Genomic DNA, 71,538 nt, shown 5'->3' with positions numbered 1-71,538 from the left:
GGAGAGAGGTGGCAGGGCCTCACATCTGCACAAAGGACAAAAGGGGGACAGGACTTGCCTCGGAGGAGGGGGTCCCGTACAGGCCCTGGCCCAGCAATCCGGTGATGGCTGAGAGTCCTCTTCCCTCTCTGAGAGTACTTGCTTCAGGGAGTGGGACCACCTGGCGAACTTCTCCTCTAAGGTATTATGGGTCTGAGCCAGTGTAGGAGGCAGTCCCAGGCCCACGGAAGTTCAGGCCGGCAGCCTGGTCAATCTCACGGGGTCTGGGGTGGGACGGGCGGGTGCCAAGCCCTGGTCCGAGGCTGCTAGCCTCATCTCCTGGGAGGGTTGTATAGCTTCTGTAAATTGCAGTTTCCTGGTTTAGAAAGCGAGATTACAATCATGTGTAGTCCCCAGGGTTGTGTGAGGAGGAAGCTGGGTAATGCAGGTAAGGCTCTCTGTTGCTGAACTAGAGGCCAGATTGGCCCGAGCAGGGCTGCCCAGGCCCTGTAAATGGCAGGGCCTCCACGCCCAGCTGGAGGCCATGGTCAGAGTGTGCAGGGCCCGGGCAGGCCTCCACAGAAGAGCCAAGTGCACTTGGGGCTTGAAGGGACCATCTGATGAGGCTTGCAGCTTGCGGGCAAGGAGGCCAGTTAGCACCCGCAGGGCCACCCAGGAGAAGATGGAGCCCCAGGCTAGCTAGCTAGCGGAAGCTGAAACCAGAATCAGTCCAGCCTGGTTCTGAACCCCAGTCTCCTCCCCTTGGGGCGGGAGCAGCATGGCCATCGCTCTGCGTGAAGCTCCTCCTGGGGCATGCAGCTCCCAGCTCCCTTTCCCGTGGGGCCAGGGCCACGGCAGAGGCCTTGGGACTTCTCTGGAAACTACCAAGGCCAAGGAAGGAGGAAGCCCTGGGGCAGGAAGCATGGGACTCCTGAGGCCCAGCTACACCCAAGTAGGTGACCTTTACAGCCTGGCTCCTGTCCAGCCCTCTACCAAAAGCCACCCCTTCCCTAGCATTGTGGCTTATTTTTTCCCTTTAAATGCCAGTAATAGGCCAGCCTTTGGCAGAGGCTTCCTGAAGGCTCCCCTTTCCATCTCCCAAGTCCAAACTCTGGCCTGGCAGCAAGGTCTCTTACCATCTGGGCCTGCCTGGCTCTGCCAAACCAGCACCTCCCTCCCCGTCCCCATACCCACTCTGTGCTGGCCAGTCTCTGCACTGCTCCCGTACCTCCTAGCCCAGTAGTCTCAGAGCTCCAGTTAGTGCTGGGCTCCTGCAAAGAGAGGGGAATCATGGATGCAGCTCAAGCCTCGCAAGCCATGCCCCCAACTCATGGGGTCCTTCCCCACCATGGCCTATCTGCCGTGTCGCCTTGCAAACTGGGCTTGGCATTACTATTAGCTCCATTTTGCACTTGAGGTTTCTGAAGCCGAAGCCAAAAAGCTGGTAGGCTGGAGCTGGGATTGAAACCCGAGCCACCCAGGGCCTTCCTGGTAGCCCAGAGCAGGGAGAGCCCATCCTGTCCCTCGCTCTCAGGCCAGCTGGGCCACATTTGGGCCTCCTGACCAAGCTTTACAACCTGGACAGAGGTCCATGTGCCCGGGTTTGCCTCTCCCTGCCCGATGCTGGGCTGGGTTTGGGGAAGCATAGATGGCTGGGCTGCAGCCCTCCACTCCCCTACCCTACCCCTATTCCCATTGTGAGCTGAAGACCTCCATATGGCAAAGGCAAAGGAGACCAGGGGAAGGGTGAGGCGAGGGGTTTCAAAGAGGTCTCCTTCACCAGTTGGCACAACAGATGCCGGAGCCAGGCACACAGTAGGTGCTTTAATACCCATATAACAGATCATCACCAGGAGGAGCACGCCCAGCTCTTGGCCCTATGTGGTCACAGACAGTGAAGCGTCCAGCCCTGTCTAGAACCTCCTTACCTGCTTCTCTTCCACAGCCCCATGGCCTGAGTGCCCATACCGTCTCTTCCCGGGCAACACCTCAGACAGCAGCCCACTCTGTGCTTTCTGGAGCCAGCTTTTGTCCTTGTGCTAAACTGTCATCCTGAGCAGGCCCTCAGCCTCAGCCAGGTTGTAAACCAATTTTCTCAGCAGCCTACCCATCCCAAGAATTAAGAACCTTTGAGTTAGTCTGTAAATATGGCTGTATTTCTGAACCTCAATTCCTAAGACTGAAATGGTGCTAGTGTCTCCTGAGGATGGATAAACAAGTTTCCTGCCCCCACAAAGTTCAAGTCCCTGCCCCATGAGTCCATTAATATCCCCCCCTTCCCCGAGGAGCTTTACAGCACCATCCTGTGGGGACCCAGATGGAGGGGGCAGGCTCTGCAAGGTCCCAGCACTCGGGACTGGTGAGTTCAAGAGCACCCCTGCCCTATTCTGACCACGTGAAGCCCCCGTGCACACGGAATACAAGCGAACGTATCATCTATTTTGCTGGGTGGAGAATTTCAAGGTAAAAACAGGGCCATCGAGTTAAACTGGCCACCGTTGTCCCTGCAGCGGTGTGTTGGCCCTCACTCCATTCCTGCCCTTCATGCTCTCCTCAGCCGTTCAAGGGTTTAGGAGCCTGAGAACTACATTTCCCAGACTCCCTTGCAGCAAGTTTCTGATTAAGTGCTGCCAGTGGGAGGCCCTGGAAGGAGGTGACAAGGTGGGAAACAGGAAGAAGCCACTTTGCAATGCTGGCAGTGGGTGACACCCCCTGCAGGGACACGGGCAGTGGCCCCAGCAGCAAGAGCAACAGAAGGACGGGGGGTGCTGCGTGGCTCCTGCTCAGGGCTGAGTTGGCCCCTCCCAGAGTTCAAGTACAGGAGCAGTTCCAGATCTCTGAGTAACACCCTCTTCCCCCTGTTGCTCTTCCAGCCTTTCCAACACCTTGATCACCAATGCCTGGCACTAAATCCCCTCTGCCTAAAATAACTGGAGTGGTTTCTGTTTTTCTGGCTGGAAATTAACTGGCAATAGACTGTTTGCCAATTAGGTGTTTCCAGGTCTGGGCGTGAAACCAGCTGGCTCCCGGCTGTCCCTGCTGTCACCGTACCCCGAGCCTTTCCTCTTTCCTGTCCACTCCTGGAGCTGGACCAAGCCTCCTCCTCTCACTCCACTTTCCCCTGGCCCAGCCCTAGCCCCTCTCGAAGCACAGACTCACCCCAGCTTGGGAGGCCCTGGGTCAGCAGGGAGGAACACGCGATGCTCAGGCACATTCTGTGACAGTCTTCCTGGAGTCACTCTGGGTCTGAGGCCCCAGTGTTTACACCTCTCCAGCTTCCTGGGGATCCCAGAGCTCTCCTGACTTCAAGATAGCGTGCACTGCCATTGTTCTGGTCCTTTTCTCTAGATTCCTTTTCCCTCCTGTTTATTCTCCTTGTCCCCCAACCCATCCCTTCTCCTCACAGCTTATTTCTGATTAAAACATCAAGATCACAGTGTGGCCCTGAGAGCTGCCGTTTCCTCTTCATTGATGACAACATTCTCTGGAAGGTGACTGATCACCTTTTCCACCTTCCCAGGGGCTCAAAGGACACTACCTGACAGACCCCAAATGCTTCTGTTGCATATTGTGGCATGGTCCAGCACCCCAAACAGTGATCTATTATTTCTTGTGATTCTATGAGCTGCATGCGATAGACACATGGAATCGACTGAGATCACTTTTCTGACTGCGTTCAGTTGGCATTGGCAGCCAGGCTAGGCTGGAAGGTCCAAAAAGGCTTCCTTCCCCCATCTGGGGCCATGGGGGTCCTCCGTGCTGCCTGGCTACATGGTTGGCTGGGGCTTCCTCCCAGCATGGCAGCCTCAGAGCAGTCGGACTTCTTATGGGATATGGAAAGCTATGTGCGTGCACCGCAGGGAGCTGAGGGAGTAGGAAGGGCTGCAGGTAAAGGGAGAAAGTGCTATTTTCACAATTCCTGACCCAGAAGGGGGTCCACACTGTACTCTCAGGGGGCTCAGTCTGATGCAGGTGCCTGAGAAGTGCTGTCTGAGCTCTCCCCTGATCCCATGGGGTCCGGTGCATCACGACAAGGGTGGGAACAACAGCGTCCAGGAGATGACCAGCAAGTAGAGGCAGCGCCCCCTGGAGGGGAGGAAACCACAGGTCCGGCAAAGGCCAAGGTGACAAAGACACTACTTGACCAAACTCTAGCCAAGCTCCTCTGAGCCCACTTCTCAACGAGGCCTCCACTTTGGCCTATAAAAGCTGTTTGACTGTCAGCACAAATGATTTTGTCTGCTCACCTTCTCCCCTTCCCACGCCCTAAGAGTCTTGAACAAACACTAGCATACTTTCTAGCAGCCCAGGGTTGCTTCCCTAGGGTGACAGCTCCCAACCTTCAAGTTTCTGCCCAAAAGCTCAGTGCTGCCAGGAGAATTTACTATTTGTTCCAGCCAAACCTTGGTGTTGGGCAGATAGGCCCCTGACCCCCGTCTTAGAGCAGTTACTTCAGAAAGTTTGCAATTATAAGTCCTTTCTTTGCCCTTTGATATGTAAATCTTGTGCCATCCAGAACTATCTCTTGGAAACGCAAGCATTCAAGAGCTAACTCTTCCTCCCAGTCCAGGCCTGAGGGAGGGTACGGCCCAACCCGGGTGGATGGGTGCCATCCTCAAACTTGCACCACTCTCTCCCATCACAAAGATAAGAGAAGGTCCGTTTTCCTCCGGACAAACACCAACTAACAAACCTAGGTGGCCTAGTCCCTTCCGCCAGCACTCCAGCCTTTAAAACACCTCCTGCCTTTCATTTCTGGGGAGTTGAGGCTGGTTCACTCTGGGCCCTCTTGCTTATTGCAATAGTTATTATGAAATAAAGTCTTTCCTACAGCTCTAACTAGTATCCAGCTTTGTTTATCTTTGCCAGAGGGAAGAGGCCAGGCCTGGGGCAGGGGGTCCTCACCTCCAATGTTACCTGCGTGTGTTCCAGTAAAGCCGGGGCCCTGGAGGCTGTGATTGGATGCCACCATTCCCATTTTCAAGGAGCCTCGCTGAGGATGAGCGGCACATTAGAATAATGCTGTTTTGTCTTTGGTGGTGGTCACAGAAGCAAAGACATCAGCGGAGAGCCAGTCTCCAGATGTGTGTTTTCCTGAGCTTCCTTGAGCTTGGCCCCGCAGAGGCACAGGAAGGCACAGACTGCAGGGCCCTCATGCTATTACAAAAGATTTCTAAGATTAATATGCAATTTTCCAATTAATATGCAATTTCGACTGTTTTTTTTTTTTTTTTTTCCCTGAGAGTAAACATTTTCAGGACTGGACTCTGCCCCTCCAGGACCAGTGAGTATCCTCCTGAACTGGACTGAATTGGGTCTGTAACTCAGGGTGCCTTTAGAGTAGGGCCAAGTTCACGGGCACAGCAGCCAGACTCAAGGCAAACCTATGTGTGAGAGCTTGGGGGACAGACCCTCCCCTCTCCTCCAAACTCCTCCCAGGGGGCTTCAGCCATAAGGAGCAGAGTAGAGAAGCCTTAAGGTGCAGGTACTAGGTGAGGGCAGAGGGCAGGGGGTGGATCAGAACAAGCGGGGGTGGGAACCATGGGGCCACCACCCTCGTGGACAGAGCACACGTGTCTGTCTTCTGATCAAGGGCTGGGGGGCTGAAGTGACTGTGGACGCTAGATGCACCCGTGGGGACATGGATGTCAGCAGCATCAAGGTGAGCTCATATGAAGTGGGGACACAGCTCCAGGGGAGGGAAAGCCCACGGGGGGGTGTGCATGAACACGTGTGTAAATGTTGGGTGTGTGTGTACGTGTGTGGGGGGTGCATTTGTGGGGGGGGTGTGCACGTGCATGTGGACATGTGCATGTGAGCGTGAGTGTAGGTGTGTCAGTGTGGACGCGTGTGAGTGTCTGTGTGCGTGCAAAGTGCAGCTTCTGCCTGGGCGGTAGGCACTGGGCCTCGGGGCTCTGGGAAGGGCAAGAAAGGAGCTACAGAGGCAGGCAGCGGCCTTGGCACCAGGGACAGCTGGTTTGGCTGCACCTGAGAGGTGAGGAGGGGGCAGGAGGAGGCCCTGGGGCTGGGGCCCGTGGGAGCGCCTGGCTGCTCCCTGGGAAGCCTGGAAGTGACCTTCCGGCTCTGCCATGGCAGCTGGGCTTTAAACACATGTCCAGTGGCCCCAAGTTCCTGAAATGTAGCCTTCTGAGGAGAACAGGAGGCGTCCCAGTCTGGGTGAGAGAGTGGACCAGAAGACCGACCAGAGGGCCTTCTGGAAGGAGGGGAGCCAGAGCTGGGGCTTTGGCCAGTCGCCCGGCCCTTTGACCCCGACAGTGAAGACCTATAGATCCCCAGGACACCAGATGGTGGGCCCTGCCCCAAACTGCAAACACAAACCATGCTTCTCAGCCGAAATGAAAGCAGCTCCTTTCTAGACATCCGACTTCTGGACGCGGGCTGTGCAGCTGCCCCTCCCCCAGCAGCCTGCCCGCGGGGCTCCCCAAGCTCTCCTCGGTCCCCAGCACGCCCCCGAGAGCCTGTGGCCAACAGCTGTGTCCCTCACCTGGGGGGCCGCTCCGCTCCTCGGTGCCGGCTCCGGCCGGGGGGACCTTGGGGGAGGCGTGGGACCAAGGCCCCCGAAGCCTGAGCCCTGTTGTCCCTATAAAAGGACGCTCTTCTCTGTCAGAAAGGAATCTCTGGGGGGACTTTGAAAACAGTCCCACCTCAGCAAACCTCTGTGTGGCCTTTCACACAAACAACCCACCCGGGGACAGCAAGAAGGCGAGCAGTCGAGCCCAGCTGCGGCAGGCTTGCATGTTTTTCTCTTCTTGTGGTTTCTCCTTGGGGTTAAGCAATGTTTCAATTCTCGGCATAACGACCCAGCGGCCTCTCTCAGAGGTGTCAACACAGTCTGATCAGTGGGGGACTGGAGGGGGATGTTGGAGGGGAGCGGAGGGGTCCCTGTGCCAGCCTTTGGGTCCCTGGGCTCCTCCGAAGCCTGTCAACAGTGAAGGAATGAGAAGCCCAGTGTTCCCCAAAGGTGCCTGGGTGGACGGAGAGGCTGCCGAGGGGTGTTCTAGAAAGATTAGGACCTAGTGAATGTCGAATGCAGCGGGCACCCCTCCTGGGATAGACACTTATCACCAATCACACAGCACTGGTGTCTTGACGAGAGAAGGCTCCCAGCTCCCCTATGGCTGGGCTGGGTTGGGCTGGGGGCGCCCCAATGTCTCAGTTTCCTGGAAGCCAACCCCACCCCATTTCTTCCTGTCGCTCTTGTCCTCCCCCGGCACCCCCAGCTGGCCCCATTGCCTCCTCTGAGGGGCCACAAGGGAGTCCCTCCAGGTGCCAGGTATTCGCCACCTGTTACCTCACTTGTGAGAACGTGGAGGTCACTGTAAGGCACCAGCAAGCTGTGGGGCGGGCCCGGAGCCCAGGACCCCCGACTCTTCCCTCGCCCCGTCAGAGGGCTACTCTATACCACTCCAGGCTGGCCTGGCTGGGCTCCCACACCGGGAGAGGGTCCCCTTCCTGGCCAGGGCGGCAACTCTCCACCCTGAGGCCCTGAGCCTTCACAGGCTCCCTGGAGCTCCCAGCGGCCGGGCCACCCCATGGGGGGATCTGCAGACCCCCGGCCCTCCGGCTGCCCGCCCGACCCCATGCTGCCTGGCTGAGGCTCCCCGCGGGGCCACTCCCAGGTGCTGGGCGTGGCGGTGCTCTAAGTCAATTCCAACAGCCTGGGCTCCCTGTCACAGCTTCCCCTGCAGTGTGCGCGGCCTTCTGACCCTAACCATGGTCTCGGGGGAATCCTCGGTTCTTCTGATATGACCAGCCCTGTTCCCCTTTCCAACTCCTTGACGGTGGGCCCGGGCTGGAGCCACCATGGAAGGAAGGCCCAGAGAATGCTCTAACACCGTGGAACGTGAGCCCCCGGCCCAGCTCTTGTTGTGGGAGGAAATCAGGCCAGCTTCCCCTAAGCCTCTCACCACCTTTGCCTGTCCTTTGCATTCCTGAGGGCTTCCCTGGGCCCTCAGAGCCCCAGGAGGGCAGGGATGGGGGCCCGGCTCCTTCTGGCTCCCCACTCCCTTGCACCCAAGGCCTGGAGAGTGCAATTCTCCCCAAGGGCGTGCGCACAGCCCACCAGCTCCCTGAGCCTGTGTGGGCCTCCAGAAGCCAATTTGTCAGCCTCCTCTCTGCCAAGGGGAAGAGAGAAGAGAGGGAGGGCTCTCCAGGTGAAAATCTCCAGCCTCCCAGCTCAGATGGACTCTCCAGGATCAGTTACTCTGGAACCAGGCAGGGCGGGGGGCCTTTCCCGAAATGGGCATTCTCTCCCTGCCCCTCTGACCATCTCCCTCCCGCAGTGGCCTAGCTGGGAAACGGCAGGCTTCACCTCCCGGCAGGGCTAAGGGGTCCGCACCCCAGTACTCCGTCCAAGATGGGGTGCCCCGCCGGAGGCTGGTGAACCATCCTGTGGGCTCCCTGAAGCTGCCACCACCCCTTCCCTAGGCAGCCCCGGGCTCCGGACCTCGCAGCCACTCTCTGCCCCCTGCTCAGAGCCAAAAGGCTCTTCAGCCTACTTCTCAGGGTTCTTCCTCTGGATCCTAAGCCTGTAAGCAAATTTAAACCTCAGTCTGCTAAGTACAGGTTTCCTCAAGGTGGCCATAGAAGGCGGAGGGCGGCGAGGAAGGGGCCACCGGGAACCTAGGTGCTGCTCAGATAGATCCCATGGATGCCAGGCTTGCAGGGCCCTCCTGGGAAACCATGTCTGGGCCACAGCCGAGGGCGCCTGCCCCAGCCGTGACTGGGAGCCCGAGTGGGAACAGACAAGAGACCAGCTCAGGAAGCTGCAACCACAGAGGGGTTTCAGTTCAGCCAGCGTTTGCGGAACCCCGGCTTTGTGCCAGGAACAGTGCTCAGCCCTGGGAAGACGCCAAGGGGAACGGCGGGGTGGCTGGGGTAGATGCAACTTGGAGACTGCTCCCCAGCATGCCCGTTGGGTGGTAAAGGCAGAGCAAGATTCTCAAGGCAGGTAACGCTGCTCCCTGGGAGGAAACGGTGCAGAGAGGGTGGCGGGCCGTGGCTGCACATGGGGAGGGGGGTAAGCAGGACAGGTGTTGGGCTGAGCAGGGCAGGGGTCTGAGCTGATGCATTCCACACACAGGAACGCTGTCAGGGCCCGAAGTGAGGGATGACAAGCTAAGGCCAGAGGTTCTGGAAGATGGCACGGCCGTGATGGCAGCCTGGGCAGGCAGATGGCCATGGACTTCCAGTGGGATCCACCCGGGCCTGAGCTGTAGAGTCTGTGCAGCGAGTCCCTTCAAGTGGCACAGGGAATTTCCCAGCTCAAGTCAAGAAATCCAGGATAGAGTTAAAACCTGGAAAGGACATTTACCCTTACAGGTAGAAAGGCAACCCCAGGGCTGCATGCGCATGCGGTGAGTGGTGCATCATACTCTATAGAACATGTTATGGGATAAAACTTTTTCAAAGTCTCCAAAGTCTCCATGCTTACATCAGATTTTCTAGAGTAAGAGAAATTCTGCAGCCAAGTCACGCATGATTTAGGTCTTTTGCAAATAGCCAATTCTAGCTGGCTTTATACAAAACAGGAACTTAGGTCAAGAAAGCCACCCTAGGGTTTCCAGGAGCCCCAGGGTGGGGTGCGGTGGCTGTGGAAACAGGGCCTGGAATCACAGCCCAGGGCATTGCAGGATGCTGGGGTCCCCTCTGCCACTCCTCAGGTTCTCTCTGCATTGGCATGGAGCACCTTTCTCTGGAGGTGGGCAGAGTTCACATCTCTGCAAAATGAGCTGGGATCCACACTCCTGGGTTCTGGTTGTGCGGGCTTGGATCAGGCACCCATCTCTGGACAGATCCAATGTGGATGGCGTGGTGGCAAAGCCACACTGCAGACTTGGCTCTTTTTACAGCAGAACTATTTTTTTTCCCCCCAAACAAAATCCTTCCTGAAACTGTAAATATGCCAGAGGCATCCCTGAGAGGGGAGACAGACGGCGCAGAAGAGCTCAGTGTCCTCCCTGCTTACTTTCCCCTTCTCTGGGTGAACCCAGAAAAAGCCTTCAGAGCTGTTGAGAAAATCAGCATATCTTCTCACCCCCAACACAAGCTCTTCCTCCTACCAGCCTCCTTCTCCCCCAGCACACACCCCCTGAGTCCCAGGGTGCACCCCGCCTCTCCAAGGTCTGCGGGGACCTTGGGCGCTGGGAGGAAGAGCTTAGAAATCAGAAGTTGCAGCTTTGGACCCTGCATGGAGAGGCTGGGTGATAAACTGAGTCAAGGGTGCCTCACTTGGCCTACCAAGTTCTCAAGGTAGATATTGGAGCAGAAGTTCAAACCAGATCCCCGAGATTCTAAAGCCCTCACTCTTTCTGCAACACTATGTTGTCCAGAGCAGTATAAGCTGTCAGTGGCCAGGGGAAGACCAGCACCCTCGGTCCTGACTGCCCATCCATGGTCGCCATGCCCACGGGGTGGGCACGTTTTATGGGTTAGCTGATACTGACCATATCTCTCCCTGCTTGTAATCCTACAAGAGACCCCATGCTGTGGAGACCTGTCACCTGCTTAGGCAGGGAGGTTGGGCCCCTGTCTACTTCATCTGCTGCTTGCCCAGTACCTTCTTACAGCTCATTCCTTGCCCTGGTGCCTTGAAGTATGTTGGACCCACTATCTGCAGTGCCCTCTCCCCTACCCTGCTGGATGAACTCCCCCCAAGATTGCACGTCCCGTGTCTCTGGGTACCTGCACCTCACAACACCCGCTTCCCAGAGCACCCTTCCCCTCTGCAGCCCTGGCCGGGCCCCACACTCCCCTGGGCTGGCATGATGTTTGGGCCTGCCATAGGCCAAATGGGCTACTGTGGCCTGAACTGTCTCCACCCCCTTCATATGTTGGATCTTTAACCCCCAGTGCCGCAGAAAGTGATAGTTATTTGGAGATGGGGCCTTTACAGAGGTCATTAAGGTAAAATGAGGTCATTATAGGAGGCCTTATCCAATCTGACTGGTGTCCTTCTAAGAAGGGGAGATTAGGAACACACCGACAGGAAGGGGAGGCCGTGTGCAGACACAGTGAGAAGTTGCCATCTCCAAGAATCCAAGGAGAGAAGTCTCAGAAGAAACTGACCCTGCTGGCACCTTGATCTTGGACTTCAGGGCTTCAAAATGAGAAAACACCTTTCTGTTGTCTAAGCCTCCCAGGCGGTCGTACTTTGTTATGGCAGCACCAGCAGACTACTAGACAGGAAAGTGTTTTAGAAGGTTCCAGAAGGGAAGAAAGGTGACAGTTCATTCACTAAGCATAAGCAAAGGTGACTAGGAACACCTGCAAAAAGGTGCTCGTTCGCACTTCACACACGGCCCGGCTTTCCTTAGGGCTGGGCCAGGTGAGATTCTGTGTGTGCATTAAACCCTCAGGCAACACCACACTCGCTGGTCTACTGGCCCCAATTTGATGACCAAGCCTATAGATGGCTCAGTGTCCTGTGAAGGGCCCTTTGTCGAAGAGCTAAGCAGGACGCTCTTACACCTGACCTGATGGTGGCTCATAGTTGGCCACAATCTCACTGAGACCCTCAGACTCATCCGCATCTCACAGATGAAGAGTAAGAGGTTCAGACGGGTGGGGTGGCTTGGTGGGGTCGCTCAGCTACAATAGGCCAGTTGGGGGGAGATGTCAGGCGCTGTGTCCATGACACGAAGGCACAAAGGGTGGGGAGGCAGCTTGGGATTGAGGCATGAAGAACAGGGTAGAGCCTGTTCCAACACCAAGGGGCTCAGGGTCCTTGGGAAAATCATGTCATCTCTCTTGGCCTCAACCCTGCCTGCCTCGTAGAATTGGGCTGACAACATGGACAAGACAACATGGGGGAAAAGCCCTAAGAAGACTGCAAATTATCTTTCAAATGTTTATTTCTCCCGTTCCCTGTTAGAGCAGTTGTCCAAGTGAGCAAAAGACATCGACACGGAATATGACAATGAAATTGAAGGCATGATCAGTGTCCTTGTTTTGAATCCTGCAAATGACACATGTCGTGGCTGCCAGTCCTCAGGGTCACAGCAGCTGGGAGGTTCTCCTGACCTCCCAGATCCCAGCAGCAAGGCTGATGTGCTCCACTTGGCCTGTGCTGGGCCATGCACAGGGCACACAGAGGCACAAGGTCCTGGTCCTGACCCCTGGCAGGGACTCTGGTTTGGAAGGCATCCAGGATGACCATCTGTCTGGTTTTCCTGGGGCTGAAAGGGTTCCTGGACTCAGGACTTCAGTACCAAAACTGAGAAAGTCTTGGACAAATGCACAGAAAACCCCAGAAGCAGCTTGCCTGGAAGAATGGCGAATGGCCTGCCCAAGGCTCAGTTTTGGCACCAGCAAAACACATCTGCAGGGCAGGTACTGTCCTGAGGATGTGTTACAGGCTCTGAACCTATAGCCAGTATATGCTGTTGCTTCTCCCACAGGTCCAGGAACCAAGGAGTGGATGTGGGAGGGGCTCCTCACAGTGTAGACCCTAGCCAAGTGTCTGCTTCCCACCCAAGCAACATGGAGAGCCATTGGCTTGAAAGTCTTAGTCTTAGTCCCCAGGGAGGAAACCCTTCCCCAGAACATAGAACCAGAGCTCCATGGCATCAGAAGTTGAGACCAACACCTAGTTACCTTGGAATCTTCATGCTCCTGAGCCAGTGGGCAAAGAAGGGGGCCTTTACTGTCCAGGGCTTCCTCCTGATTACCAAGGAGTATCGCTACATGTGGAGGGCAGGGAGGATGGGTCTAGAAGACCAGGGAGTCTCCAGGGCATCTCTTAGTACTTCCTGTCCAACAGCAACAAGCCAGAGACAGACCCTTCCCAGATAAAGCTTTGAACAATCCCACCAGGTAAAGAACCCAAGTAGATACAGACAGGGGACAAAGGAAGCCCAGAATGACTGCCGAGCACAGAAACTTCTAGTTGCCAACAGGTCTCAAGACTAGTTACAGAAATGAAAACTAGCTTCTATGGCACATATTCTCTCTTGCTTGGTGTCCGTAGATTTTCCCTTTTCTTTTCCCTATTTTTAAAACATTTTGGTACACTTCTTAGTGTACATACAGAAAAGTACATAAAGCACAAGTATATAGCCAGGAGTACACAAGTGAACACATCTGAGCAACAGCTACCCAGATCAAGAAACAGAACATAGACAGTATCCCAGACGTTCCCCCCTGTGCCCCTCCAAGGCCTACCGCACCCAGAGCAACCACCACCCCATCCTAACACCTTATAGTCGTTTAGCCTATTTTGAACTTTACATGCATGGACTCATACCATCTATTCTCTAACTTAGGGCCTGGCTTCTTTCACTCAACTCTATGTGGAGAAGGTTCATCTATGCTGTGCATTGTAGATGGTTCACGTTCATTGCTCTGACATTTCCTTTTGTGAAGATACAAGCATTTATTGATCTGGATATTTGGGTGGTTTCTGGTGTTTGGTTATTACCAAGTACTGCTCACACGTCTTTCAGTGAGATGTATATGCAGTTCTCTCAGCTATGTTCCTAGCAGTGAAATGCTGGCCATAGGGGTGCATATGCGCAGCTGAGTAATACCGCTATTTTCCAAAGTGATTATATCAGGTCACGCTCACCCCCCTCCCCAGCCGGCCCCCAAGCAGCGTGTGTGAAAGCTTTGCTTTCTCCACACCCTTCAGCAATGCTCAGGATTCTGCCTTTTTCATTTTAGTCTTTCTGATGGGTGAGTGGTGGTGTGCACTACAGCTTCCCCTTCCTTCCCTCCCTCCTTCTCTGTCTCCCTCCTTCCCCTCTTTGACAGCTTTATTGAGATACAATGCATCCATTTGAAGTGTACAGTTCAATGAGTTTTAACATATTCACAAAGTTGTGCAACCATCACCACAATCAATTCTAGAACGTTTTAATCATCCTCAGAAGAATCCCCTTACGTTTTAGCTATCACCCCGACACCCTATTTGGCCCAAGACCCTGGCAACTGCTATGTAGTCTTTTGCGGCTGGCTTCTTTCAGTTGGCACAATGCCTTCGAGGTTCATCCATGTTGTAGCATGCATCAGTACTTCCTTTTTATGGTCAAATAATATTCTATGGTATGGATGTCCCACATTTCATTTATCCATTCACCAGTTGAAAGATATACGAGTTTTTGTGTGAACTTCTATTTTCATTTCTCTTGGGTCTATACCTAGGAGTGGAATTGCTAAGCTGTATGGTAGCCATGTTTCACTTTTGAGGGATTTTCAGATTGCTTTCCTAAGCTCATCATTTAATATTCTTATGTCGAGTATACTGTATTCTCTGTAATCTCTGTAATCTCACCATCATTTGTTAATAATACTTGTCTTTTTTATTATAGCCATTCTAATACATGGGAAGTGGTATCTCATTGTGATTTTGATGTATTGTATTTTAAATGGTGTTTCCTTGATGACTAATGAGGTTGAGCACCTCATGTGTTTATCAGCAACTAGAACCTGTCTTTTGTGAAATGCCCACTTAAACTTTTAATCATTCTTTGGGGTGAGGGGGTTCTGGGCCATCTGCCATCATCTTATTGATTTCTAGTAGCTCTTTATATATTCTAGATATGAGTCTTTTGTGTGTTGCAAATATCTTCTCCTGGTTATAGCTTGCCTTTTCACTCTCTTAATGGAATATTTTGAATGTAAATTCTTAATTTTAATTTTCAATTAATTTCACTTTTCTTCTTCCTCTCTTCCTCATTCTCCTCTTCCTCCTTTTTCCTCTTTGTATCTGCCTTTTTGTAATCTCTTTAGGGAAGTCATAAGCTGTCCCTACATTTCTGTAGACATTAGTTTTAGCATAATGGTTGAGTGCAATGGCAACTGCCTGTCCCGAAGTCTAATCTTCAACAGCGCTCCCTCCCAAGCAACCATGGGTGCTAATTGAGTAATTGTAATGCCACGGATCACTAGGGGCCTGTTTTCACTGGCAATGAGCTCATTTTTGTATTCATGCTCAAACAGGTGAACAACCCCATCACAGGGACCCAACTGGGAGGGCTTGTTTCTTGAATCAGTACTGAATCAGTCTGGGTCCAGTCAGGAAAATAGAAACCACTTTAGGTATTTCACACAGAGTGAATTCACATAGAGAACTGGTTACAGAGGTGTTGGAAGGATGCAAGAGTAAAAGGGAGAAAGAGGGACGGACAACTAAAGGAAGAAGGGGTGGTCCCTAGAGATAAGAAACACTAACACCTCTGGGCTAGAGCCCAGAGCTGGCACGAAATTTCTGCTGCCCCATGGGAGAAGCTGGTGTTGTGGGAGAACCTCGCACTTTGGGAAAAGCTGGTGCTATGGGAGAACCTGAGATTGCTGACTCTAGAATGGGGCATATTCTCCTCCAGGATTGTAATTCTTTTTTTTTTTTTTTAAGATTTTTTTAAAAGTGGTCTCTACACCCAACATGGGGCTCAAACCCACTATCCCAAGATCAAGAGTCATGCCAGTCAGCCGGCCCTGGGACTGCAACTTCTGATAAAGATGCTCCCTCTCCCAGAGCTGCTGAGCTCTATAATCACCCAGTCCCTGCTGCTACAGCTGCCATCCTACCAGAGCAGACACTTCCTCCCTCCTGCCTTCGGAGCTCCTGCTCTGCCTCTTACGTTAGACCCTATATAGGACCTAACACTGAGACAGTGGGCACAGAGCCTGGGAAATGCAGATCACATGGGAACCCCAGAGCAGCACTCAAGAAGGTGGCGTGGGCTGGGACCACAGGCACCCACCAGCACAGTCCACCTGACTCTAGCCCCACTGGCCCGCTTTCAGCTGCGCTGCTGGGACCTCTTCTGCACTTTACTCGGCTGCCTCCAGCTCACCCCTCATGGGTGGTTCACAGGCCGCCTTCTGGGGGAGGCTTTGCTGAACCCACAGGTGCTACACTGTCTTGGGCTGCTGGTTTCTGCACATCTTCTTCTCTAGGGGTGAGTTTCCTGAGAGCAGACAGTGTATCTGATTTTGTCCCAGGTCATGAACCCAGTGTAAATTAAATGCATGAGTGAATGAAGAATGAAGGAGTGACAAGCCTGCTCTTGGGTAAACTGCAAAGAGTAGGTTGAAGGGCTTTTCTCTCTGGACATACCCTTTCCATGCTTCCAAGATCCTGGAGTCCATTATTGGACACTGTCCCCCGGTGTCCTTCATGTCTAGCCCCCACCCCTGGTGTTTAAGGATATGTAATTGGCACCATGTTGTCAGGGGCACATTCCCGAACATTGTGGCAAAACACAGCTGCCTATTTATAGCCAAGGCTATTTAAAGCCAAGGGTTTATGGAAAAATTGTTATGTGTTTGGACAAATTTGGAAGTTTTGGGTTGAAGCAGATTAAACATGATTCTTTACCATAGCACTTCTCAGATCCTTAATTCGCTAACGTGACAGTCCAGGAAGAGGACGTATCAGCCAAGTTCCCCAAACTTATATGGCCACAAAGGTCTCATTTAGGAACACCAAGCAGAGTTTGGTAATTGGTAAAATAATATTTTAAATATATTTAATTGATCTATCTTTGAATAGGCAACATACACACACACAAAGTACAAAATTCAATAGACAAACAGGTGCTCAGGAAAAATGTATCTTGCTTTCCCACCTGCCCTCCTGTTCTCCAACCACTGTCAGAGACTTCATGGGTTTCCTCCCAGAATGAGGCATGGCTAGTCACCCAACGAGGGGGGTATCCAAGAGGGCTGTGGGTGTCCCAGCTGTCCCCCACCACTCCCATCACTGACAAGGAGCCTGCTGTGGTGGCTACCGCTGTTTTGCTCTGTCCAGGCTGGACACACATGGCACTTCTTCACCTGGATTTCCAGAACCTGCCAGTGTTTCCCTGTGCTCTGCGACCGGAGGGTCCTGTGCCTCTTGTCAGTAAGTCAGAGAGAACAACGTGGCTCCCCTAGGCATGGCTTCCTCTTGTCCACGCTCAGTGCAGCCATTTGGAATGACCTCGGGACGGAAAATATCAGGAACAGCCCTAGGCTATGGCTTTGAGTAGCCTTGGGATCTCTTTGTCCTTTAGAAGAAGGAAGGAGGAGTTTTTTGGTAGATAACCCAAGGATTACTTGAGATGTAGCATGTTAACCGGGAGACCCACTCCATATTCTCCCTTCTTGATGGAACAGACTTTCCCTGAAGGGGGTGGGAGGGACACCAAGCAGATAATGACAGAAGATGATAAGGAAGAGGGGGGGATGGAACAGGTGTATTAGTTCTGTGTTGCTGCATAACCAATCAGAGCCAAGCCTGGCTGCTTAAACCAACACATATTTATTATCTCCTACAGTTTCCAGGGTCAGAAATCTGGGTGGTTCCAGTTCCACTTCTTTCCAAGATGTGGTCAAGATGTCAACCAGGGTTGCAGCCATGAGAAGGCTTGACTGGGGCCGGAGGTCTGCTGCCAAGGTTACTCATGTGATTGTTGACCGGAGGTCTCAGCTGAGTATACTTCTCCATGGGGCTGTCAAGGGTCTTCCTGACATGGCATGCAGCTGGCTTCCTCCAGAGCGAGTGATCCAAGAGAGACTAAGCAAGGAGGGAGCCACAGTGCTTTCTGTGACCTTGTCTCCAGAATCATACACAGTCCCTTCTGCTACATTCCATTTGTTAGCAGTGGGTTGCTAAGCACAGTCCACACTCAAGGAGAAGGGATTCAGGCTCTGCAGTCTAATGGGAAGAATAGCAAAGAATTTGTGGACATATTTTAATTATGTTTTCAGTGGGGACAGAGGACTAAGCATGGGGCCAAGGAACAGCTGGTAGCTCCTGGTCCATTACTAATAATCCCTGTCATCTTGGCAAGTCACTTACTTTCTGGGCTTCAGTCTCTCCCAGGCTATTTGGAGATGGTGACATCATATTCTGTTGGAGGGCCAGTGGCTCAACATGACAGGGAGGCAGAGAGCTACAGAGTCAAGGGTGTGGGCTTTGGGATCAAGTCCCTGCTGCACCACTTCCTCTCTCTCTGAGCCTCGGTTTTCCCATCTGCATCATTACCTGCCTCCCAGAGCGGTGGTGAAATGAACAGAGGCATGCATGTGCAGAGAGCTGGGCCCAGCTGAGCCTAAACTGAGCAAGTCTAGAGGCATCTATTTGCTGGTGAAGCCAAGAGGTGTGAGAAGGCTCTGCATATAATCCAACCAATGAAGAACAAGCTGCAGGAAAAAGTTCCTACCCTCCATCACCCGCGGGTTCTGTGACCCATATGAAGCTGACCTCTACCTTCATTGTTTTCCCCAGCTGGGCTACATTCTGGGGTCATGACCAAGATTTTGCATCTGGAGGAAGTATTCAGTTGCTCCTGTGATTAAAACTATCCCCCAGATGAAAGCCAAGAGCATCCTTCATTCATCATGTTCTCCACTGCTTGGTGTTACGTGTTATGTAGGCACATGGTCTGGCTCAAGCCCTGGTGGCTTAGGGACCACGGAAGCCACATTTAGAGAGCACATGGAAAGCCCCCATGTGCTCACCTTTGGGGAGAATGCCCAGCTCAGGGACTGCATGCCCCAGCCTGAGAATCAACGTTCTGTGGCTTTATATGAAGTCTGAAAAACTTGCTAATAAAATACCAACTGGAAATCAATTGTTAGCCCAGCTTTACTGGGCATCCAATTTTCTAAGGCCTTAGAATTTTTTCTGGAAGAGGAATGGATGTTAGCGGCAAGAAGTTCTGCCAGGGGCTAGAAAGATTCTTGCTTCTCTGACAGCCAGCTCTTGGTCTGGGGGCTTTCTCTGAAGTGGTTTTGGAAACACCAGTGTGGGTTCATTACTGCTGGAGACTAGAAACATGTACAAGAAGCTTCCCTTAAGTATGCACGATTGTGCTCACAGCTCCTTGGGAGAATTCCCACCAGACAGGCTGGACTCTCTCTGAACCTCCCAGGACCTGAGTTTACCTTCTCATGGGGAGCGGTTGGCTTGAAAGTATGGTCTGTCCATTGCGCTAAGGCAGATACTCCAAGGTCTGTGTGACCCCTCCCTGACCAAGCAGCACACCTCCTGTGAGGGAGAACACAGGACAGCCTGAAAATTCCTCTTTTCTTTGGAAGCAAGGCATTTTGCTTTTACTGTTTTTAAAGCAGAATAGAGAGAAACCCACATCTCAGGGCCCCACTGAACCCAAGGCTTGAAGTTGTCTGTCACCAAGGGGCAGAAGCTCTGCCCAGAAGAAGCAGAGAGAGGTGGGACACTCCTCTCTCTTAGGACCCCGAGGCAGGGTATGGGTGTAGGTGGACCCTCTGCCAGTTGGCCCCAGGCTGCATGAGTGGCCCTGGTCCTGAGCATGGGATGGAGCTGAGGGTTAGAGTCCCACCTTCAAGCAGAAGGTAGGACAGCGTGACCTGGATCTAGGTGGTACTGGCACACCGGTGGTTATAGGAAAATAGGGAAAGCCAGAGCCTGATGCCTGCCTCTTGGCATTCTCTGAGCTCTGTCTCACTGGATGAGCAGAGGAAGCCACTTTGATATGGCAGACCCAGGAGCCCTCCTGCAGGGAGCTACAGGGGGTAAAAGGTTGGCCAGAATCATAGGTAAAGAAGCACTGGCATCCAAATGAGACCTGCTGGGATCAGCATCCCAACCACAGAGCCCCCATGTGGGGCTGGAGAAGGTAGGAGAATGCTGGGCTCTGTCAGATGTCAGAACCACAGCCATTCAGAGGGTGGGCCGGCCACGTAAGACCTTCCACCAGGGGGCAGAAGAGCAAAGCTGAAAGATTGATGCACCATTGGACCAAGTCCTTGCAAGACCAACTTAGGGCCAGGAAACTTCAAACACCTTGGGTTGCAGGGCCTGATGGTACTATGGGAGAACAAATCAGAGCTGGGAAGAAGAAGAGAGCATCTGCTGGCCCTTTGGAACAAATCAAATATGGCAACAGAGCTCAGAGCCAGCAATGCAGGCTTGGGGTGGGGAGCAAAGAGCCTGCAGGTTTTCCTTGGTTTCTTAATATCAAACCCCTCACGTGAGAGGGCAGGAACCATACACCCAACAGAGGTCTCCCAGCAGCCAGGGGACTGTGGTGGAGACTGCATGTCCTAATTTCTTTCTGTCCTGGCTGGTAGATCACAGAGCAGAGAGCTGTGATTGCTTTACCAGATCTAGAATTCTGTAGACTCCAACAAGAGTGGGGCAAATTGAAGGATCACCCCTGACATGCCACGACTTGGGGAAGGGTGGTTTAGACAGCTTTGGTTGTTGTACCAGTTATCTCTTGCTGCATAACAAACCAACCCAAAGCAGTGGCATAAATAAAAAATATCAGGTATTTTGCTACTGAATCTGGGAGTGGATTACGCTTAGCCAGGCATTCTGAGGCTTCTGCTGATGACTGCCTGTGTGAACACCAAATGTCCTAGTTTTTCTAAACAGGCTAGAAAAACAATTTTTAAAAATTTAAAATCTAACTTTTTTTAAAGATTTTTATTTATTCATTTGAGAGAGAGAATGGGAGAGAGAGCACGAGAGGGGGGAGGGTCAGAGGGAGAAGCAGACTCCCTGCGGAGCAGGGAGCCCGATGTGGGACTCAATCCTGGGACTCCAGGATCATGACCTGAGCCGAAGGCAGTCGCTTAACCAACTGAGCCACCCAGGTGCCCTAAAATCTAATTTTTAACTAATTAAAAACCTGCAAGGGCGTCTGGGTGGCTCAGTCGGTTGACTGCCTTTGGCTCAGGTCATGATCCCGGGGTCCTGGGATCAAACCCCATGTTGGGGTTCCTGCTCAACGCAGAGTCTGCTTCTCCCTCTCCCTCTAACCCTCCCTCCTGCTCATGCTCTCACTTGCTCTCTCTCTCAAGTGAATAAATAAAAAATCTTAAAAAAAATAAAAAATAAAGGGCCACCTGGGTGGCTCAGTCATTAAACATCTGCCTTGGGCTCAGGTCATTATCCCAGGGTCCTGGGATCGAGCCCTGCATCAGGCTCCCTGCTCAGCAGGAAGCCTGCTTCTCCCTCTCCCATTCCCCCTGCTTGTGTTCCCTCTCTCGCTGTGTCTCTCTCTGTCAAATAAATAAATAAAATCTTTAAAAAATAATAAATAAATAAATAATAAAAAAATAAAAATAATTTAAAAACTGCAGGGGCTCCACAGGAGCAGCCCAGGGGTAGCCAGCTTGTGCCTCTGCCTAGTCTTGCAAGGTCAATTTGGAATGGCCCTGGCAGGTAAGGCATTCCAGAAGCTTCTGCTCAGCACACTGGTGCCTTGCCTGAGGTGTTCAGAGCCAGGCAGGGGTGAAGGATGTGGTGGCAAAGGAGTGAAGTAAAAGGCCTTCCCAGAGAAGCATGGCAGAGCATGTGGGCAGCAGATGAAGGGATGGGGTGGCAGCTGAGTGGGACCCACAGTTCACAGAAGCTTTCTGCAGTCCACTCTCTTATTTTTTCTGTGAAGACCCACTCTTTACCAACTTCCCCAGAAAAGCACACCTTTATGAAAGATCCTGAGCACAGCCACACTGAGGAGTAAGTAGCTGCTGAAGCTTAACATAACTCTCCCACCCAGGGACAGCTGTCCTTTACCAGGAGCAAAACGTGCAGAGTCAAAGCACAAAGCTTTAATAGTGACATCTCAAACTGACAGGTAGGTGTCAGGTAGGGTGTTAGGTGACGCTCTTAACCAAGCCTATGAATTTCTGCATCATCATCATCACCACCACCATCATCATCATCACTGTCATTATCACAACCATCACCATCAGCACCACCATCACTACCACCATCAATGTCACCACCCCCATCATCACCATCATCACCACCACCATCACCACCATCATCATCATCACTGTCATTATCACAACCATCACCATCAGCACCATCATCACTACCACCATCAATGTCACCACCCCCATCATCACCATCATCACCACCACCATCACCATCATCATCATCATCACTGTCATTATCGCAACCATCACCATCAGCACCACCATCACTACCACCATCAATGTCACCACCCCCATCATCATCATCATCACCACCACCATCACCACCATCATCATCATCACTGTCATTATCGCAACCATCACCATCAGCACCACCATCACTACCACCATCAATGTCACCACCCCCATCATCACCATCATTACCACCACCATTACCATCACTGTCATCATCATTGCCACTACCATCATCACCGCATAATAAAAATATCCCATCTTAACTTCAAGTGGAAGAAGAACATGTCCTGCTTCTGCCATATCTACTATCCTCTATGGCCCTGGAGAGCATTCATGGACCTCAACAGCTTCTGCGAGGCCCATATCAGCCACATGATGAAAGGCTCAGAGAGAGACACCAGAGAGTGAGTCAAGCCTGTCCATACTGGCCCTGAGTTACCAAGCATCTGCTATGTGGCAGGCCAGGGGTAGGCTCTGCACCTTCCTCCTCAAGCCCCCCGCTGGGTCCCAAAAACCAATCCCCTTTCTTTCCCTGTTGTCTTGCCATCTGGAGGACTTGGTCCTCTTTCTCTACCTTGTTCTGCCTGCTCCGCCCATCTCTCAGCTTCCTTCCCATCAACTGCCTTAGTAGATGCCCAAAACATTTTCATTAAAGAAGCAAATGTCCGGGCGCCTGGGTGGCTCAGTCGTTAAGCGTCTGCCTTCGGCTCAGGTCATGATCCCAGGGTCCTGGGATCGAGGCCCGCATCAGGCTCCCTGCTCGGCAAGAAGCCTACTTCTCCCTCTCCCACTCCCCCTGCTTGTGTTCCTGCTCTCGCTATCTCTCTCTCTGTCAAATAAATAAATAAAATCTTTAAAAAAAAAAAAATAAGAAGCAAATGTCCGTTGCACATGTGTGACTCCCACAGAGTAGGCATCAGGCAGTTGTCTGGCCACCAGTCTTCCTTCTCTCAGCCCAGTGGTGCCACCATCAGTCCCCTTCATTGTGGCAAGGGTTGAAGGCACTCATGACACATGCAAGGCAATTCCGTGAAGGAGCCTATCTCTGGTACTCTTCAGAGGGGACCATGGCATGCGGCCATGTTGCATGTCATAGATTGTCGAGTTTAACATGACCCAAACAGGCTCAGTGCTCTCAACTGTAGAATGGGTTGTTTGGATTTTTAAATGCAATTATACATTTAAAATGTATATTTATCCTCTACAAAGTGCTAGACAGAGGGGAAGTCATATTTTCTTTCTCAATGTGATGGGGAGGGAAACTGAGGCTCAGGAGGGAGAAAAAAGACACACTCTTATCCCCATTTTCTTGATGACTTGCCGTGAGAACTTGGAGCTGCCTTGAGCTTCTCCAGAGGACAGATTTCTCAGTTGTACAATGAGGACATTGCATGGAAAGCATCTAGTGTTCCTCTGAGATGCAAGGCAGCACCACCATCATATCGACACTTCCCCAGCAAAGCTTCCAGTGCTGTGGGTTGGTGGCATCTTGAGGACTCACCAGTACGGGTGTTCCTTCACTAAACTGCAGTGGACGCAGCCCCCAAACTAAGCAGGGCCACAGAGTCCACCCCAAGATGAAGGAGCAAGTAATCATAGAAATCATCCTTGCTAAACTGCAGCCAGTCTACTGTGACATGTGTGTGATGAGTACTGACATATCACTTTACAACATACTGAAATTGTTACGTACCTCTTATGAGAATAAGGTAAGGTAGATATGGCGGAAATGTTCACTTTGCAGATGAAAAAAATGACCTTCAAAACAATTAAAGGCCATCCTGAGACCACACAGGCAATTATAATGCAGTTGGACCCTGACTCCCAGTTCTGTTTTCTTGTGATATAAGCAGTCAACAGGGGCAGGGAGGCGAGGGGTGACTAGAAGACATTTTTTTGCCTCCTTAGTCTGATCTTCCTCTGGTCCTAAAGCCACATTCTCTAGAACGCTACTTCTTTCCCATCCTACACAAAAGGGAGAATTCATTAAGGACTATCAGTCCCTCACACCCTACAGAGAATAAAATCTCCACACTGCATTTGACCATGACTAGGTAGTGAGGTTGTGTAGAAGGAGGGAAGGATGCTACTGAAGCCTAAATCATTGTCCAAGAAGGGCTAAGTGGGTAGTCTACTGCAGTAAACAGGGTAGAGTCAAGAAAGGAAGACACAAGAAAAATTGCTCATCAATATTCCTTGTACAAGAACACAATTTAGTCTTATACTTTTATGGGGTAAAATGTATGCCCCCTAAAATTCATATGTTGAAATCCTAACCTTCAGTACCCCAGAATGTGATTGTATTTGGAGATAGAGACTTTAAAGAGGTAATCAAGATAAAACAAGGCCATTAGGGTAGGTCCTAATCACCTTTGACTGGTGTCCTTAGAAGAGGAGATTAAGACACAGATGGGCATAGAGGAAAGACCATGTGAAGATTTAAGGAGAAGGCAAAAATCTGCATGCTAAGGAGAGAAGTCTCAGAAGAAACCAACCCTGCTGGCACCTTGATCTTCAACTTCTAACCTCCAGAACTGTGAGAGAATAAATTTTTATTGTCTAAGCTACTTAGCGTGTGGCATTTTGTTACGGCAGCCCAAGCAAATTAATACACACACCAACAAAGTTTGTCTCTTCTAATTAACTCAGCAACATAAGTCACTGAGTTTCTATCATTGCCATGGATGCCAGGGAGCTCAGAACCAAGTGATTGATTATAGTGATTATAGTGATTATAGCGTAGACTGAGTCCACACATTTTGGGGACATGTGCCCTGCCCAGTAAAACCAAGTGAGGAATACTCAGGAACGAGGGTGTGATAAGTCTGCTGATCTTCTCACTTCAGAATTGACTGTGCCATAGCTCAGAACTGTTTATGGCCATTTTGCCTAACCTGTGCCTCATTTTGCTGACCTGGAGAGAGGTATCTATTGACCCAGGTCAGAGCTCTAGTCTTCAGCCTATCTTGTTCCACATGCTGATACCTGGCTGACTTCTGTAACCAAAATTAAAGAGGGTGTATCTGGAAGCCCCACATGGAAGCATTCTTGGATCCCCTGCTGAAGAAGCCCCTGGGTATGGTATGTGTCTGCTCTACATACATCCCAACCCAATAGCAGGCCTTCTGGCAGGACCAGCCTCAAGTTCAAACAGGGTAAGAAGTACCAGTCCCCAACTCCATTCCCCACTATGGGGTGATTCCAAGGGTGCTGAGAAGGGTTTGGCATCTTTCCCCATCCCTCTGTACCTACTGGCTAGATTCCCACATTGCACCAATAGGGCTTCACTCCTTTGGAGGAAGTCTGGGATGGTCTTACTGAATAAAAAATTTCCCCAGGAAGGGCCATACTCTAAAATATTGGCATTGTCAATATGTGTGTGCTCTGACAACAGATCTGAGGGAATAGCCCAGCACCCCTACCCATGTCCCTCTCACCCAGCAACAGGTAAGGCACATTTATCTTTACCTGACCATGACCTGAAACTCCTCCTGTGTTGGCAGAGAATCCCCCATGGTGGGAGTTTGGTGGGAGGTGACTTCTGAAACCAAAGTACTGACACCATCCTTCCTCACTTCCCCACCTACCCAGCAGGGCACAGGCCAGTCACCTGGGTTCAGGCACCAGGATGGTCTTGCATGGGGTTTGGACTCACAGTGAGAGGTGAGATCACGAAAGAATAGCCAGAATTTATGTACAGAGAGGGCAGTGGGCTGCTCCAGAAGTTAGCAGCACCCCAACTGGCCATTCTGCTGGCGTGGCTGTGAACGTGGTTCCTGCTCCAACACCCCCTTGGTTCCTGGGTATTTTCCAAGCTTGGTTCTGCAGCCTTACCTCCCAGTGTCCTGCTAGTAAAGGCCCTTTCTGCTGAGTCATCCCAGTTGGTTTGTATTGCCTGCCACCAGGCTCTAGTTAATTGGTCTGGAGCCAGGAAGGGAGGTGGAGCCCGTCCCCAAGGAGAGCCACCATGGTCTTAAAAGGCACCTGCTTCATGTGAGGTCTGTGCAGTCTTCAAGCAATGGATGGGGGTTCTATCTTCAACAAATGGGAGTGAACCCCTAGAGACCCTTATGTTCAGGGGAATCTGAAAGCCCTCCAGTTCAAACATCCCTATCCCAAATGTCAGGGCCCCAGCCCTTCCCTTGGACCCTGACTTTTGCTGACCTGCTCAGGGAGAAGAGGAATTATACACCAAAGGAGCTCTTGAACCTGCCTAATGTGTACTAGTAGGAATGAGAATGTGCCTGGAATGAGAATGAGAATGATCCTGAGGGTGCTGGACCAAGGGGAACAGTAAAATAAACTGGATAAGAGAGATTTGTTGATATGAGGGCATTCAGCCATAACACAGACATTAAGGAACATGCCCTAGGATGATTCCCTCTGGGATGGCTCTTGGAAACTTGAAAAGAAGCAATGGCCCACATTTAAAGAGAGCAGTGATGGGGAAACAATGCCAGAACTTTCGAGGCAGGCTGTGGAGGAAGGGTCAAAGGGCTCAGAGAAGTAGCCTCTAAGAATTGGTCTGCTCTATGAGACAGGAAAACCCAGCATCTCCTTGGGAAGGCTGGAGGACACTCTCCAAGGTGATAAGGCATTCTTGGTGAGGGGAGCACTAACATTGTTGAGAAGCTCAGTGGTGGCTGTCCTCTGCAAGCCAGGCTGAAGTTAGGAAACACTGTCATACAGCAGGGCTTCCAGGAGCAGTGGGGATGAGAACAAGGGCCGGAATAGCAAGGGCCGACAGCAGCACTGAGCGGCAGTACTTGCTTCTTCAAGGTGGGTGTAGTTACCATAATTACCATAATGGACGTAAGGTCAGAATGAGGGGGAAGAGGGTGAGTGTTCTAATTTTCAGAGACACAGGGAGTGGAGATGGTCTATAGAACAAGGTGTTCCTAGGGGCAAAATAGATGGGCACTGCTTAATAAACACAATCAAAAGGGTTGAGAACAGATTCATATCCAAATGTCCATCAGCTGATGAATGGACAGACAAATGTGGCATATCTATACAGTGGAATATTATTCAGCCATCAAAAGGAATAATATACTGACATCAGCTACAATGTGGATGAACCTCAAAAACATCGTGCTGAGTGAAAGATGTCAGTCTTGAAAGGTCACATATCGCATGATTCCATTTGTATGAAATGTCCAGTATTCTGGCAAATAAAGATTAATAGTTGCCGGGGGGTGGGGTGGGGTGGGTGGAGGTTGTTGTAAGGGATGAATTGAGCCTGACTGCTAAGAGGTACAGTTTCTTTTTGGGGTGATGGAAATGTTCTAGAGTTAGAGAGTGCTCATGGTTACACAACCTTGTACATAGACTAAAAACCACTGAATTATATACTTTAAAAAAACACTTTATTTATTTGAAAGAGAAAGCGAGTGAGTGAGAGAGAGAGCACAAGCAGGGGAGGGGCAGAGGGAGAGGGAGAAGCAGGCTACCTGCTGAGCAGGGAGCCCGACTCCAGGCTTGATCCCAGGACTGCAGGGTCATGACCTGAGCTGAAGTCAGACACTTAACCGACTGAGGCACCCAGGTGCCCCTGAATTGAATTTCATGAATTGTATCTCAAAAGAAGGATGTATTCACAGAAGACTATGGTAAGTCATATCCTCTGCCCATTTTCCACACCTGAACCAGTTTTCAGACCCAGAATCCATTGACTAAAGAGGGGACTGAGCCCCACAAGGAAGAACTTCTCAATGCCACGGTGAGTGTCATTGGTTCTTCCAGTGGTTCTTCCAGTCTGTCTCTGAAAGAAACTGTGGTGTTCCACTTGAATAACCACACCTTGGAAAAGGGAATTAACCAGATTTTCAAGGGCAGTTGGATATGGTCCAAGCTGATGCTGGTATTCAAAGTGCCATCATGCCCTTCCTGTGAGGACGTCAGGTAACAAATGTATTTCTGGCCCAGATCCATCTCGTGGTGGCCCAAGGTAAGGATATGCATGTACTCGTGGGCACTGGAGAATCGCTCCACTCGTCAGTCAGGAGCTTGGGAGGGGTTCAAGAAAGCCTGGGGAAGAGGTATGCAGTTGGACTTACAAAATGACTGTGGAGCATGAGGATCTTTGTAACCACTAAGGAGAGGCACTAAATCACCAAGTGGAGAGGAGAATTTGACCAGTGGATGTGTTCATCTGTGCTCTTGCAGTGGAGGATGGAGAATGGAGGGAGCGGCCACACTGGGGACCATGCATGGCTTGTTCTCAGTTTTGATAGAATCCTTTATCATCACTCTCATTTCTTTCCATGATACCATAGAGAATGTGTAGTGATATCGAGGACCTTCTCATGTACCTGTTGGCCATGTGTACATCCTCTTTAGAAAAATGTGTGTTCAGGTCCTTTGCCTACTTTTAAAACTGAATTAGTTTCTGTGCTGCTGAGTTATGCATGTATATTTCACATATTAACACCTTCTAGATATATGGTTTGCCAGTATTTTCTCCCATTTCATAGGTTGCCTTTCCCTTTGGTTGGCTTTTTTCCTCGGCTGTGCAGAAGCTTTCTTATTATTTTATTTTTTAGGCTTTTTGTTTTTATTTATTTTTAAAATTCAATTTATTGAAAACCAAAGCAAAAACAGTCCACCTATTTCTTCTACCCCCCACACCCTGCCTCTGACAACCATGTACCTGTTCTCTGTCTCTGTGACCTTGATTTGGTTTGTTTGTTTGTTTGTTTACTTTTAGATTCCACATATAAGAGAGATCAGTATTTGTCTTTCTCTATCTGATTATTTCACCTAGCATAATGCCCTCAAGGTGCATCCATGTTGTCACAAATGACAAGATCTCGTGCCTTCTTATGACTAAATAATATTCCATTGTGTATACATACCACATTTTCTTTATTCATCCATCATTGGACACTTAGGTTGTTTCCACATCTTGGTTATTGTAAATAATGCTGCAATGAGCATGGGGATGCAGGTATCTTTTCAAGTTAGTGTTTTCATTTTCTTTGGATGAATACCCAGAAGTGGAATTGCTGGATCATATGTTAGTTCTATTTGTAATTTTTTTGAGGAAACTCCATACTGTTTTCCATAGTGGCTGCATCAGTTTGCATTCCCACAAATAGTGTATGAAGGTTCCCTTTTCTCCACATCCTTGCCAATACTTGTTATTTCTAATATTTTTGATAGCAGTTATTCTAACAGGTGTGAGGTGATACCTCGTTGTGGTTTTGATTTGAATTTCCCTGATGATTAATGATGTAGAGCACCTTTTCATGTACTTGTGGCCATCTGTATGTCTTTAGAAAAATGGCTATTCAGATCTTCGGCCCATATTTCAGTCACATTGTTTGGGTTTTTTTGCTATTAAGTTGAATGAGTTCTTTATATATTTCGGATATTAGCCCCTTATCAGATATACAACTTGCAAATATTTTCTCCCATTCAATAGGTTGTCTTTTCATTCTGTTGATGGTTTCCTCTGCTGTGCAGATCTTTTTAGTTTGATGTAGTCTCACTAATTTGTTTTTGCTTTTGTTTTCAGACTCAAAAAATTATTGCTAAGACCACTATCAAAGAGCTTAGTGCCTATGTTTTCTTCCAGGAGTTTTATGGTTTCAGGTCTTACATTTAAGTCTTTAATCCATTTTAAATTAATGTTTGCTTATGGTATAAGAAAGTGGTCCAGTTTCATTCTTTTACATGTGGCTGTCTAGTTTTCTTAACACTATTTGTCAAAGAGAATATTTTTTCCCCATTGTATATTCTTGGTTCCTCTGTTGTAGTTTAATTGACCATATAATTGTGGGTTTATTTCAGGGCTCATTATTCTATTCCATTGATCTATGTGTCTGTTTTTATGCCAGGACCACACTGTTTTAATTACTGTAGCTTTGTAATACAGTTTGAAACCAGGGAGCATGATGCTTTCAGCTTTGTTCTTCTTTTTCAAGATTGCTTTGGCTATTTGGAATCTTTTATGGTTCTATACAAAGTTTAGAACTGTTTGCCTTATTTCTGTGAAAAATGCCATCGGAATTTTGATAGAAATTGCATTGAATCTGTATATTGCTTTGGATAGTATGGACATTTTAAAGATATTAATTCTTCTAATCCAAGAACAGAATATCTTTCCATCTATTTGTGTCTTTTAAAATTTTTTCTCATTAATGTTTTCAATATATAGGTAGTTTTCAATATATAGGTCTTTCACTTCCTGGGTTAAATTTATTCCTAGGTATTGTATTTTTTATGTTGCAATTGTAAATTATTTTCCTAGTCTCTCTTTCTGAGAGTTCATTATTAGTGTGTAAAAATGCAACAGACTTTTGTGTATTGATTTTGTATCCTTCAACTTTACTGAACTCATGCATTAGTTCTAGCAGTTTTCTGATGTAGCCTTTATAGTTTTTTCTACATGTGTCACCTGCAAATAGTGACAGTTTTACTTCTTCCTTTTCAGACTTTGGATGCCTTTTATTTCTTCTTCTTGCCTAATTGCTGTGGCTGGGACTTCCAATACTATCTTTAATAAAAGTGGTGAGAGTGGCCATCCTTATCCTGTTCCTGAACTTAGAGAAAACGCTTTTGTGTTTTCACCATTGAACATGATGTTAGCAGTGGGCTTGTTATATATGGCCTTTACTACACTGAGGTACATTCCCTCTATATTTGCTTTGTTGAGAGTTTTTATCATAAATGGATGCTAAATTTTGTCAAATGCCTTTTCTACATCTATTGAGATGATTGTGATTTTATCCTTCATTTTGTTAATATGGTGTATCAGATTGACAGGTTTGAAGATGTTACACCATCCTTGCATCCCAGGAATAAATCCCTCTTGATCATGGTGTATGATCTTTTTAATGTATTGTTGACTGCAGTTTCCTAATATTTTGATGAGGATTTTTGCATCTATGTTTATCAGAGATATTGGCCTGTAACTTTCTCTTCTTGTGGCATCTTTTTCTGGTTTTGGTATCAGGGTAATGCTGGCCTTGTAAAATGAGTTTGGAGGAGTTCCCCTTTTTATTTTTTGGAAGAGTTTGAGAAGATTGGTATTAATACTTCTTTGAGTGGTTGGTAGAATTCACCAGTGAAGCCATATGGCCCTGGACTTTTGTTTTTCGGAAAGTTTTGGATTACGGATTCAATCAGTCTGTTCAGATTTTCTACTTCATCATGATTCAGTCTTGATAGGTTGCATTTTTCTAGGAATTTATCCATTTCTTTCAGGTTGTCACTATTTTCATTCCTGAAAGATATTTTCCTTGGGTAGAGATATTAGTTCAGGCAATTTTCCTGTGAAATCCTTTTCCCCCCAAAAATCTTACATAGTAGTCCAACAAGTAAGGGAGGTCCAGAATTCTTTTTGCTCAAACTGCCCCCTACCATAATCAACCTTAAGCTCCTCCTGGAAATGCTAGGGAGGACATTGTTACAAATCAATCTCCAAATCAACTTAATCAACATTGCCTAGGCCCTAAGGAAATCCAAAGGGTTGTATCCAAATTGGTTGTATCCATCATGCTCTGTTCAGGGAAGAGTCTTTGAGTTGGAGGTAGGGGCTCTTCTGGCTCAAAGAGGCCAGTGGTACTGTGGGGGAATAAATGAATTCTTATACCCATGGCAACCACAGTGGGGCATGAACAGTTACAGGTTGCACACTACTCCAAGGCTCCTGGTCCAGGAGGCAAGTGAGTTCTCAAGTCCAATAAATGTCCTGCTCTCCTGACTGGGTCCCTGGGTTAGATTAGGTCACCTTTTCTTCTAATTCACACAAGATTCTATACAGGCCAACAGTGGCCCTATGACCAGGATGAAATGTCATGATCACTCTACCTGCCTTTCTGAGCTCAGTCTCCACATTCACTGGGCCTCTTTGTGACCCTGCAGACTTCACTGTAGTTCTGACCTCAAGAAGGGACCCCCTAGATGGGAGACCTGAGTGTTCAGACCTAGAAGGAAACTTCCTCCATGGAAAACAAGCAAATTGATGTCTGGTTTCTATAATTTAGCTTCTTAGATGGCAATGTGTGTGTGTGTGAGAGAGAGAGAGAGCGAGAGAGCACGTGTTAGCCTCCCTGGACGCCGCAGGATTCCAGGAACTGGAGACCTGACCTTGGGCTCTCAGCCCTGAAATCCCTGGGAGGCTCTTGGGAGATGCCCCCAGCTTTTTCCATTCAAGACCTCTATCCCATCTTCCACTGCTCCAGTGACAAAGCTCAGGATGAAAACCAGCCAACAAAAGAACACGCTGCCAGGAGGGCTTAATGCTCCCTGTCAGTCTCCAGGGCTGTGGGGAGCAAGCAGGCCGTGGTAATGGGAAAACACACATTGTTTGGGGGCGTTGCGGATACAGTACGGATTATTTTTAGCAAATTGTTCTGACTTAGTGAAAAACCTGAAAGATAGTGTTGATAATCATCCTTATTTTAGTGCCACAGAAGGCGCTGCTATAATTAGACACTTGTTTCTGGGTGATTCTGCGGTTCCTATAAGAAGACACCTTGCCTGGGTGCAGAAATAGATCACTGAAGGTTGTCTTTATTTTTTAATTTAGGGCTCAAGTTTTTACTCTTTACCCTTAAGTATTAACAATATTTGTGAGAAGAAAATAAATTATTCACATGTCTCTCATGCTAATATTAGCCTGAACATAAATGAGAGGTTTGGGCCTTTCTTTTGTTCTCTGATCCCAGTGACAACCAGGAATTATCCCCTGCTGCCTGCCTTTCTCCTCAGAGGTACTTCCTGGGCCCTCAGCCAAGCCAGACTCCCTGTTATCTCTTTTCACCCTGCACTTTCTCTCATATCAATGTTTTTCACTTGTAATTGTATTTATCTGTGAGACACTTGGACTAATGTCTACCCTCCTGCCCCAACCCCTGGAACCATAAGCTCCACAGGGAAGAAATTTAGTCCCCTACCCTGTCCCCAGTACCGTCCTGTCCCAGGACGAGGACATCAGTGAAATGCAAGAATGAATGGGAAAGCCACTACCAGAGACGGGTGCATGGGGAAACCTCAGCTCCAGCTGCCTTCCCTGCTCACCCAACCATGGGATCACCGTGTAGGCCAAGCCTTTGGGTGGTATTGGGTCTATCTCCGTGCACTTCGATTTCCTCATCCAACAAACAATTAATAAAGCATGTCCAACTTATAGCAGAGATATCATGAGACTTTTAATAAGAAGTGTGAATGAGATAAGACTGAAGAGGGTGAAGTAGATATGAGTTGATGGTTCTATTATGAAAATTAGGGTTGGGGCACGGGGGAGAGAGAACTGGAATTCCACCAGGAACATAATTGTTTGGGAGCAGGTGTCTCCTTCACAGCCACAGCCAGAAGCACAGACTCTCCCACACAGTAGGTGCCCAACCAATGCATCTCCCGTTAGCACCTGTGGAAGGAGTCTCCATGATGGCTCCCAAAGACCCCACCTCCTGGCATGCACACCCTTGTGTGGAGTTCTCCCACACTGCACCAGGGACCAAACGAACACGGCAGAAGTGATGGTGTGACATTTCTGAGATTAGGTGGTAGATTAGCACTGTGGCTTCCTTCTTGGCTTCTGTCTCTGTGCCTCGGTCTGTCTGTCTCTGTCTCTGTCTCTCTCTCTCTCTTTCTGTGATCACTTGCTCTGGGAGAAGCCCTGTTGTGAACAGCCATTTGGAGATGCCCATGTAGTGAGGAACTGAAACCTCCTACCAACAGCCATGTGTGTGAGTGAGCTGGAGAGCACATCCTCTAATCCCCGTCAAGCCTCCAAGACCACTGCCCTGGGCAGCAGCATGACTTCAACCTTGAGAGTCCTTGAACCACAACAGCCCTCTGAGCTGATCCCAGAAACCGTATTCAATGATGCATGTTTGTTGCTTTAAGCTGTTCAGTTTTGGGGTTACTTGTTACGCAGCAATAGATAACTCTTACTCCAGCCAACTACATCTCTTCCTCCCAGCTGTGCTGAGTCGGGGCTGGAAGCTTGGCCTCCCTCATAGCTGCTTCCAGCAGTCTGCCCTTCTTTCTTCTTCCCATCTCTCTGCTCCTCACCAGCTCCGCATCCACCTGAAGACCATCCCTCTGGCCCTGACTCAGCAAAAGTCACCAAGAGGGGCCAGGATAGATTAAGAGAGGAAAGGGTAAGGCTACAGGGACCTGGGTGCCAGATAACCCTAGGGAACATCTTAATTCTAACCCCTGGCCTGAGAAGGAAACTTGACCTTGCTCCCTCTTCCCCCCACACTGGTTTACTCTCATTTCCTATAAAGAGGGAGGTGCTCAGTCAAACTTCTCTCCCTTCCATCCTTCCAATCCCACCCCAAGGGATCTGTGCCACAACTTGCTTTGTCCACACTACCTGAGGACCATCACTTTCTTAGTCTAGTCATGAAACCATCCCTTTGTCCTAGCACCAGTGATGGTATTTTTTGGAGACCAAATATTCCATCAACAAATCCAACTGTTGTGATTTGACAAGAATTCCTGCAGAAGAGAGAAGGGCTCCCACTGGCTTCACAGACTCAGGATTTTTGCCTCCAGGGCACTCACCAGACAGATATTTCTTTGATTTGTTAAATACCCCAATTCCCCAGGATCTCCTGGATCCTCCTGCTGCTGACCACGTTTCACTTCTGTCCCCACATCCTGTTCTGTAACACAACAGCTAAGACAGTAGGCAAGTGGCAGGAGCTTCCTTTTCCTTTTCCAATTAAATTTTTTTTTTTTTTTTGGAAAAATGATCTCGACGTGTGGATACAATCCAAATAATTTAGGCTCACCATGAAATGCAGCCAATCTCTCCTGGTCCCTCATCCAACAGTTCCACTCCCAGGGGGCACTGCTTTCAATTTTTAAAAAAATTTGCTTCTGAAAAAATATGGAAATATGCCTATTTTTAAATTATTATATTTTGCCAATATTTTTTGACTTTCTATTATAATTGTGGAAGATCAGACACTCATAGTCCACTGTGCTCCCACTTTTCTCTCTCACCTATCATCCTAATATATTTTTATATTATAATTTTTGGTTAAATTAACAGTCAGTGTTTACATTACCAGGACTATCACTAATTGCACAGCCAAACAATGTATAATGAATATGTTCCTTTCTCATAATCCACCCCTCCACACCAGAGATAAATGCCTCCTTTTACTATTTTCATTGCCCTAATGGCTAACTACCCCAAATGCTTCTATATTTTCATCAAACACCTATCAACAGTTGTTTCAAAGGCCCTAACACATCAGATAATCTGGCAGATTGCCCCCTTCCCTGGATGCCTCCCTCCCAGCCCTTTGACCTTCTGCTCAGATATGAGCAGTTGCTCTCTTGGTCTGTGGTACAAATTGTTCCCTTGGGGCTTCTCTTAGCTTCTCTGTCAGGCTGGGTCCCTCACTTCCTGCACCCCAGGTCCTCCTTTCTCGGTCTACATGCTTGTTTCATTGGAGCATATCCTCTAGCATCTTCCTGAGAAAGGATATATAGAAGGTAAAAGCTTTAAAGATGTTGCATGCCTAGAAATACTTTTATACCACTTCATACTTCCAAGATAATTGGACCAGATGTAGAAATCTAAGTTGAAAATAATTTTCCACCAAAATTTCAAAGGCATAATTCCATTGTCTTCTATCTTCCAGTGCTACTGTTGTGAAGTCTGTCACCATTCTAATTCTTAAACCTTTGTATGTCTTATTCACTCCTCCTTTCTTTTTTATTTTTTTATTTTTTTATTTTTTTTTTAAGATTTTATTTATTTATTTGAGACAGAGAGAATGAGATACAGAGAGCATGAGAGGGAAGAGGGTCAGAGGGAGAAGCAGACTCCCTGCCAAGCAGGGAGCCCGATGTGGGACTCGATCCAGGGACTCCAGGATCATGACCTGAGCCGAAGGCAGTCGCTCAACCAACTGAGCCACCCAGGCGCCCTTCACTCCTCCTTTCAATCCCCAGTTTCTAGGATTTTCTCATGATCTTTGATGCTTTCATATTTCATGAGGCTATACCTTGGTGTGGAATTTTAAGTTCATAGTACTGGTATTTGATGAGCTCTTTCTATTTGAAGGCTCCAGCCTTCAGTTGGTAATTTTCTTGTATTATTTCTTTGAAATATCTTTGTTTTCTCTATTCTCTCTTTTTGTAGGATGCTGAATCATCTGGACCTAACTTCTAGCTGCAGTTCCTCTCTTATTGTCAATCTCTTTGCCTTTTAAATTTATTTAATTAATTATTTAAATTTTTATTTTTATTTATTTTAAAGAGACAGAGAGAGAGCATGTGGGTAGGGGCAGGGGGAGAGAAAGAGAGAGAGAGAATCTCAAGCAGACTCCCCACTGAGCATGGAGCCCAACCCGGGGCTTGATCCCATGACCCTGAGATCATGACCTGAGCCAAAATCAAGAGTCAGACGCTTAACCAACTAAGCCACCCAGGAACCCTTCTTTGCTTTTTTTGAAAGATATTTCCTTGACTCCACCTCTGTCTCATCTATTAGAAATCCTCTTTCTTATGCTTTGATGACCCCTTCCTTCTAGAATGCTGATGTTGTCTCTCAGATGCAGTATCTCTGTCATCTCCCTGAAAATGGTAATGATAGGAGTTTCATTTTGAGCTTCTGTTCTGCTCCCTTCTCTCTCAGTCCTCTGAGTACCCTTCTTCTGTTTGTGGTTTGTTTGACTCTATTCTGGCAGCATCACTCACATGTTCAGGGATCCTCGGCAATCTGTTCATAGCTAAGAGTGAAGCACTGAGGAGCTCTTTGAAGATTTGGGGGGAGGAGAGAATTTTAGCCTGGTAGGTGGGGCAGATTTCTTTGTCAGGCAACACTGACATGTAAGCATTTTTAGGTCATTTCCTAGGGACATACATCATGCAGGAGCACAGAGATCTGCTGCCAACTTCCTGGGAATAGAGCAGGGGAATGGCTCTTGGGGGTCTTCTCTGTGTAAAGTCCTTCTTCTTATACCCCAACCCCTTTCCAGCCCAGAATCGCACCCCTGCCCCCTGCTATCCTTGGGGTCCCTGAGCCCAGACCACTCTTCTCCAATTTCTTCAGAGAACAAACCTCCAGGCTTGTCTGGAGATTGCAGTGGAGGGTCTTGGGGATCCAACTGGCTTCCTAGACAGAATTTGGATCAACCCCTCTTTTTGGCTTCCCTACTTCATCCCTATTTCATCCCACTGCCTGTAGTGCCGATTGCATCCCATTGCCCAGGCTTCTGGGTTCCACTGAGTGAACAAATCTGATTCTTGGCAGTATAGCCCTGGCCCCCACCCTTACAGGTCCCTCAGGTCTTGGGTCCCTCCTGTCCCACCCCTTTACATCTCAATCTACTCATCAGGAAAATAGGAGTAACAGTGGTTCCCATCCCCCAGGTTGCTGCAAGGAAGAAATGAGTTCACGGTGGTGCCATCACTATTATGATGGGAATCGTCAGAGCCGCCCTCTGGACAAGCTCTGTCCCCTAGTGCGTGTTCTGTCTTGCCTACACAGGCCCCAGAAGAGGAGCCAAGCCCAGGAATGATATGAAGTGCTCATGCTGAGTGTGCAGAGCCAGGGAAAGCTGGTCCCCTCCACGTGCTGCCAGCCCCTGCCAATCCACACAGGATCCAGTCACCAGCCAAGCATGGCACCAAAGGACATATGAACTTGGCTGTTCCAGTCCTCCCCACGGCTTTGCTCAGCCCCCTCCCTCCAACGCACAAACAGAAATGTGCACAAATGCAAAATAACAATGATAATCATACGAGATGGCAGCTGAGACCCGTTACAGTTGATGACAGTTTGAAAGAAGGATGAGCCGCTCTATGCCATCTGCCCACCTACTTTTCAAATTACTTTTATCCACCTTCGGAATTATGTCTGACTTTAGTGGGAAGAATTACCAGAGTGATAAAGATGTGAGTGTGCACCATGCGAGGGAGGGTGTCTTGCAGCGTGGCCTTTGCTGTGCTGTTGGGGGTTTAATCCTTGAAACGAGAAGGGCCTGCTTTCTGCTGCAGCAGGCTCCTAGCAGAGAGCAGGCACAGGTGACCATGACATGAAGCCAAGGGGCCAAGCCTGCTGCTGTGATCCAGGTTCGCCCACCTCCTCTCCCTGGCCAGCGCTGTTGGGACATGAAGTCTTGCCTGGAGCCTCAAATGCCCAGACTGGACACATGGCCAGACACATGGACAGAGCCTCTCTTCTTCCTACAGTTGTGCCCTTTGTAGATTACACAGTCATTGTGGGCACGCGGAGATCCACTGGATTTCAGGGAAGCCATTAAGTTTTGGGGCATTTCCTTTGATGACCTGGGCACTGTCAGATGTTTATTTAGAAAAATACTAACTTAATGAACATGTGATAGAAGAAAAGCATTTGTTAGTTATAGTCCCCTCCCTCTTCGAAGGGGACAGTAGAAGAAGGTGGGATAGAAGGGCCTTTGCTTCCCAGGCAGGGAATGGATCAGGGAAACAGGAGGGAGAAGTGTGTGTGTGTGTGGGGCGGGTAGGATCTAAAGGAAGAAGGGTCTGAGGCCATTGAGACCATGCCTGGGGCAAAGGGGCATAGGAGAGCTGCAGGGAGAGGCGCCTTCTGGAAGGGAGTCCTAGGCTGACCCACTGCACACAGGAGATGCACAGCCGTCCTGGGCACGCTTATGGATTCCTGGAGGGGCAGGAAGTGAAGAAAGGCACAATCCTGTTCAGATGGGGCCTGTAAGAACCCCACATGCAGGGGCTGGAGCCTGCCCCTCCATACTCCCCCTGGGAAGTGGATAGCAACTACCTGGGACAGCATTATTAATCCACTCTGTCTCCAGTGGACCTTGGCCCCAGACATCAGGTTTGGGGACCCACCTAGGGGCATCAGCAATGCTCCAGGTAAGTACTTGTGGTTAGGAATGGCGAGAAAATGAGTCAATTGTGAGCATGTGTGCAATCTGGTAGGCCCTCCCTCGGCTGTGCCTCCCCTGTGTAGCAACCTTCCCAGGGTGGGCAGTGGAGATCCCCGCCCCAGGGAGCAGCAGGGCAGACCCCACTTCCAGCCACGGCAGGCACCAGTCCAGCTAGGGGTGGGTGGCGGCCTTCCACAGGCATGGCTTTGATGGTTTAAAAAAACTGAAAACGCACATTATGCAGGGGTGAACCACTAACATGAAGGAAGGAAGGAAGGAAGGAAGGAAGGAAGGAAGGAAGGAAGGAAGGAAGGAAGGAAGGGTGGGAAATGAGTCTCCCACCACTTGCCCCAGATCCCAGGCCCCTTCTCCAGATGTCCTAGTCCACTTGGGCTACAGTAACAAAATACACAGTTCTGGAGGCTGGAAGTTAGCACGGTCTGGTTCTGATGAGGGCCCTCTTCTGGATTGGAGACAGCCAACTTCTTGCCATGTCCTCACATGGCCAAGTGGCAAGGGAACTCTCTGAGGTCTCTTCTGGAAGGGTATAATCCCATTCATGACTAATCACCTACCAAAGGCCCCACCTCCTAATAACCTCACACTGGGGGTTAGAGCTTCAATATATGAATTTTGAGGGGACACCAACATTGAGTCAATAACACCAGAGGAGGGGCGCCTGGGTGGCTCAGTCGGTTAAGCATCTGACTCTTGGTTTCAGCTCAGGTTGTGATCTCAGTGTCCTGGGATCGAGCCCTGCATCAGGCTCCATGCTCAGTGGGGAGTGTGCTTGAGATTCTCTCTCTCCTTCTCTCCCTCTGCCCCTCCCCTACCAAATAAATAAATAAATCTTCAAAATAATAACACCAGAGGAAACTCATGGTGCCAATTTCCATGTTTTATGTACCCTTCCAGGAATTAAATTTCATGCTTCTACATACACACACACACACACACACACACACACTAATGAGCAGATTCTATGAACACACTCTCAAGCATCCTCTTTTTCATGAAACAATATACTGTGAAGCTTGTTCCACATCATAAACCTAAAAATACCTGTTTTTAAAAATGTATGTAATTCGGGCGCCTGGGTGGCTCAGTTGGTTAAGCGACTGCCTTCGGCTCAGGTCATGATCCTGGAGTCCCTGGATCGAGTCCCACATCGGGCTCCCTGCTCGGCGGGGAGTCTGCTTCTCCCTCTGACCCTCCCCCCTCTTGTGTGCTCTCTCTCTCAGTCTCTCTCTCTCAAATAAATAAATAAAATCTTAAAAAAAATGTATGTAATTCAATACAAGGGATGTGCTGTGATTAATTAATATCACCGTTGGGGCACCTGGGTGGCTCACATGGTTAAGTGACTGCCTTCGGCTCAGGTCATGATCTCAGGGTCCTGGTATGGAGCCCCGCCTTGGGCTCCCTGCTCAGTGGGGAGTCTACTTCTCCCTCTCCCTCTGCCCCTTCCCCCACTCATGCTCTCTCTTGCTATCTCTCTCTCTCTCTCAAAAAAAAACTCTTTAAAAAATTAATATTAGTATTGGTAGTATTTAAGTAGTTTCCATCCTTTACAATCACAAAGAATGTTTCCATGAGCCTCGGTTGTAAACCTAATGTGCCGGACAAAGTCTTAATATGGGATTTCTGGGCTGGAGAATTTCTAATCCTGACAGATGTGCCCAAACTCCCTCTCGGAGACTATGCATCCTGCTCACTTTCACAGCCGTTACCGAAGGTTGGAATTCTGCCCGTCTGATAGGTGTCAAGCAGGGCTTCACTGAGGTTTCAGTTCACATTTCTCTTATTGTAAGAGTAAGCATATTTTCCAATGTTTAGAAGCATTTTCATTTCCTGTGAAGGATTTCTATCCACTGACCATTTTTCAATTAAGTTGTTGGATTTTTTTCTTATTGATTTAAAGATTTATTCTATTTTGTTTTGGGGGGAGGGGCAGAGGGAGAGAGAATCTCAAGCAGACTCTCCACTGAGCGAGGAGCAGGAAGTGGGGCTTGATCCCATGACCCTGAGATCACGACTTGAGCTGAAATTAAGAATTGGTTGCTTAACCACTGAGCCACCCAGGTGTCCTCTTCTTACTGATTTATAGCAGCCCTTGGCCTATGACATAGTTGCATATATTATGCACATGATGTTATTCTTATGTCATAGACATAAATACACCTTGTTCTTTTTCATGACTGTGTGATAATTCCATCTTAACGATGTGCCATCATTTTATTCTCAGTTTATGGCTTGTCTTTTTACTTTAATCAGGATGTTTTCTGCCATACAGAAATATCTGGCTCTTATCTAGTAGAATAAATCAATTTTGCTGTTTATGTCCTCAGGGTTTTGTAACAAGAGCAAAAAAGTTACCCCCTCCAAGATTACAAATGGTTTTCTCATTTTCTTCTGATATTTTTATGGTTTCCATCTTCTTGCATTTAAATCTTCCCTCTACCTGGATCACTCTGGAATTTATTTTAGTGGCAGAAGGAACTGGGCACTTGATTTTATTTTTTCTGGATGGCTAGCCAGTTGTCCCAGCATGACATTAGGTAGTGAATAACCTTACAGGCTGAGATGTCACCTTCACCACATTCTCGATTCCCATGTGTGTGTGGCGGGCCTGCACTGTGAATGTCCACCTGACCACGTCTGGTCTTCTGACAAGCTGGGCAGACCAGCGAGAAGCTGCCCCGGCTCCCAGGCCTTCAGCCTCCCTCGCCCTTCTTCAAGGTGGGCCTCCATTCCCGGAAAGCCCCTTCTGAAGCACCACAGTGAGCCAAGGTGTCTCAGTAAAGTGACGTTCCCAAGATGGGAACGTCACCACCTGGAAGGGTGTCTGGCCCACAGCTTTGCACCCTGTGGTCAGGCACTGTACTCTGAAGGGAAACTGTCCCCTCGACACAGCCCCCCCTCCGCCCCCCCATCACAAGCACAACAGTCCCAGCACCCAGGCCAGCTTCCAGCTGCCCCTGCAGGCCGAGGGAAGGCCGAGGCACCGGGAACGGAGGCGGGACAGGTGGGTCAGCACACTCCCTCCTGGCAGGCAGCCGATGCTGGAGTCGGCCCCAGCCTCCTGTCTCCTGGCCTTCCCATCCAAGCCTTCTCCAGCCTCCCCCGCAGGACCCCATCATTCACATTCAAGCAGCTATTCTGTGCCAGGACCTGCACCGGGTGCTGACGGCTCAGTGGACAGACGCAGCGCATGGGCTTGCGGAGGCCCGCGTTCCACGGACGGCAGGCACCATGGCCCCATGCAGGGGCCAAGCTCGGTCAGCAGAAGCAGCACGTGCACTGGCCGGCAGTGGGAGCCCCCAGAACCTGGGGAGGGAAGGCCCACCGTGGGAGGAGAAGGCCTTTGCAAGCCTGAGGCAGTTGGCAGCAGATGAGGCAGTACCCAAGGATGAAAGCCCAGGCTGCTCCCCACCGCAGGTTTACCATGAACCCCAGACCTGGGAGGGCAGGGGTGCCGTCGGGGACCCGGCCAGGCTCTTGCCGGCTGGTGGGCTCGGGCTCCAGTTCTGACTTCACAGCTCCGAGGCTCCGTTTTCACATCTATAAAATGGGCGTAATGCTGTGACAGACCCTGACATTGGTGAGAAGTGTCCCCCTAGACCCACGTGAATCCTCAGACCAACAAACACTATTTCTTCAGTGGGTATACACAGAGGGTGGTAAACTGGGCCCATCCACCAGCCGAGTCAACACACACACACACACACACACACACACATGCTCAGCTGGAATATTTTCTAGGTATTTTACTAATTTAATCTTCACAGCAACGCTTCATGAAAGGTTTATCTCCATCACAGATTTCAACATGTCCTGCCCCTCTAGAATTTACCCACAGCACAAGATCCCAACGCACCCCGTCTCCATCTGGGGGATGCTCCAGGATTTTGGGTAAAAAGTCAAATGGCACCTGGTAACCTGGAAAGGTGAGCCCTTCGCTCTGCTCCCAGGGGAAGTGACGGGCATATATCATGTCCTTGACACTTGCTGGCTCCCACGCCGTCATTGTTTTTCCTACAGCAGCGCCCGCCTTCTCATGATGCCGGGGTCCTTGCGCAGAATGACAAGCCTGTTTGCTCAGCCAGGGGGACCCGGGGGGGGGGGGGGGCGGGGCTGGTGCTGCCCCTCAGGTGCCCCACCAATCCCTCTGTGGCCCTAGCAAAGGGTTCGAATTCAGAAGGGCGGGAAGTGGTCGATTCTTACTGAGCTGTTTTAAATTATTTCAGCTGCATGGAGGTATTTGAGAATCAGACCAAATAAACATTTGCATCTAAAAAAGGCAAAACAGGGTCATTTGAAATGGAGAAGAAAGCCTTTCCCATATCCGGAGGGTGTGGCCAGACTTTCCAGAGAAGCTGTGCTGGGCTTGCTTTGGTTTTGTGTGTTTGCCAAGGCACATAGCTCAGACCCTGCTTCGGGAGGGAGGTATTTTCTTTTAAATAAAATGTGAGCTGATCTAAGTTTCGTTCCCCGATCTGCTCTACCATCACCCCCGGCCCCCTGCAGCTGTTGGGACAACATCTTTAAAAGGCGTGCTTTTCATGGGAAGGTGACCATGACCCACTTGATGTGAGCGACCAGTCAGGACCAAGGCAGGGAGGAAGGGCGGTGCTCCCCAAGTTCCCAAGACGGCCCACGGCATCCTCCACACCCAGTCTGATGCATCTCCCTCCTGCCCAGGACGCCTCCTAACACCCCCTCTTCACTTCGGGCCCAGTGCCCAGGAGACGCAGGTCCACTTTTCCTTAAGAGTCTGGATTGGAACAAAATGTGGGCATCACATTCTTTTCCTTCTTTCTAGCAATTATGCCCCCAGGGCTTAAATCCCATCCTGTAAATTAAACCCAAGGGGGGTGGCATCTGCTACAACACTCTGTGTGCTGTCCCTCCAGCCCCCCGGAAGCATTTGCACCAATGCCAAGCTCCTGACGACAGCAGGGACAGGTCACCCGCCACCCCCCAGCCCCAATGCACAGGTACTATCACACAGGTCGGTCTCCGTGTCTAAGCAGTCCACCATCTGGCCCTCGCAGCAATCTTGTCTTGGAGGAAGGTCTGTACAGTGAAATGACTGTCTAGCCGGGCGCCTGGGTGGCTCAGATGGTTAAGCGTCTGCCTGCGGCTCAGATCATGATCCCAGGGTCCTGGGATCGAGTCCCACAGCGGGCTCCCTGCTCTGCGGGAAGTTTGCTTCTCCCTCTGACTCTCTCTCTCTCTCATGAATAAATAAATAAAATCTTAAAAAAAAAAAAAAAAAAAAGAAGGAACTGTCTCGCCCCAAGATGGAGCTGCTCCTGCCTGGGGCGCCTCATCATTAAACCCAACCGTGGACAACTGAAAATGCTCTGCGTGACCAGAAAGGCCATGTATCCAGTCAGCCAGTCCCCAAATGCCCAGCCACCTCTGGGCTCCAGAATTAAACTTCCCTGTTCTTTATTCTTTATGCTGTGAAAGCTTCCTGCCTTCTGCCCCATTTTGCGGTTCTCTGGACCCCTGGCAACAGAGATTGCTTGCTTCATGAAGTGGTTAATAAAGTTTGTATCCCCTAAATTATCTTTAATCATTTTAGGCAATATAAACCCCAGCCCCCTCCTTCCCCTTCTGCTCAAGCACAGAGCCCTTGCTCATTCATTCATTCAAACATTGGGTTTGAATGAATTGGGTTCAAGATGGCTGATGAACCACATCCAGGTACTTCTCCTCCCTCCCCAGATCCTCTGAAATACCAGAATAACTATAAAAACAAATACTTAGGAGCCCTGGAAAACTAGGAAAAGTGCCACTAGCAGATCAGAACATTGGAGAATTTCTGGAAGATAGAAAGTAGATGGGCTCAAATTAGCGGGGAAACCCACAGAGCAGGGGAGCCCACAATGCCAAGCAGATGGGAAACCCTAACCCCCATCCTAACCCTAACCACCCCCACCCTCCAATCTAGAAATGGGAGAAGTGGTGGCATGGAGAAGACATCTTGGGACGTTGATAAGGTGATTCCGTGAAGGGCTCCCCGAGCAGCTGGGACAATGCCCCATTTGCCCCCAGCATAAAGTCAGAGTGCAGCTTTAAAACTGATGGCAGATTGCTGCAGGGGGGGGCACCCCTGGAGAGAGAAGCAGGACCCTGCCCAGGTAATGGAGCCAAAGTGAGATACAGAGCACGCCCAGATCAGAGGCCCTGGAAGGTGCTTTGCCCTTGTGCATCCCTGCCTGCTTCCATGACCCCAAGTGCCCAAGGGGGCCAGGGTTCCTGTGACCAGAGTGGACAGTCCCTTACAGAGGGGAGGTTTGCTTATGTTCAAGATATCCTCTACACAGCACGAGTGACCAGTCAAGACGAGCAGTTCCCATGTGTGCTGCACTCAGGAATCCTTTCCCCTCTTAAAAATGCTTGAGGGCCCCAGAGAGACCTACTCTATGGGAAAAACCTATTGATATTTACTGTAACAGAAGTTATAGAATGCAGAAAAATTTTAAATCTTTATTTTTAAATGATAATAAAGCCAATACATGTTAACATGAATAACATAACATTTATGAAAATAGTTCTCTTTGTCTAAGAATAGCTTATTTAGTAAGATGAGTGACATGATTTTGTATTTTTGAAAATCTCATGCTCAGACTTGCTTCTGATTTCAATCTGTTATGGTATCACATGTTATCTAGACTCTGGAAAACGCTGCTGAACACTTATGAGAGAAAAAAATGTCTTTGTATTCCTATTAAATAGTTTTTACTTTGTGGACCCCCTAAAGAGTCCCAGGAACCCCCTTTAAAAGCCATCATCCTGACACTCATTTGCAAATGAGGTCAGACAACCAAGAATCCCCATACATTTGAAGGAAACCAACAACTTGCCAAGGAAGAACCAGAAAGAACCCTGGAGAAAATAGGGTAACAGGAATCAGAAGAGGACATTAAAATAAGTATAACTAATGTCCTTGGAGAGGTTTGACAGGATATAAGAACCCGTTGGCAGGTGGGCACAGAGCAAACACACAGAAAAACACACTTTTCCAATATGCCCTTAATAACCAGGTAGGACATAGCATTTGCAACGGCAACAAAAATCATAAATAATCTAGGCACAGACCCAACCAAAATTTTGGAGGACCTGCATGAAGGAGATTTTTAAATTGTATAAAAGAACATAAGTTGAGACACATTGTGTTCTGTGGGAATCCTCAGTATTAAAAGGTGGCAGTTATATGAGCTGCTCAGCAAGCACCCCTTCACGTTATACTGGATTGAGTTGGATTTCTATCACAAGCGTCAAGAGTCATAACCAATATATTCTCTAGGAGGAAAGCCACCCCCCCAAAAGAGACAAGCAATTGACAACAAGAAAATATTGGCAACATGAATAACAGTCCAAAGGCTAAGGTAACTAATTTATAAAATTCTTGGGGCGTAATATGAAGAAGACAAAGAACCTTAAGGTGCAGGTGTGTGTGTGGGGGGGGCGCACGCAGAGAGAAAGATTTTAAAGAATTGACTCATGATTGTGGAGGCTAGCAAGTCCAAAATCCTTAGGGCAGGATGCCAGAGATCCCAGGGAAGAGTTGATGCTGCAGTTTGAGCCTGATGGCAGCCCCCACACAACACTTCTTGCTCAGAAGATGTCTTGCCTTTTTTTCTCTGAAGGCCTTCAATTGAACGGATGCAGCCCACCCACATTATCTTGGGTAACCTGCTTTCCTCAAAGACGACTGACTTAAATATTAATCTCCCCTAATAAAATATGGCAACATCTAGAATAATGCTTACCGAAATATCTGGGCTTTGTGGCCCAGCTAAATTGATATATAAAATTAATCATCTCAGTTTCTTTCTCAGATTGCAGTTCTGGGATGAGTACCTGCTCTGCTCCTCAGGGTCACTCGGGGCCCCAGGCTCCTCTCCTCAAGTTGTCACCCTCCCGCAAGGCCACTGCTCTACCACAGCTGGACTGCTGCCACAGCCAGATTCCAGGCAGCTCGGGAGAGGACACAGCCACTCTTTGCAGGCCAAAATACAGAAGTGACTTCTATCCCAGATCTCCTCTTACTCGGTTGGTGGGAACATCATGAGGACACACCTACCTGCAAGACACCCTGGGAAATGTAGTCCAGCTCAGCAGCCTGGGAAATGTAGTCCAGCTCAGCACGTCCGCCCAGCTACAGCTCCGTTATCCTAGGAGAGAATGGATTTTAAGAAGTGAGCAGCTTCCACGCCCACCTCCCCATCATAAGGAAATAGCAGTTAAACCCATGAAATACTTCCTTTCCTTATTTTCTTTTTCCTATCAGATTGACAAAAAATTTAAAGTTTACAAATCGCCAGTTGTTTGTATCAATCAGGAGGTTTCTTACTCTACAGCAATAGCCCCTTTATTTTTATTTATTTATTTTTAAAGATATTATCTATTTATTTGACAGACAGAGAGAGAGAGAGCACAAGCAAGGGGAGTGGAAGGCAGAGGGAGAGGGAGAAGCAGGCTCCCCACTGAGCAGGGAGCCTGACACGGGGCTCGATCCCAGGACCCCAGGATCATGACCTGAGCTGAAGGCAGCCGCTTAATCGACTCAGCCCCCCAAGCGCCCCAGCAACAGCCCCTTTAAATGAAACTAGATTTAAGTTTGAAGAGCGCTCCTAGAATCTTAAGGATCCTAGAGGAACAGGCTGGGAAAATGAGCAGGGGTCAAGAGGTCTCTGCAGACCAATGGTAGTAGAAGCAGCTTTGTTCAGACACTGGGGCCACCATGTGGCGCTGATGCTGGACCAGGCCACAGCTAGCCAATGCCACCAGCACCATCGTTGAACACCCTCTTTTAGACCTGGCTCTGCCTACCCAGCTCCCTGGAATTCTCTGCCCAAATGGCACCACTCCCACTTCCAGGGCCTGTGGGAGCCTCTTCCCCCGATCTAGGGGCCTACGCCCTGGCCTGAGGGGGACCAAGCGCTGGGGTTGGGGAGGTTGAGTGCGGAGCCTGGCCGCCTCTGTTTCAGAGCATTTCACCAATTATTTGTCAAAATCTCAAATGCATGGGGCCAGAGGTTCCTCTTCTCAGAATCTTCCATTTGTTGCAGAAAAGAACATAGCCTTAGTGGAAAAGCAACTCGTGGAACTGTATGCATAGAGACGCAGGAAAGTCTAGTTGTTAACTTGCAGGCTCTGGAGCCAGGCTCAAATCCTGACTCTGTCACTTAGTAGCTGTGTGATCCTGGGCCAGCTACTTAACCTCTGTGCCTCACACTTCTCATCTCCAAAAAGCAGAGATGACAGCGATAAACCTCAGAGGTTCGCGGGGATGAAACAAAATAATATATGTGAAGTGCTGAGCCCAGTGGTTGGCATTTGGTGAACATGCATCATCCATTAGCATTTCTTATGATATCCTGACCTCGTATCTGTACAAAGCAAATTCCTATGCATCCATGCATGTTGGTGTGTGCCCAGAACTGCACACACCTGCACACACTCACCATCACGAGTGGTTACCTGGGGTGGGGGGTGGGGTCCCGTAGGGAGGAAAGGAGTCAACACGGATGTCCTCTTGTAATGGGTCCAGTTATGAATTCTTTTAGTTTTCTTTAGCAAGTAGTACCACACATGGGCAGGTAAGTAATAGGTAGTGGGAATACAGACTAGTGAACAAGAACTAAGCGGGCAGAGCTGAGGTCCTGGGACTGGAGGACTGTCCTAGGTGGGAGGCACCCAAGGGTAGGAGAGGGGCCAGCTAGGGGTACCTCGCAGTGCAGGCCAGGCAGCTAGCATTCACCACTCTCCTTCCTTCCCCCTGCTTTTGTTGCATGAGGCTAGGGGCCAGAAGTCACCCAAGTAGACACAATCATTTGGTGAACAGGGGTCTCATCTAAAGTTGCACAGCCTTGGGTGAGGTCCAGGGTCCACTAGCCTAGCTTAGTGTGAACAGCAGCCTAGGAGCTGTGGAGGCACAAGGGCTGTGCTGAAAGAAGACAGGGACCGGGCGTCAGGCACGAGGACACAAAGAAAGGGGGAGGGGGTGTTGGTGGAGCCTAAGTCCCAGACCCCTTAGGCCTGGGAGGCAGATGTACGCTTCACCCATTTCAGCATTTCCTCCGGGGTTGGGCTGGGCCCAGGAAACAAGCAGAGCTGAGATCCTCCCTCTTTCCCCTCCTCCCCCTCCAAGTCCTCTTGTCCCCCACCCCCGCCGCCTCCCCCTTCTCCTCCCCCTTCCCTCTCCTTCCCAGCTCCTCGTCACTCCTGCCCTCCCCACTCCCTATCCCCACTTCTTCCTTTCCTCCCCCTTACTTCTCCCCCGCACCCCGCCCCGCACTTCCCCTCTCTCCCTCCGCCCTGCTCCCCACCCCCCGGCACCCCGCTCCCCTGCCCCGGAAGCCCGGTCCGCGGCCGGGGCAGAGCTGGGTGGGGCTGCGGCTCCGGGCGGCGCGCACCTGCCGGCTGGCGGCCGCGGGGGTCCCGGGCGGGGCGGGCAGGCGGGAGGGAGAGCGTCCGCGAGCGGGAGGCGTCCTGCGCAGGCCACGCCGGCCCTCCCTCCTGGCTGGGGGGCTCGGGCACCCCCCGGGGCAGCCGTGCCCCGCTTCCTGCCCCGAGTCCTCCGGGAGGGGGCTCCGGAGCCGGCCGGCGCGCGGGGTCCGTCCGCGCTGGGGCCGGCGGAGCGGGGACCGCCTTGCCCCGGAGGCCTGGTGCGCGTCGCCCACCAAGCCCGCACTTAAGACCCGGGTCCTGGGCGGCTCCCCACTCCAGGACGCCGTCCCCACCACCAGTCCCTGCCCCCTAGTGTCAGCCACCTGCCTCCGCATCCTAGAGTCCCCGCCCTAGAGTCCGCCTTCTAACATTTCTCCGACACCGACCCAGGTCCCCTGATCCCGGACCACTGCCCGTCTGCCTAGGTGTGGGAGCCCTGGCTCTGCTCCAGGGGAGCCTCCGAGGGACGGATGCCAGGACGCCCCCTTTGCCTCTGTGCTCCTGTGGCAGTCCTCCTGCCAGTGGCCCTGCCCGGGGCTACCCTGCTGCCCACCCAACACCCTAGCAGTCCCTGTATGGCTGCCCCTGTGGGCTGCGCGCACAGGTCACTGTCCTGGTGCAAGGCCTGGCCAGGGAGCATGGAAGTGACAGGGCCTTCCAGGCATCCTCCCTGTGGTCTCCCGCCAGCAGTCTCCTCCACGGGGCAGACGGTGTCAGGGGGCCCGGGTTGCATCCTTGCCCTGCCACGCCTTGTCCTGTACTCCCCGTGAGCTACACAGGTGGGTGTCACACTCTACTGTCCCCTAATGCTGTGCACTCTCCTACTTTGGAGCTCCTGCTGGAGCAGCACTGGCTTCCTAAAAAGCCCTACCCTTTGGTCACCTGACCAGTGCTTCACCTTCTCCCAGCAGCTTTCTGAGTCCCTCACTGAAATGCTTATTCATCCCGAGTCCCCTTGCAGGGTCTGACTCCTTCAGTGCCCATGCTGGGCCCTGGTCTGTCTGCTGCCTCTGGTAGGCCCGGCTCCCTGAATGCTGGGGCTGAGGGGAGCTTCTCGTCTGGAACACGGGGCGTGCAGGGGCTCAGGGACAGCCACAGGGCATGCCATGGCCTCTAGCTTTGAGATTTCACTGTGGGAAGCAGCATTAACTGCATCATGGCTCATGCATACCCGTGTGTATTCAGCAGTAGGCCACCCCCCTGCCTGAGGCTGAATCCAGATCCATGGGGCTCAGCTGACCGGCCAACGTCTGCTTCCCACCCCAGGCTTGTAGATGGACTGACATGTCCACGGTCAAGGACAGTGGATGCCTGGAAGCCTCTTGCAGTGGCAGGTCGTGGTGGGGGTGGAGGTGGAGGAGAAGGGAGGGCTAGGAAAGGAAATTGGAAAAGCGGTATTTTCTAGCATTTGGGCAAGAAGGAACTCTGGCAAAGCGAGTTCAGGTCCTGTTCTCCCAGGCATCCAGGCCTCAGGTCAGCCAGAATTACAGATGAGGGGGCCATCCTTCCCCCATCGTAGTTCTCTCTGGGGCGGCTGGTGACAGGAGGGTCCCACCAGGCCACTCCAGGCAAGCCCTCAGCCCGTCAGCACCCAGGTCAACCAAGCATGGGTGCTGCAGAGTGAAAAGAATCTTAAACCCACTGGGCCCAGGACTCCCAACCTCCTCACCGTCCCACCCGCAGACCCCCTGTTTTGAAAACTCTTACATATTAAATGAACGGCAATTAAATAGAGAAAATGGCTTGACTTCTGAGTGTGACCCCTCGGGAGTTGAGAAGGGGTCTTGGAGGCCCCTCAGAGGAGAGAAAACTGGGGGCTCCCTCATTGCCTTCCAGGAGACTCCCATGTATTGGCACCTGCCGGGTTGCATTCCAACACCGTGTTTACCTACAAAGCAAGGGCTGCCAATTCCCGCCACTCTCGGGCCGCACGGAGCTCTACCAGCTTGGCTCTGAGGTTCGGGGACTTCAGACAAATCCTCAAACACAAAGCCTTGTGGGTCTCTCAGTAAACTTAAGGTGCTCTAGGAAAACGAGGCAGACAGGCCCCGCTCATCTGGTTATGAGAATGATTTCAATTTAGTTTCACTTTTTGTTTGACTTTTGGGCCACAGGCCCTGTTATCACCTTTTAGAATCTTCCTTCCTCCCTGTAAGCACCAGCTGAGGTTCAGAAGTTCTCAGGGAAACCTACATTGGATAATAAGACCCAGAAGGGCCCTTTTCATGAAGAAATCCTTTAATGTCTGTTTGTGGCTGGGCGCAGCCTGTGGCTTTTATGTAGGAACATCTGATTAAAAGATGCCCTGCGGATCCCGGGGCAGGAGACAAATAATTGTGGTGCTTAATTTTCCCACGTGATGATTAATGAAAGATATGTTCATTTCGTCTGTGTGGGAAAGAGGCAACGTTAATGGATTTGGACTTGAAAACTTTTCAGAGCTGCTGTCCTGACACCGTGCGACACAGGGCTGGCTGTCCCTGCCGTGGTTACTCTAGGCGTTGGAAAACAGACCAAGCTTTTGGTGCCAAACAGCACAGTGGGGCGTGGAAGCAGGTATTCCCAGCCTCTCTGTTATGTAACCCAACACACATCCATGGCAGAACATATATTTCTTCCCCAAACATTAGCTAAACAATGCACCCGGTGAATGAAGATCATTTGTCCTTAAAGCTCCCACTATTACTGATTAGGGTCTTAGAGCTGCCGCGAGGCTTTATCTCAAGTAAGAGAAGAAAATATTCCTACCTGTACTGTCTCTCCTATGGACCTTTTCCTGCCTCTGACCTTGTGGGGGGACCCAAAGGGCTTGGCCCAGGAGACAGGAGAATGTTTAGTAATGAACGTGGCTATGACTTGGCTGTGTTACATCGCAGAGCTCAGTGTCCCTCTCTGAGTCTCAATTGCTTTATATGTTAATAAGGAGAAGAATAATTTCCCTTCCTTCTTGCCTTCTTTCTCCTCCTTCTCCTTCCTTCCTTTCCCTTCCCTTCCTTCTTTTTCCTTCAATTTTTTTTATTATGGAAAATTTTATTCCAGATGTAAATGTAGAGAGAAGAGGAAAATCAACCCTCATGTACTCCTCACCAGCTTCAACAGTGATCACCTCTACTCACTCCACCACCTAAAGCCAATCCCTAAACATCAACAACTTCATCTGTAAATATTTAAGAATTATATTGCTTATCTATTGCTGCTGTCTAGTTGCTTGAAACAGCAATAATCTATTAGATTATGATTCTCTGGGTTGTCAGTTTAGGCTGGGACCAGCCGAATGGTTCTTCTGTTGGTTTTGTCTGGCTGTCTCATGCAGATGCAGGTAGCCTGTCATTTGATTGGCGTTGGACAGTCTTGGATGGCCTCACTCCGATGCCTGGAGTTGCATCCTGAGGCCAAAGTGCCTCAGTCATCTACATGGCCTCTCCAGCTGACTAGCTTGGGCTTGCCCTCATGGTGGCAGCATTCCGAGAGTTTCCAGTGGCAAGAGAGGGCAAGCCCCAATGTGCAAGTACTTCTCAAGCCTCTGCTTGTCTCATGTTTGCTAATATCCTGTTTTCCAAAACAAGTCATGTAGCCAAGCCTGCAATCAACTGGGGGGGGGGGGGGATAGAAATGCACAAGGACATAGAAACAGGAGGAGTAATTCACTAAGGGCCATTACTGCTGCGATCTACCACAAGAATATATCCCTAGAACAGAAGCCCCTTTTTTTACATAACCACAATCCTATTATCACAGCCTACAAAATCAACTACCCATCTTAATGTTGGCAATATCCACTCAGTCTCTAGAGTTCTCCAATGGTCATATAATTATTTCTGTTTTTGTTGTCGTTCCTTGTTTATAGTTGGTTTGTTTGAATCAGGATCCAAATAAGCCTACACTTTGCATTTGGAAAAGTCTCTTAAGTCTCTTTAAGTCTACAGATTCTCTGTTCTCTCTCCCTCTCTTTAATGTTACTGTACTTTGTTGAAGAACTTGGGTTGCTTTTCCTTTTGCCGAAGAATTTCCCATATTCTGGATTATATTGTTTGCTTCCCTTGGTGCTGGTTAACATGTTCTTCTGTCTTCTGTACTTCCTGTTAGATCAAGAGACTCCATCAGACTCCAATGAAAGTTTTTTGGCAATGTTTCATAGGTGATGTGATGCATTTCCACCAACAGATACATAATGTCCGGTTGTATCTCTCCTAGTGATGTTCAGATTAATCAGGAGATTCAACATGTGTTTTCAACATGACCCACCAGATTCCATTCAATGATTGTAGTCAGCAGTAATCATGGCCTTCATCCATTATTTCCTAGGGATTGCAGTGTGAGATTTTCTGGAATACAGACGAAAACAATTCCATTCATGAGAGTTTTTATCCAGTTGTGTTGGCATACAGTATAAATTTAAGGTGTGTGGGTTAATGATTTGACTTACACATATCATGAAATGATTGACACAATATATTTAGTTGTCATCCATCACCTCATAGCAATACAAAAAAATAAAGAAAAAGATGTCTTTCTTGGGATAAGAACTCTTAGGATTTACTCTCTTCACAACTTTTATATACACCATTTAGCAGCATTAACTATAGTCATTGTGTTGTACGTTACATCCCTCATTCATGAGTTTTGAAATCATTTTAGTAGGGTGTAAGAAACCAAAATGTGACTCCCAAAGCACAGGAAACAAATGAAAAAAAAAAAAATTGGACTATATCAAACTTGAAAACTTTCATGTATCAAAGGACACAATTAATAAGGTGAAAAAGTAACCCACAGAATGGGAAAAAAATATTTGTAAATCACGTGTCTGATAAAGGGATAACATCCAGAATGTATAAAGAACTCCTACAACTCAACAACAAAAAAAACCTGATTAAAAAATGGCCAGCAGTGGGCGCCTGGGTGGCTCAGTTGGTTAAGCGACTGCCTTAGGCTCAGGTCATGATCCTGGAGTCCCTGGATCGAGTCCCGCATCGGGCTCCCTGCTCAGAAGGGAGTCTGCTTCTCCCTCTGACCCTCCCCCCTCTCATGCTCTCTGTCTCTCTCATCCTCTCTCTCAAATTAAAAAAAAAAAAAAAATGGCCAGCAGACTTCAATAGACATTTCTTCAAAGAAGATCTACAAATGGCCCATAAGCATGTGAAAGGTGCTCAATATTACTAATCCTTAGGAAAGTGCAAATCAAAGCCTCGTGAGATGACACCTCATACCCATTAAGATGGTTACTGTCAACAAAACAGAATATACCAAGTGTTGGCAAGAATGTGGGGAAATTGGAAGCTTTATACAGTGTTGGTGGGAATGTAAAATGGTGCAGCTGCTGTGGAAAACAGAGTAAAAAGGTAAGTATTGTTTGTGTGTGACCATTGTTCACCTCGATGTGTGATATGTATTCTTTTACACTGGAAAATATATTTATCATCAAAAAAGTTTTGCAAACCCTGGTTTGGTTAATCCCAAATGTAACTTTGGGCACCAAGACTTTGTAATTCTGTGTGCTGTTTAGAGAAACATGCCCTTGGCTTTAGGGGCAAGCCCACCTCTTCCAATGGTGAAGTTCTCAGGCATCAGCAGCTCATCTTCCTTGGCATTCGCCTGTCTCTAAGGCAAGAGACAGTGGAAGCAGCAAGACCTAAAAAGCCCCACCCTCTGTTTGGCAGGTCCTTCCTGGTCAGTGGTTTTATGTAAGCATCTGGGTATATCTGCTTCTAGAAGTTCCCTCACGTCTGGTGGCTCATAAATACTGTTGGGGCTACCATCTAAGCATCCCCAGAGAGCCCTGGACAGCCAGAAGTGTTCACCCACAGAAACCCCACTCAGAGCTCAGTTGGTGGCCACAATGCCCTACTGACTAATCCAAAGTGTTTTCAGGATTCTTCAGGGATAAACTGGCTGCACCAAGACATTATGGAGGCTTAGTCACTCCCACTAGTTCTCATGTGGAACCTGCAAAATTCTTATAACACTGAGGGGTGCCTGTCCCCACACCATTGCCCTTCTGGGACCAGAACCATTGGGAGACCAGGGCCCCCAAGAAAGAGTCAAAAGGAGTTCAGCTGTTGTGCTTTCCTGTGATTGGTTCAGGGTGGACATGTGACCCCAAGACCCAGAAGGGGAACGCTTCAGGGAAAGGTGTCCTTAGTAATGAGAAAAGTATACATTTCCTTCCCGTGAGGGTTCTGTGGAGTGTGGAGTGTTGAGGGTGCAGCCCCCAGGATCCATGGAGGAGAATTTGGGATGTGTTGAGGGGGCCCAGCAGATGATAGGGGAGACCCTGCCCCAGAGGGCATGGCTGAGTCCTGGCAATCATCTGCAATTGCTCCCTCAAGTTTCTCATGAAGGGGTGTCCCTTCACCAACACCACCCATAGCCAGATGTTCTGAGGCTTACAGCCAGAGGGTCCTTCTCTTTGTAGAAGGACACAAGCAGAGACCATGTTGGAGGCCTCTGGAAGGACCCACATTGTTCCCACTTTGGGAACTCCAGGGGTGGGTGAGATTTGGTGTCTGTCAGACACAGGAAGGGAGGAAGGATGTCCCGTCCATTGCGGTGCACAGTGGGAATGAGGGAGGGTGGTGGTGCAAGCTGCTTATTTTGTAATTAGCGAAGGGGAAGAGTCTCTATAGAAACTAAGGGGGTTGTAAGAGTTCCAATCAACCCCTTGCTTTGGCCTGAACACCCATACCCCATCATGATTTTATTGTCGTCACCTGATCAGCTCCATTAAGGCTTGCTTCACTGACTTTCATTCTCTCGGGTGCTGTCATTTGTGCAGTAATAAGACTCTGAAGTCCTTGCAAGTAAATTCAATTGAAATACACAATTTTCCTTACACAGTATAAGAATTATTCTCTAAAATATAACTCCACTGTCTAAGGCCTTAATGACCACTTAGCCAGGGTGTTCATAAAGACTGGGAGAGGTGACTGTTCTTTCAAATGCACAAAACACAACAAAAACTAGTAAGGCACATGAAGAAACTGGGAAACACGACCCAGTCAAAGGAAAAAACAAATCTCCAGAAACCAACTCTAAAGAAACAGAGATCTATGAATTACTTGACAATTCAAAGTAATTTAAAGAAACTCAGCGCAGCACAGGATAACACAGACAACTAAAAAAAAAAAAAAAAATCAAGAATATAATGCATGAACAAAATGAGAATATCAAGAGAAACTATTAAAAGGAACCAAACAGAAATTCTGTCACTAGAGATGTCAACAGCAGACTTGATCAAGCAGAAGGAAGAATCAGCAAACTTGAAGACAGGTCATTTGAAATGATCAAGTCAGAGAAAAAAAAAAGTGAACAAAGTGAACAAAACCTAAGGGACATATGGAACACCATCGAGTGGCCCAATATTCACATTATAGAAGTTCCAAGAGGAGAAGAGGGAGAGAAAGGGATGGCTATCTGGGGGCAGTCCAGCCAGCGCTCAGCCCAGAACCTGTGCAAGAGGGAGTGTGTGGGATGTGGGGGTGGGGGAACAGCTGAGAGTAAGGGGAGCCCAGGTTGGAGCAGGGTGCAAGCCAGAGGAAATGGGGATGGGGCAGGAATGACATCATGGGGGCTTGCTGCTAGTCAGGAGCCACCCCCACCCCTACCCCAGTCCACCACACCCACTTCTCAGACCCTCACAGAGACATGGCATCCTTGGTGCTGAAGGAGCTGAGGCCTCAGGTGGCCAGGGCAGCACCACCTGGGCTGAGCCCATCTGAGACGTGGCCCATACACTCAGGCGGCCTGGGCGTGGTGACCCAACAGCCAGATCCAAGACCTGGGTTCTCAGCTGGGCTCTGAAACATTCCTGTTACAGGACACGGAGCAAGCCATCTAATCCCTTCAGATCCAGTTTGACTAATGTGTGAAGTCAGAAGGCCCAGCCCGCTGCTCCTGGGAACAGAAGCAGAGCCCCAGGCGAAAGCACGGCTGGGGGGTGAAGGGGCGGTGGCTCCCGGCCAAGGAGCAAGCCTCTTCTGTGCTGTGTAAATTAGATTTCCAGGCTCCCTTCTTCCCCAGCAAGCTCTGGATGAGCTCTTTCCAGCTGAAACACTGGCTCATTCTTTCAGGCAAGAAACGTCCAGGGCGGACTTGCCAAGAGACTCTTGTCAGAAAGTGGCTGACAGGCCCCACCTGCTGGCGATGGGGCGTGGGGATGCGAGGCCACGGCCGAGCAGGAGGGGCTCCTCACAGATGGGGCTCCTCAGGGACGGGGCTCCTCTTCATGCAGACCTCCACGGGCCTCCTTTCTTTAAATCCTTTTGTTTTACTGATTACAAAAGTCACTTGAGCGCGCGCGCACACACACACACACACACAAACTTAAAAAGAAAATCAAGGCCAATTTTTGCTCAGTTTCAACTGCTGCTGTTAAGTTATGAACTTCCTTAATGGAAAGAAAACTCTGAGAAGCGGTGACCTTGTGTTCTGAATGTTTCTAAGTGAGCATGAAATAGTGGAAGAGGCCCAGAGAGCAGGGCGCCCTGCTCTGGGTCTTAGCCACAGGCAAGGGGCTGGAGTTGCTGCCTGGCTTCATCCTCAGGGTCTTGGCCAGCAAAATTAGGGGGCTGCTGGCAGCTCGATAATATTCCCCTCCCCACACCATTTGTCCTCCAGGATCCTCCACCTACCTCCCGAGGGCCAGGAGCCCAGTGAGGCCAGTTGGGGCAGCTCACTGTGAGGTCATAGCTTCTCCCTGCACCAAGGATTGAGACTAGGATGTCACAGATGTGGATCTGGAGTGAATGGAGGGGAGACAGGATGGAGAAGGCAGGGGAAATGGATGTTCCCTAGTAGCTGCCTCAGGGTAGAGGCCAGCAGTGGGGGAGGCCGAGGCCCAGGCTCGCCCCACACCCCACAGCTCCAAGCCCACTTCGCTTGGAGATCCCTTTGGAAAAGGGGTTTCTGGGCAAGGCCCTCAGAGCCTGGATCCCCAGGTTCCTTCCTCATGTAACCTCAGGAAAGTCATAGCAGGAACTGGGGAGAATTTCCCATCCAGGCAAGGTACGTGTGCAGTGGGTGGTCCCCCAGACTCCCTGAGGACACCAGTCAGACTGACGCCTGGGTCTTCACTTTGCTGAAGGAGATTTCATCGCTGAGAGCCAGAGTTAATGCTTGGCCCAAGGAATCGGGTTCTAGAGGAGAAGATGAAAAAAGGGGGTAAGGCAACCGGAAGGCAGAGAAGAGCTTTGAGAGGCATGTCTAATGAGGTGATGGGCATGAAGGAGGGCACTGGATCTGATGAGCATTGGGTGTCATATGCAACTAATGAATCATTGAACACTACATCAAAAACTCATGATGTACTATATATGTGGGCTAATTGAATTTAAAAAAAAGAAAAACCTCAGTTGTGGGGCACCTGGGTGACAGTCAGGTTAAGTGTCTGCCTTTGGCTCAGGTCATGATCCCAGGGTCCTGAGATCGAGCCCCACATCAGGCTCCCTGCTCAGCGGGGAGTCTGCTTCTTCCTCTCCCTCTGCCTGCCGCTCCCCCTCCTCGTGCTCACTCTCTCTTGCTATCTCTCTCTCTCGTCAAATAAATAAATAAAATCTTTAAAAATAAAAAATAAAATAAAATAAAACTCAATTGCTCTGGTATCCACTTTAGAGAGTCCTATATCTTCCCCGGGAAGATCCCTCTCCCCCTCAATTCTCAAAAAAATCCCCCCAGACTTAGTCACAAAGTTCCCTTGGTAAGAGGAAGGCAGGTTTCTGCCATTGCTGTATCCTGCCACTGAAGCCCAGTCCAACATAAAGGGACACTGCAGTCCTTGCGTCCCCTGCAGGGGCACCACGGCTCTGAGGGGGGAGGTCCCCACTACCTGAGACCAAGTTTGCCAGGAGCACCGCCCGCTGTGCTCCTCACGATCATCCCTTCTCCACAGTCGCCCTCTTAGAGCTTCCAGGGCCCCTTGACCACATGTCTAAATATACAGAAGTCATAAATTTAGCTACTATGTGTAAAACTCTAGTTCTTCCATGACTAAAACTTGGCAAAATATCACAGATGGCAGAATTTAATTACTGTGCATGTCTAGGTGTGCTGCTGATGGATTGGCATTGTTTGCATGAATAATAAAGTCATAATTCATAAACTGCTATTTATTCCATAACGTTTATTTTTCACGCCTTTATTTCAGCAAAATCACTAATTATATTGATATAATAAGACTCTCACAGATTTTACATTCAAATGCTAGGCTGTCAAACGAGACAACCTTTCTTGAGTCAAATAGTTCTCTTTATTTTTTTTTTTAAAGATTTTTATTTATTTATTCATGAGAGACAGAGAGAGAGGCAGAGGGAGAAGCAGGCTCCCAAGAAGCAGGGAGCCCGATGCGGGACTTGATCCCAGGACGCTGGGATCATGACCTGAGCCGAAGGCAGACACTTAACCATCTGAGCCACCCAGGCGCCCAAATAGTTCTCTTTAATCCACTTGAACTTGGAGACAACTTCATTCTGCTCAGGCAGGAGCAACTGGAATTATCACTCAAATTCTTAAAGCAATGCTTAGATTTGGAAACCAAATGATAAAATATTGCAGGGGGTCACATGGTAAGTTTTTATTAATGTGGAAAACATTTTTTAAAAGATTTTATTTATTTATTTGACAGAGAGAGACACAGTGAGAGAGGGAACACAAGCAGGGGGAGTGGGAGAGGGAGAAGCAGGCTTCCCACGGAGCAGGGAGCCCGATGCAGGGCTCGATGAGGGGCTCGATGTGGGACTAGATCCCAGGACCCTGGGATCATGACCTGAGCCGAAGGCAGACGCTCAATGACTGAGCCACCCAGGCGTCCCCACAAAACATGTTAGCACTTTAATTTTATAATGAAAATTTTCATCACTTACATAGTGGTTTTCACTCATTCATACTGTTCTCTGAAAGCAATATGTGGATCAAACACCAAGTATACAGTAAGTAACCAATATTACACATACACACTTAAGAGGAAAGGTTTTGTCTACTGCCTCCAGGTTTCGACTGCTGATCTTCCTGTTTGTTTTGCCTGACAACTCACTTATACGGTGCGTAGTGTTCCTGTGTGTTTGGTTAAAAGAAAAAAAGAGAGGGGCGCCTGGGTGGCTCAGTCGTTAAGCATCTGCCTTCGGCTCAGGTCATGATCCCAGGGTCCTGGGATTGAGTCCCGCATCGGGCTCCCTGCTCCACGGGAAGCCTGCTTCTCCCTCTCCCACTCCCCCTGCTTGTGTTCCCTCTCTCACTGTGTCTCTCTCTGTCAAATAAATAAATAAAATCTTAAAAAAAAAAAAAAGAATGAAAGAAAAAGGAAACGAAATTATTGTGGAAATATATTTATTTTTTTCTGTGAGAATTTTTCCATTTACCTCTGCCATGCACTGCAAAGATATCTACCTGGGACCAATTATATATGTGAATCTTGGGGATTTCCACAACCCAAGACAGGTACAAATTCAGACGTCAAACCCATGTGTAGCAGGATTTTAAGATGGTCCCCAAGATCCACACCTTCTATTATAAATCCCCTACTACAAATCTTTCCCCATGACTGTGTGTGCAGAATCTGTGAATATAATAGGATGTCACTTCCAAGACTGGGTCACTAATCAGTTGGCTTTGAGTTAACCTAGAGACAGACTAAAAAAAAGAAATTTTTTTTTAGATGAGGGAGACTGTCCAGATGATCCTGGGTGGGCCTGACCTAATTAGAGGAGGCTTTAAAAGAAGGTGATGCATCAGAGAGACAATCTTCTACTGGCCTGGAAGAAAGCAAACTGTCAAGCTGTGAACTGCTTTTGGGGTCCATGTGGCCAGGACAAAAAGTGACTTCAAGAAGTTGAGACAAGTCCCTGGCTGGCCCATAACTAGCAAGGAAATGGGAACCCCAGTCTTACAACCCCAGGGAACTGAATTTTGCCAACAACATGAATATGCTTGGAATAGGACCCCAAGATCCAAATGAGTGGGTGATAACCTTGATTATAGCCTGTTGAGACCCTGAGCAGAGGACTCATGCTCAGACTCCTGACCCACAAAAACTGAGACAAATTTGTGTTATCTTAAGTCACTGAATTTGTGGTGCTTTGTGACACCACAATATAAAATTAATATACCACAGGCTGGGGTTTCTTTTTGTTTCTTTGTTTTTTCTCCCAAGTCCTCAGTAAAAGACTCACTTTCTATGCCAGTGAAAGGAATTTCCACCACCCAGTTCCCTGAGGCTGCAGCCACTAACCAAGGACCTCAGGGAGGGCTTCTTGCCCTCTGTGAGCCCAGCTGCATCCCCTCACCCGGGCCCATCTCTCAGCCCCAGTACCTTCCTCCTCTTACCCAGCCATGGAGCATCAGCCCTGCAACCTTTCTGGCCCTTGAGGGTTTCCCTCTTACCACTGGCTGCTTCGCACCTTACTTAGGTTGGTTTCGTCCTGCTTATCCAGCACTGGAAGTGTGATGGTCACACCGGTGGTTTTCAAGCATGCCCTTGTCCACACTGGCCTGTGCTGAGCTCTCTTGTCCCTGCTCCTGGGGAGTAGATTCTGGAAAGGTCGGGCAGGTGGTTGTAGAGAACAAGCCCACATGTCAGTTCTTGGAGAATATTTGCCAGGCCATTTCCCTGAAGGAAAAGAGAATGGAAAAGGGATCTCCTCTGATCTGCAGAAACCCTGGGCTGCTCTCACTCCCATCATAACCTCAGTGGGGAGTCTCATTCCTGCCAACACCCTTCCTCTGAGTTCATCTTACTGAGAGCTCGCGGCTTCTGGGGTCATGGTCTAGAGTTACCTGCTAATGTGTCCTCCTGCTCTGGCCTTAGTCAGCAGCTCCCACCCTCTGACGTCCAAGCCTCCTCCTGATGGCAAGCCAATGAGATGGCTCCTCGGGGCTGTGCCAGGCCTGGCTGGGGCTGTGCCCAATGCATCATCCTGCCGAGCAAAGGAGGAAGGGAAGTAGAAGTCAGAAGCTGCTTCCAGCCACTGCCCCAGTCTCTTGGGCTCAATGCAAGTGTCCTCTGAGAATACTTCATAATCCTATCTCATGTTCTTTTCCCTCAACTCCTAGGCCAAATGCCTCAGGTTCAAATTATAGCTTTGTTAGTCTCTCAGAGTACATTTCAAGGAAGGATCCCGGTGTTTAGGTGATTTGTAAGTTTCAAGAAATTTGTCCATTTCTTTTAGGTCTTCTAATTAGTTGGCATACAACTGTTCATGGTATTTCTTTGTAGTTACAAAGGGATTACATTTAATGTGCTAAAGTTATAACAACCTTACTTGAATTTATACCAACAACTTCAATAGCATATGAAAACTCTACTCCTATACTCTTGTCCTTTCTTTGTGTTATTGATGTCACAAATTACATATTTATACATTGTGTACCAAGTATGATTGATGAATAATTGTTTTCATGCTATTTGTCTTTTAAAGCATGTAAAAAAAAAAAAAAGAGTTACAAACCAAAATTATAATAAACTAGGTTTTATAACTGACCATATATTTAACTTTATTTCTTCATAAGGCTTCAAGTTACCGATCCGGGAAACAAACTGAGGGTTACGGAAGGGAGGGGGGTGGGAGAATGGGGTAACTTGGTGATGGGTATTAAGGAGGGCACGTGTTGTGATGAGCATTGGGTGTTATACACAACTAATGTATCATTGAACACTACATTAAAAACTAATGTTATACTATATGTTCGCTAATTGAACATACAAAAAAAAGAAGCCCTTTCACTTCAACATGTAGGACTCCCTTTAGCATTCTTTCAGGGCAGGTCTAGTGGTAACAAATTCTGTTTTTGCATATCTGGGAATATCTTAATTTCTCCATCATTTCTGAAGAACAGTTTTGGTGGATAAAGAATTCTCAGTTGGCAGGGTTTTTTGTTTTTGTTTTTCTTTTTCTTTTTCAGCACTTTGAATGCATTGGCCATTGTCTTCTGGCCTCTAAAGTTTCTGGTGAGAAATTGGCTAATGATCTTATTGAGCATCACTTGTGTCAAGTGACTTCTTGCTTATTTCAGGATTCTCTCTTTGTCTTTTGACAGTTTGATTGTGATGTAACTTGGTGTGAATTTCTTTGAGTTTATCCTACTTGGAAATTTGCTGAGTATCTTGAATTTACAGATTCATGTCTTTCGTCAACTTTGGGAAGTTTTCAGCCATCATCTCCTCAAATATTCTTTCTGTCTCTTTCTCTCTTTCCCTCTGGGACTCTAATAATGTGTGTATTGGTCCTTTTCTTTTTTTAATTTTATTATGTTATGTTAGTCACCATATAATACATTATTAGTTTTTGATGTGGTGATCCACAATCCATTGTTTTCGTATAATACCCAGTGCTCCATGAAATAAGTGCCCACCTTAATACCCATCACCGGGCTAACCAATTCCCCCTCCCCCCTCCCCTCTAAAACTCTGTTTGTTTCTCAGAGTCCATAGTCTCTCATGGTTCATCTCTCCCTCCGATTCCCCCCCTTTCATTTTTCCCTTCCTTCTCCTAATGTCCCCCCTGCTATTCCTTATGTTCCACAAATAAGTGAAACCATATGATAATTGACTTTCTCTGCTTGACTTATTTCACTTAGCATAATCTCCTCCAGTCCCATCCATGTTGATGTAAAAGTTGGGTATTCATCCTTTCTGATGGCTGAGTAATATTCCATTGTATATATGGAACACATTTCCTTTATCCACTCATCTGTTGAAGGGCATCTCGGCTCTTTCCACAGTTTGGCTATTGCTGCTATGAACATTGGGGTGCATATGGCCCTACTTTTCACTACATCTGTGTCTTTGGGATAAATATCCAGAAGTGCAATTGCTGGGTCATAGGGTAGCTCTATTTTTAAATTTTTGAGGACCCTCCACACTGTTTTCCAAAGTGGCTGTACCAACTTGCATTCCCACCAACAGTGTAAGAGGGTTCCCCTTTCTCCACAACCTCTCCAACATTTGTTGTTTCTTTCCCTGTCCATTTTTGCCATTCTAACTGGTGTAAGGTGGTATCTCAATGTGATTTTGATTTCAATTTCCCTGATGGCTAATGATGATGATCATTTTTTCAGGTGTCTGTTAGCCATTTGTATGTCTTCTTTGCAGAAGTGTCTGTTCATATCTTCTGCCCACTTTTTGACTTGATTTTTTGTTTTTTGGGTGTTGAGTCTGAGTTCTTTCTAGATCTTGGATACCAGCCCTTTATCTGTAGTTTCATTTGCAAATATCTTCTCCCATTCTGTGGGTTGCCTCTTTGTTTTGTTGACTGTTTCCTTTGCTGTGCAGAAGCTTTTTAGCTTGATGAAGTCCCAAAAGTTCATTTTTGCTTTTGTTTCACTAGCTTTTGGAGATGTATCTTGAAAGAAGTTGCTGTGGGCGTTGTCAAAGAGGTTACTGCCTATGTTCTCCTCTAGGATTTTGATGGATTCCTGTCTCACATTGAGGTCTTTCATCCATTTTGAGTTTATCTTTGTGAATGGTGTTAGAGAATGGTCAAGTTTCATTCTTCTGCATGTGGCTGTCCAATTTTCCCAGCGCCATTTATTAAAGAGAATGTCTTTTTTCCATTGCATGCTTTTTCCTGCTTTGTCAAAGATTATTTGACGGTAGAGTTGAGGGTCGATATCTGGGTTCTCTATTCTGTTCCATTGGTCTATATGTCTGTTTTTGTGCCAGTACCATGCTGCCTTGGTGATCACAGCTTTGTAATATAACTTGAAATCGGGCAACATGATGCCCCCAGCTTTGTTTTTCTTTTTCAACATTTCCTTGGTGATTCGGGGTCTTTTCTGATTCCATACAAATTTTAGGATTGTTTGTTCCAGCACTTTGAAAAATGTCATTGGAATTTTGATCGGGATGGCATTGAAGGTATAGATTGCTCTGGGTAGCATAGACATTTTAACAATGTTTATTCTTTTGATCGATGAGCATGGAATATTTTTCCATCTTTTTGTGTCTTCTTCAATTTCTTTCATGAGTGTTCTGTAGTTCCTAGAGTATAGATGCTTTACCTCTTTGGTTAGGTTTATTCCGAGGTATCTTACAGTTTTTGTGCTATTGAAAATGGAATCGTTTCTCTAATTTCTCTTTCTACAGTTGCATTGTTAGTGTATAAGAAGGCAACTGATTTCTGTGCATTGATTTTGTATCCTGCCACATTATTGAATTGCTGTATGAGATCTAGTAATTTGGGGGTGGCGTCTTTTGGGTTTTCCGCATAAAGTATCATGTCATCTGCAAAAAGAGAGAGTTTGACTTCTTCTTTGCCAATCTGAATACCTTTTATTTCTTTTTGTTGTCTGATTGCTGTTGCTAGGGCTTCTATTACTATGTTGAACAATAGTGGCGAGAGTGGGCATCCTTGACGTGTTCCTGATCTTAAGGGAAAGGCTCTCAGCTTTTCCCCATTGAGGATAATATTTGCTGTGGGTTTTTCATAGATGAATTTTATGAACTTGAGGAATGTTCCCTCTATCCCTATACTCTGAAGAGTTTTAATCAGGAAAGGATGTTGTATTTTGTCAAGTGCTTTTTCTGCATCAACTGAGAGGACCATATGGTTCTTCTCCCTCCTCTTATTAATGTGTTCTATCACAGTGATTGATTTACAAATGTTGAGCCACCTTGCAACCCCGGGGATAAATCCCACTTGGTCGTGGTGGATGATCCTTTTAATGTATTGTTGGATCCTATTAGCTAGGATTTTGTTGAGGATTTTGGAATCCATATTCATCAGGGATATCGGTCTGAAATTCTCCTTTTTGATGGGGTCTTTGCCTGGTTTGGGGATTAAGGTAATGCTGGCCTCATAGAATGAGTTTGGAAGTTTTCCTTCTGTTTCTGTTTTTTGAAACAGCTTCAGTAGAATAGGTATTATTTCTTCTTTGACTGTTTGGTAGAATTCTCCAGGGAATCCATCAGGCCCTGGACTCTTGTTTTTGGGGAGGTTTTTGATCACTGTTTCAATCTCGTTACTGGTTATTGGCCTATTCAGGTTGTCAATTTCTTCCTGTTTCAGGCTTGGCAGCTTATAGGTTTCCAGGAAGGCCTCCATTTCATCCAGATTGCTCAGTTTATTGGCATATAGTTGTTGATAATAATTTCTAATAATTGTTTCTATTTCCTTGGTGTTAGTCGTGATCTATCCCCTTTCATTCATAATTTTATTAATTTGGGTCCTTTCTCTTTTCTTTTAGGTAAGGCTGGTCAGTGGTTTATCGATCTTATTAATTCTTTCAAAGAACCAACTTCTAGTTTCGTTGATCTGATCTACTGTGTTTCTGGTTTCTAATTCATTGATTTCTGCTCTAATTTTAATTATTTCTTTTCTAATGCATGGCTTAGGCATCGTTTGTTGCTTTTTCTCTAGTTATTGAAGGTGTAGAGTTAGTTGGTGAATTCGGGATTTTTCTATTTTTTGAGTGAGGCTTGGATGGCTATGTATTTCCCCCTTAGGACCGCCTTTGCAGTATCCCATAGGTTTTGGACTGATGTGTTTTCGTTCTCACTGATTTCCGTGAATTGTTTAAGTTCTTCTTTGATTTCCTGGTTGACCCAAACATTCTTGAGCAGAGTGGTCTTTAGCTTCCAAGTGTTTGAATTTCTGCCAAACTTTTTCTTGTGATTGAGTTCCAGTTTTAAAGCATTGTGGTCTGAGAATATGCAAGAAATAATCTCAGTCTTTTGGTATCAGTTGAAACCTGATCTGTGACCCAGTATGTGGTCTATTCTGGAGAAAGTTCCATGTGCGCTCGAGAAGAATGAGTATTCTGTTGTTTTAGGGTGGAATGTTCTGTATATATCTATGAGGTCCATCTGGTCCAGTGTATCATTCAAAGCTCTTGTTTCCTTGTTGATTTTCTGCTTAGATGATCTGTCCATTGCTGAAAGTGGAGCACTGAGGTCTCCTACATTTAACATATTGTTATCAATATGACTCTTTATTTTGGTTAACAGTTGGCTTATGTAGATGGCTGCTCCCATGTTGGGGGCATAGATATTTACAATTGTTTGATCTTCTTGTTGGATAGACCCTTTAAGAATGATATAGTGTCCTTCTGTGTCTCTAACTACAGACTTTAGTTTAAAATCTAATTTGTCTGATATCAGAATTGCTACCCCAGCTTTCTTTTGAAGTCCACTGGCCTGGAAGATGGATCTCCATCCCTTCACTTTCAGTCTGGATGTATCTTTAGGTTCAAAATGAGTCTCTTGCAGACAGCATATGGATGGGTCCTGTCTTTTTATCCAATCTGCAACCCTGTGCCATTTTATGGGAGTGTATAGGCCATTCACGTTGAGAGTGATTATTGAAAGATATGAATTAATTGTCATCATGTTGCCTGTGAAGGCCTTGTTTTTATAGACTGTCCCTGTACATTTCTGTTGTATATCACTCTTGGGGTCTTTCTCCTTTTATAAAACCCCCCTTAATATTTCTCACAGGACCGGCTTAGTGGTCACATATTCTTTCAGTTTCTGCCAGTCTTGGAAGCTCTGCATCTCTCCATCCATTCTAAATGAGAGCCTTGCCGGATAAAGTATTCTTGGCTGCATGTTCTTCTCATTTAATACCCTGAATATGTCTTGCCAGGCCTTTCTGGCTTGCCAAGTCTCTGTGGATAGGTCTGACGTTCTTCTGATGTTCCTCCCTCTGTACGTAAGAAATCTCTTCCCCCTAACTGCCCTTAAGATGGTTTCCTTGGTTCTAAGATTTGCGAATTTTACTATTACATGCCGGGGTGTTGGCCTGTTTTCCTTGATCTTGGGAGGGGTCCTCTCTGCCTCTAGGATGCAAATGTTTGTTTCATTCCCCAGGTTAGGGCAGTTCTCAGCTATGATTTGCTCAAATACATCTTCTAGTCCTCTCTCTCTCTCCACTCCCTCTGGGATTCCAATTATTCTGACATTGGAATGTTTCATGGTGTCACTTATTTCTCTGATTCTATTTTCATGGATTCTGAGTTGTTTTTCCATGGCCTCCTCTTTTCCCTTTTTATCCATTATATTGTCTTCCAGGTCATTTATTCATTCTTCTGCCTCACGTACCCTAGCTGTTAGATTATCCAGATTGGATTGGATCTCACTGATAGCATTTTTAAGTTCTGCCAATTCAGCTTTCATTTCTGCCCTTAGAGACTCTATGTTGCCATTAACTGATTTCTCCATTCTAGCTATTGTCTTCACAATTGCTAGCCTGAATTCCATCTCCAACATCTTAGTTATAGCTGCATCCATTTGTAAATCTGTGGCATAAGTCATAATCTCTGAGTCTTTTCTATTTTGAGGGTTCTTCCTCCTAGTCATTCTGTTGATGGGTGGTTGAGGGAATGTATAGAGTCCAAATTATTGACCAGAACCAAGATGCACCTGTTTTCTAGGGACCTTAGGGTTGCTGGCCTCTTGTTCTCCCAGCTTGTCTTCTGGGGGAGGGGCCTGCCGTGCTGTTACTCAGGCAACCCTGTTTGGGCAGAGTTGCCCTGCCCCTCTGTGGTGGGGGATGGGCTCAATGGGAATCAGTTTTTTGGGGCTTTTGTTCTCTGGTGGCTTTCCCTGGCAGCTTTCCATATCTGTTCCGCAAGTCAGAGCAGAAGAGACCGTTTCCAACCCTCTGCCTCAGAGCAGAGAGTTTGCAGTCTGTTCTTCAGTGAGCTCTCCAGGCCACACCATCTCCGTTTCTGTCCATGCTGCTATAAACTGCAGCGTCCTGGGTTGTGCGCCCCTCTGAAGCGCTCCCGGTCCTGCCTCCAGGTCGGGGCATGTCTCTGCCCTTTGTGCTTCTAAAACTGCCAGCCGCTCCCAGTTCACACAAGCGACCCACCGCTCCGAGTTTCCACCCTGGGGGCTGCCCTAAAGTCCTTTCCCGACGCTACCAGTCTGCGAGTCTGCGCCCCGACCCAGCGCACGAGGCTGTCACTCACCGGCGGTGTAGGATCCCCACAGCCAGGCTCCCTCCCACCGCTGTTTATCCTCCAATATCTGCCTGCAGAATCATGACTCCCCGCTTGGTACCTTGAAACCAACCGCCTGTGATATTCTGTTTGTAGAGACCCAGATCTTCTTACATTTCAGGCTGATTTTGTGGGTGCTCAGAGTGGTCTGATAGATATCCAGCTCAATTCCGGGGACCAGTTGAAATAGGGTCCCCTACTCCTCTGCCATCTTTTCCACTCCAATCTGTATTGGTCCTCTTGATGATATCTAATAGATGCCTAAGGATTTATTCCCTTTTACTCATTCTTTTTTCTTTCTGTTCCTCAGACTAGATAATTTCAGTTTCCTATCATCTGGTTTGCTAATACTTTCTTCTGCCTGCTCAAAACTGATTTTGTACCCCCTTAGTGAATTTTCATTTCAGTTATTGTATTTTTAAGCTTCAGAATATTTTTTTGGTTCTTTTCTATAATTTCTATTTCTTGCTTTCTATTCTCATTTTGTTCATATCTTTTTTCCCCCTGTCTTTGTGCCTGTCTTCTTTAGCTCTCTGAACGTCTTTAAGACAGCTGTTTTACAGTCTTTGTCTAGTAAAGTCTACCATCTGAGCTTCCTCAGGGACAGTTTCTGTCAATTTATTTTATTCCTTTGGATTGGTCATACTTTCTTGCTTCTTCATATGCCTTGTGTTTTTTTTAATCAATATTATTTTTTCTGTTCAAAACTAGACAACTAGAATCTTATAATGTGGTAACTCTGGAAATCAACTTCTCTCCCTTTTCCAGGGCTTTCTGTTTGTGTGTGTGCACTTTATGTTATAGGGTGTCTCTTTGCTGGGGATCAACCTTAGATGAAAGCTTAAGATTTTCTCACGTCTTTTCTGAGCCTGTGCCTTTCCTTGAGTATGCATGGCAACTTTCTAACCCCACTCCCCATATAGTGGTTGTTTTTAAATGTTCTGAGCCTTAAATGTCTGGATGCCCAATGTGAGAAAAAGAAAGAAAAAAATCAGGTTCTTTTCCTTTAAATCCCCTGAAAACCACTTCAGCTGGTGGGTTTTGAAACAATGATGGCCAGCCTCCATGCCCACACCTCAGTAATCAAATACATTAGCCATCAGAACACAGAATTCCAATATATGGAGGACAAGGTCTTTATTGCCTACCCTGGCTCTAGCAAGCCACACCAGGAATGCTGGCTGGGTTGAAGAATGGGTAGCTGATATGCACACTAAATGCTGAAATTGACCCAAGTTGACCACAATTTACCAGCCAAGCTTTCTCCTGTAAGCTGCACATGTTCAAATAGACTCCAGAGTTCCAGAGAAGTTACTTCAGAAGGCTGCTGCCAGTATAATTATTGTTTAGGTGGAGAGATGGGTTATTGGTGACTGTTACTCCACCATCTTCTCTGAATCCTTTTAATTCTTTTTTATAACTTTTATTTCTTTACTGACATTTTCTACTTTCTCATTTGTTTCAAGAGATTTTGTCATTAATTATTGAGTCATTTTTATGATGTCTATTTTAAAATCTCTGTCAGATAAATCCAATATCTGATTCATCTCAGGATGGGCTTCAGTTGGTTTGTTGTTCTCATTTAAGATACAGTTTTTCTGGTTTTTTGCATGACAGGTATTTTCCATATTCTGGTATTTTCAACATTTTGGTTATTATGTTAGGAAGCTCTGGGTCCTATTTCCAATTTTCATTTTAGTAGGCAGTCACCCTGATTAGCAATGCAAGTGTGACCTACTTTTGTGGGTTGCAGTTCCCATGACAATCTAATTTTCAGAGCCTTTGTCATGCTTTTTTAGTCTGCTTGGTTTATCTCATGTGACTGGGTCCCTACTGGTGCTACTGGAGGAGGCAGAAGAACTTCCTCAGGCCAGACCACCTGGTGCCTCTAGGTGAGGGAAGGGAGTCTCCAGTGTTAGGGCAGAGAGTGTTACTGGGTCTGGACACTTGTGGTGGCCAGACAGCACTTTCCTTATGGCTGGGTTCCCCCTCAACAATGCCACCTACTGCCCAATGTATATGTATGTCTCTGTCTCAGTTTGGGAAGATACAGAGGCTTCCCTAGCTGAGTATTTGTTGTGGTGAGATCGTCTTTGATAATGCCTCCAAGTTGTATTGTCTCCAGGTGTACAAAGGGAGTCTTGGATCTGGTGGGGGAAAAAGAGTGCTTCTCCTGACCACTTACTATCAGCTAAGCTTCTGATCAGTCCCCTTCCAGTTCTGCTAGACTCTTCTTTTACAGGCTCCTGGAATTCCTGTTCAGACCAGGAAGGAAAAAGCCTACCCGGGCCACTTTCTATTGCTAGATTGGTGGTCAGAAAACACTGGACCTATGTCATCTTTTTCTGCTGGGAGAAGGGGTCATAAGATGCCTCACCCCTATGTTATTTGTCCAATCCTGGGGCCTTTGACCAATTTGCTTTCATCTCAC

The 71,538-nt window shown here is 48.2% G+C and overlaps 1 long non-coding RNA gene across 3 annotated transcripts; it reads right to left on the bottom strand.

Annotated features, from left to right (window-relative positions):
* Positions 1-16,341: 16,341 nt before the first annotated feature.
* LOC129046507 (uncharacterized) lies at positions 16,342-49,467 on the bottom strand. 3 transcript variants are annotated; one of them, XR_008507966.2, is made up of 5 exons: positions 49,151-49,467; positions 46,816-46,906; positions 42,176-42,278; positions 18,871-18,973; positions 16,342-17,638 (listed from the first exon to the last, which is right to left on the bottom strand). It is a non-coding gene; the product is annotated as an uncharacterized LOC129046507 (long non-coding RNA). The 3 variants fall into 3 exon arrangements; XR_010404905.1 differs by lacking the exon at positions 42,176-42,278; XR_008507967.2 differs by lacking the exons at positions 18,871-18,973; positions 42,176-42,278.
* Between the last annotated feature and the right edge of the window lie 22,071 nt (positions 49,468-71,538).

Source organism: Mirounga angustirostris, unplaced genomic scaffold (genome assembly GCF_029215605.1).
Source record: "Mirounga angustirostris isolate CCGP_5_RB_7025 unplaced genomic scaffold, mMirAng1.0.hap1 SCAF_9, whole genome shotgun sequence".
Taxonomy (NCBI): Eukaryota; Metazoa; Chordata; class Mammalia; order Carnivora; family Phocidae; genus Mirounga; species Mirounga angustirostris.
The sequence above is the reverse complement of the archived record's forward strand: the minus strand, read 5'-3'. Positions and strand labels throughout refer to the sequence as shown.